Below are 69340 nucleotides of genomic sequence, written 5' to 3'. Positions count from 1 at the left end.
TAATTCTACAGTCTAAGTTTCCCTTATGGATTAACAATCTACAGCAAAACACTTCACAACTGCATCCTTTTCCACATTCCCCTGAACTAGAAATAACCCAGATGTTAAACTACTTCTTAAAATTCCCAGTAAAATAACCCCTAAAATAATCTTAACAATTTTCTTGGCAGTACCAAAGCAACTGGACACTGTAAGAAGGCAGAGGCACCAAGATATTCACACATTTATTTTCTCATTCCCAATTAGCCACATTTGAAGTCTGATTTCAGTGGAAGAAATGAGCATAATTTTTAAGAGGGTGTGTGGCTCTTTTTAAAGTACTCCAGTGACCCAATAAAGACCCACCCTGAATGGGTGGGGCAACACCTTCATAGAAATAATCCAGTGAAAAGTCTTGTCCACAGTTGATTGAGTCATATCTCCATGGAAACACTGAACTAATAGGTTCCAACCTAATCAACACTAATACATCTGCCCCCACAAGATTGCATCAAAGATAATGGCATTTTGGGGGCCATAATACATCCAAACTGCACACCAACTATTATTGTAGAGACATCTTTTACTCCCTTCAGTTTTGCTAGTGTTTGCCTCAGGTATTTTGGAGCACCATGGTTGGGTGCATAAATATTTATGATTGGCATTTCTTCCTGATGGATTGCCCCTTTTATTAATATATAGTGTCCTCCTTTGTCTCTTATAACAGTTTTCCATTTAAAGTCTATTTTGTCTGATTTTAGAATAGCTACCCCAGTTCTTCCAATCTTTCACTTACAACCTATTTGTGTCTTTAGAGCTAAGGTGAATCTCTTGTAGACAGCATATAGTTGGTTCCTACTTTTTAATCCATTCTGCCAATCCATGTCTTTTGATTGGGGAGTTTAATCCATTAACATTCAATGTTATTACTATAACAACAGTACTTCTTCAACCATTTTATACTTTAATTATAATATGTCATATCTTAATATGTCTCTCTTGTTACCCTTTTAGTTACCCATACCAATAATCTTCATTTCTTCATTCTCCTCCAAGTCTTTCTCTCCTGTCTTTTCCTTTCAGCCTGCAGAACTCCCTTAATTAATTCTTTTTTTTTCCATTTTTATTGAGATTGTTCAGATACCATACAATTATCCAAAGATCCAAAGTGTACAATCACTTGCCCCTGGGTACCCTCATACAGCTGTGCATCCATCACACTTAATTTTTGTTCAATTTTTAGAAACTTTTCATTACTCCAGACAAGAAATAAAGTGAAAGACAAAAAAGAAAAAAAGAAAAGGAAACTCTAAACCTCCCCTATCCCTAACCAACCCCCCTCAATTGTTGACTCCTAGTATTGATATAGTACGTTTGTTACTGTTTATGAAAAAATGTTGAAATACTACTAACTGTAGTATATAGTTTGTAATAGGTATATAGTTCTTCCCTATATGCCCCTCTATTATTAACTTCTAATTGTATTGTCATACATTTGTTCTGGTTCATGTAGTGATTTCTAGTATTTGTACAGTTGATCATGGACATTGCCCACCATAGGATTCAGTTTTATACATTTCCATCTTTTGACCTCCAACTTTCCTTCTGGTGACATATATGACTCTGAGCTTCCCCTTTCCACCTGATTCACACACCATTCGGCACTGTTAGTTATTCTCACATCTTGCTACCAACACCCCTGTTCATTTCCAAACATTTAAGTTCATCCTAATTGAACATTCTGCTCATACTAAGCAAGAGCATCTACATTTCTTCCACAAGGCAGGAGGGAGAGTCAAAGAAGGTAGAGAGGCAAAAGAAAGAGGAAAAAAAAATGACAGCTAGGAAGCAGCAAAAGGAAAAATAACCTTAAATGAAAGTAGAATAAAGAATCAGACAATACCACCAATGTCAAGTGTCTAACATGCCTCCCCTATCCCCCCCTCTTATCTGCATTCACCTTGGTATATCACCTTTGTTACATTAAAGGAAGCATAATACAATGATTCTATTAGTTACAGTCTCTAGTTTATGCTGATTGCATCCCTCCCCCAATGCCTCCCCATTTTTAATACCTTGCAAAGTTGACATTTGCTTGTTCTCCCTCGTAAAAGAACATATTTGTATATTTTATCACAATTGTTGAATACTCTAGATTTCACCAAGTTACACAGTCCCAGTTGTTATCTTTCCTCCTTTCTTGTGGTGTTTCACATGCTCCCCACCTTCCTCTCTCAACCGTATTCATAGTTACCTTTGTTCAGTGTACTTACATTGTTGTGCTACCATCTCCTAAAATTGTGTTCCAAACCACACACTCCTGTCTTCTATCACCCTGTAGTGTTCCCTTTAGTATTTCCTGTAGGGCAGGTGTCTTGTTCACAAAGTTTCTCATTGTCTGTTTGTCAGAAAATATTTTGAGCTCTCCCTCATATTTGAAGGACAGCTTTGCTGGATACAGGATTCTTGGTTGGTGGTTTTTCTCTTTCAGTATCTTAAATATATCACACCACTTCCTTCTTGCCTCCATGGTTTCTGCTGAGAGATCCGCATATAGTCTTATTAAGCTTCCTTTGTATGTAATGGATTGCTTTTCTCTTGCTGCTTTCAGGATTCTCTCTTTGTCTTTGACATTTGATAATCTGATTATTAAGTGTCTTGGCGTAGGCCTATTCATATCTCTTCTGTTTGGAGTACGCTGCGCTTCTTGCATCTGTAATTTTATGTCTTTCATAAGAGATGGGAAATTTTCATTAATTATTTCCTCTATTATTGCTTCTGCCCCCTTTCCTTTCTCTTCTCCTTCTGGGACACCAATGATACATACATTATTATACTTTGTTTCATCCTTGAGTTCCCGGAGATGTTGCTCATATTTTTTCATTCTTCTCTCCATCTGCTCCTTTGCGTGTAGGCTTTCAGGTGTTTTGTTCTCCAGTTCCTGAGTGTTTTCTTCTGCCTCTTGAGATCTGCTGTTGTATGTTTCCATTGTGTCTTTCATCTCTTGTGTTGTGCCTTTCATTTCCATAGATTCTACTAGTAGGTTTTTTGAACTTTTGATTTCTGCCGTATACATGTCCAGTGCTTCCTTTACAGCCTCTATCTCTTTTGCAATATCTTCTCTAAACTTTTTGAATTGATTTAGCATTAGTTGTTTAAATTCCTGTATCTCAGTTGAAGTGTACGTTTGTTCCTTTGACTGGGCCATAACTTTGTTTTCCTCAGTGTAGGTTGTAATTTTCTGTTGTCTAGGCATGGTTTCCTTGGTTATCCAAATCGGGTTTTCTCAGACCAGAACAGGCTCAGGTCCCAGAGGGAAGAAATATTCAGTATCTGGTTTCCCTGCGGGTGTGTCTTAGAAAATTGCTCCACCCTTTGATGCCTCGGGTCACTATGCTTTTCTGCCCAGCAGGTGATGCCTGTTAGCCTATAATTCTTGACTGGTGTGAGGAGGTATGGCCATGTTCCCCCAGGCTCTGAGGTCTGGTTCTGAATGGAAAGGCCCCACCTCTTTCCTCCTAGAGAAGACAGACCCCTCAGGTGGAGGTCATTAGCACTTCAATGGTCTCACTCTCTGCTTGTGGTGTCTCCACCCTTCCCAGAGTCACAGCCCTGGAAACTGAAAATGACTGGGGCTTTCTCCACTGAGCCGAAAAAGAAACAGATAGTCCCCTTCAGACCCAGTCCAAGGCAACCCTCCGGCTCTCCCAGGTCAGTCGTCACCCAAAGCCTCTGTCTGTTTTTTGGGGCTGCGTACCTGTAGTGAGCAGTTCACAGTCACTACTTAAAACCCCAGTTGGAGCTCAAGTAAGCTGTATTCGCTTGCTGGGAGAGAGCTTCTCTGTGGCACCACGTGACTCCGCAGCTCGGGCTATGGGGGAGGGGGTCTCCCGACCTGGTTCTGCAGGTTTTACTTACAGATTTTATGCTGTGTTCTTGGGCATTCCTCCCAATTCAGGTTGGTGTGTGATGAATGGATGGTCTCGTTTGTCCCCCGCAGTTATTCTGGATTATTTACTAGTTGTTTCTGGTTTTTTGTAGTTGTTCCAGGGGGACTACTTAGCTTCCACTCCTCTCTATGCCGCCATCTTGCCCGACCCTCCCTTAATTAATTCTTGTAGGGCAAGTATCTTGATGAATTCTCCCAGTTTCTGTTTATCTGTGAGTATTTTAAATTCCCCCTCATTTTAAAAATATGTATATTATTATTATTGAGATTGTTCACATATCATACAACTATCCAAAGATCCAAAGTGTACAATCAATTGCCCATGGTACCATCATACAGCTGGGGATCCATCACCACATTAATTTTTTTTCAATTTTTAGAACATTTTCATTACTCCAGAAAAGAAATAAAGACAAAAAAAGGAAACTCAAATCCTACCATACCCCTAACCACCTCCCCCTCCATTATTGATTCATAGTTTTGGTATAGTATATTTGTTAATGTTGATGAAAGAATGTTAATATACTACTAACTGTAGTATATAGTTTGCAATAGGTATATTTTTTCTATATGCCTATTATTAACCTATAGTGTCATACATTTGTTCTGGTTTGTGAGAGAGATTTCTAATATTTGTACAGTTAATCACAGACATTGTCCACCCCAAGATTCACTGTTTTATACATTTGCATCTTTTAACCTCCAACTTTCCTTCTGGTGACATACATGATTCTGAGCTTCCCCTTTCCACCACCTTCACACACCTTTCAGCACTGTTAGTTATTCTCACAACATGCTACCTTCACCTCTGTCCATTTCCAAACATTTGAGTTCACCCTAGTTGAACATTCTGCTCATAATAAGCAACCGCTCCCCAATCTTTGGCCTCCTTCTATATCCTGGTAACTTATATTTCATGTCTATGAGATTACATATTATAATTAGTTATATCAGTGAGACCCTGCAATATTTGCCCTTATGTGTCTGTCTTATTTCATTCAATATAGTGCCCTCAAGTTTTCTTCATCAACCCATTTTTTTTAAGATGGTTTTGTTCACACACCATACATTCTGTCCTAAGTAAACAATTGTTGGTTCCCTGTATAGTCACATATTTATGCATTCAGCAACATCACCACTGTCTATATAAGGACATCTCCATTTCTTCCACAAAGAAGGAGGAAGAGTCAAAGAAGGCAGAGAGACAAAAGAAAAAGGAAAAAGAAATAAAGAGACAGAGAAAGAGAGAGAGAGAGAGAGAGAGAGAGAGAGAGAGAGAGAGAGAGAGAGAGAGAGAGAGAGAGAGGGAACATGACAGCTAGAAAGCAACAAAAGGAAAGATAGCATTAACCTAAAGTAGAATAAAGAGTCAGACAACATCACCAATGCCAGGAGTCCCATACCCTTTCCCTATGTCCCCCCCTCATTTCATTTAGCTTTGGTATATTGCCTTTGTTATATTAAAGGAAGCATGATACAATGTTTCTGTTAATTATAGTCTCTAGTTTGCATTGATTGTATTTTCCCCCAATCCCACCCCTATTTTTAACACCTGGCCATGTTGGTATTCATTGGTTCTACCTCATGTAAAAACATTTGTACCTTTTATTACAGTAGTTGAGCACCCTAGATTTCACTGACTTATATAGTCCCAGTCTTTATCTTTCATCTTTCATTCTGTTGTCCCATATGGTCCTAACCTTCCTCTTTCAACCATACTCACAGTCATCTTTGTTCAATGCACTTACATTGCTGTGCTACTATCTCCCAAAATTGTTTTCCAAACCTCTCATTCCTGTCTTTTCCTTTCTGTCTGCAGTGCTTCCTTTAGTGTTTCCTGTAGAGTTTCCTGTAGAGTAGGTATCTTGTTCACTAACTGTCATTGTCTGTCAGAGAATATCTTAAGCTCTCCCTCATATTTGAAAGACAGTTTTGTCAGATATAGGAATCTTGGTTGGTGTTTTTTCTCTTTCAGTGTCTTAAATAATCACCCCACTTCCTTCTTGCCTCTATGGTTTCTATTGAGAAATCCATACATAGTCTTACCAAGCTTCCTTTGTATGTGATGGATCGCTTTTCTTTTGCTGCTTTCAGGATTCTCTCTTTATCTTTGTTGTTTGGCAATCTGATTATTAAGTGTCTTGGCATAGGTCTATTCAGATTTATTCTGTTTGGGGTGCACTGTACTTCTTGGATCCATAATTTTATGTCTTTCATAAGACATGGGAAGTTTTCATTGATTATTTCCTCTATTACTGCTTCTGCCCCTTTTCCCTTCTCTTCTCCTTCTGGGACATCTATGACATGTACATTCCTGCTTTTCATTTTGTCCTTAAGTTCCTGGAAATGTTGCTTGTATTTTTCCATTCTTTTCTCTCTCTGTTCTTTTGTGTGTAGGCTTTCAGGTGCCTCATTCTCCAGTTCCTGAGTGTTTTCATCTGCCTCCTGAGATTTGCTGTTGTATGTTCCCATTGTGTCTTTCATCTCGTGTGTTGTGCCTTTCATTTCAATAGATTCTGCCAGTTGTTTTTTCAAACTTTCAATTTCTACCTTATGTATGCCCAGTGTTTTCATTATACAGTTCATGTCTTTCACCATATCTTCCCTAAACTTGTTTAAATTCCTGTATCTCAGTTGAAGTGTAAGTTTATTCCTTTGACTGGGCCATAACTTCATTTTTTTTAGTGTAGGTTGTAGTTTTCTGTTGTCCAGGCATGGTTTCCTTGGTTACCTCAATCGGGTTTTCCCAGACCAAAACGGGCTCTGGTCCCAGAAGGAAGAACTATTCAGTATCTGGTTTCCCTGAGGGTGTGTCTTAGAAAATTTGTGCACCCTGTGAGGCCTCAGGTCACTGTGCTTTTCTGCCCAGCAGTTGGCACCTGTCAGCTTGTAGCTCCAGACTGGTGTAAGGAGGTATGGCCTGTGGCTGTTTTCCCCCAGGCTCTGGGGTCTGGTTCTGAATGGAAGGTGGGTAGTAGAGCTGGGTCCCACCTCTTTCCTCTTAGGGAAGATAGACCCCCTAGGGAGAGGTCTTTAGCATTTGAATGGTCTGTCTCTGCTGTGCTATCTCCACCCTTGTCTGCGTCAGAGCACTGGGAACTGAAAATGGCTGAGGCTTTCTCCACTGAGTTGAAACAGGGACAGAAAGCCCCATTCAGGGCCAGTCCATGGCCACCCTCTGTCAGTCATCACCCAAAGCCTCTGTCTGCTTGTTGGGGATTTGTAGCTTGTACCAAGCAGCCCATGTTTGTTAATTAAAACCCCAGTTAGAGCTCAGCTGAGCTGTCTTCACTTGCTCAGAGAGCTGCTCTCTAGCACCATGAGGTTTTGCAGCTTGGGCCTTTGGGGGATGGGGCTCCCAGCTTGGATCCACAGGTTTTACTTAAGATTTTATGCTGTGATCTTGGGCATTCCTCCCAATTCATGTTGGTGTATGATGAGTGGACAGCCACATTTGTCCCCATGCAGTTATCCTGGATTATTTACTAGTTGTTCCTGGTTATCAGTTGTTCCACAGGGACTAACTAGTTTCCACTCCTCTTTCTGCTGCCATCTTAGAGTCTCCCTCTCATTTTTGAAAGACAGTTTTGTCAGGTGTTCCAGTTTGCTAATGCTGCCAGAATGAAAAACTCCAGAAATGGATTGGCTTTTATAAAGGGGATTTATTAGGTTACACAGTTACATTCTTAAGGCCATAAAGTGTCCATCAACAAAGGGTGCCTTCACTGGAGAAAGGCCATTGGCATCTGGAAAACCTCTATTATCTAGGAAGTCACATGGCTGGCATCTGCTTATTCCCAGATTGTGTTTCAAAATGGAGTTCTCCAAAATGTCTGCATTGGCTTCCAATGGCCATCTTCAAAATGTCTGTCTCAGCTATGGCTCACTATGAGCTCCTTCTTTCTGAAAAAATATAGTGCTCCAGTAAGCTAAACAAGGCCCATTCTGAATGGGCAGGGCCAGGCCTCCATGGAAATTATCCAATCAGAGTTATCACCTACAATTGGATGGGTCATATCTCCATGGACACTGAACCAATAGGTTCCAACCCAATCCACACTAATACGTCTGCCCCTACAAGAATGCATTAAAGAATATGGCTTTTACTGGAGGACATAAATATACAAACTGGAATATCAGGTAAAGAATTTTGAGCTGGCAGTTTTTCTCTTTCAGTGCCTTAAATATATCATACCATTGCCTTCTTTCCTCCATGGTTTCTGATGAGAAATTGGCACTTAGTCTTATTTGGTTCCCTTGTATGTGACAAATTGCTTTTCTCTTATTGCTTTCAGAATTCTCTCTTTATCTTTAGCATTTGACATTCTGATTAGTATGTGTCTTGGAGTAGGTCTATTAGGATTTATTCTGTTTGGAGTATGTTGAGCTTCTTGGACATGTATTTTTATGTCTTTCATAAGAGTTGGGAAGTTTTCAGCCATTATTCCCTTAAATATTCTTTCCGCCCCCTTTCCTTTCTCTTCTCCTTTTAGGACATACATGACATATATGTTTGTGTGCTTCATGCTGTCACTCAAATCTGTAAGACACTGCTCAATTTTTTCCACTCTTTTCTTCATTTGTTCTTTCAACTGTGTGATTTTGATTATCCTGTCTTCTAATTTTCCCTTCTTTCTTCTGCCTGTTCAATTATGCTTTTGTATGCCTTCAGTGTGTTTTTAATCTCTACTATTGCACCTGTCATCCCCATAATTTCTGTTATGTTTCTTTTTATACTTTCAAATTCTTCTTTATGCTCACACAGTGTCTTCTTAATATACTACATCTCTTTATGCATATTTTCATTCATTTTCTTGAATTGATTTAGGATTTGTTTGACCTTCTTTGATTATTTGTTCCAAATTCTGTGTCTCCTCCAAAGTTTTACTGTGTTTCTTTAACAGAGACTTAGCTTCCTGTTTCATAGTATGGCTTGTAACTTTTTCCTGATGTCTGGACATCTGATTAACTTGATGAGTTAACTCCAAAAGTGAGTTTCTCTCTCTTGTCTAAGGTTTTATTGTCATTTACATTTGTGTTAATACTCTTCTTTGATGCTTGGCCTAATTTATTCTAGACCTTTATAATAGCCCATGTTTAGTGTTCAGATTTTTTTTAGCTCTTCTTCCTCAGATTCTTGCCCTGGGTATGTGGCACAATTTCTAAGATTGAGCTTTTTATACAATTGTTTCACCTCCAGGAGAAGGCTCTCTTTCTTCTGTACCTTTTCTGGGAATCTTGATCTGTTCTGTTGGTTTTGTGCAGAATTTTCTCCATAGCTCCTATGATTTGTTTAAATTCTCTCCCTCCATCATTGCTCCCTTTTCCTTACACTTTTCAGTTCTGGGACCCATCCTGTCTTACAGCAGTTGAGTTTAACCCCCACCTTTTCCTGTGAGGATTTTCTGCCTCTGATTTCTTCCCTGTTAGGGCATCACACATTGGGGAGCCAGAAGAAGTTAATCCAGAAAGGTGGGTCCATTTTTCATTACGATGGTCCAGCCAACACTGTGTTGAGTAAGTATGCCTTCTACCCAACAGCTCTGCCATGGTTTCTCCCCTCTCTTTTCTCCCCCTGCTTTTGTATGCAGCACGACTTAGAGGCTTGTGTTCTGCCGTGGCTCTCTGCTGACTTTGGCCCCTGTTCCTGGTTATGTGTGGGGTTAGTTCTAACTTTTTGCTGTGACTGGCTCTGTAGTCTGCCTCCATGGTGGGAGGGACACAGGCCACTGCCTCTGCAAGACTCCCAAGCTGCATGGGACCAAATGAAGGAGAGGGGCATGGACCAGCAGGTCTGGGATGGGAATTTCCTACCTGATATTATTCTTTTTCTTCAATTCAGCATATGTGAATTGAAGACTCTGTTGTCCTCAAGAGTTCTAAGCAAGTGGGATTTGTCCATTTATTTGCTTATTCTCTGGGAAGACTTTTTCAGGGTCTGTCTTATGTTACCATGTTAATGACATCACCCCCATAAGTTTTTGAATGTTGTGTTTTGTTTTGTTTTTTTCATTCACCTCAAGATATTTTCTAAAATTCCTTGTGATTTCTTCTTTGATCCATTGGTTGTTTAAGAGTGTGTTTAATTTCCATATGTATGTGAGTTTTCTAGTTCTTCGGTTATTGATTTCTAGCTTCATTCCATTGTGGTTAGAGAAGATACATTTTATGATTTCAATATTTTTAAATTTATTGAGAGTTGTTTTGTGACCTAATATATGGTATATCCTGGAAAAAGACCTATGTGTACTAGAGACCTATGTGTACTAGAGAATAATGTGTATTCTGCTGTGATTGGATGAGTGAATTTCTTGTGAACAGCATATAGTTGGGTCATGCTTTTTAATCCATTCTTTCAATCACCTCCTTTTAAATGGAGAGTTTGACCCATTTACATTTAAAGTCATTAAATATTGCAGGACTTTCTTCTGCCTAATTTTGCTACTGGGTCTTTGTAAATCATGTACATTTTTGTCCCTCAGTTATTTCATTAATGCCTATTTCATATTTATTTTATGTAGTGTACCAATTTGAGTCCCTTCTCATTTTCTTCTGTATATATTTTTCAGCTATTTTCTTTGTGATTACCATGACTTAAATTTAATGTCCTAAATCTGTAACAATCAAGTTTGATTTGATACCAGCTTAACTTCAATAGCATACAAAATCACTGTTTCTATACTCCTCTGTCCCCCACTTTTTTGTTGTACTTGTTACAAATTGTATCTTTCTACACTGTATGTGCAAACCCATGGATTTATCATTACTTTTTATGCATTTACATTTTAGAACCTGTAAAGAATGAGAAAGTGGAGTTACATACCCAAAAAATGCAATACAATACTATTGGCATTGATAATTACCCATATGGTTACCTTTATCAGAGACGTTTTTCTTTTAAATGCAATTTTATTGAGATATAATCATACACCATACAATCCATCCAAAGTATACAATCAATGGCTTGCAGTATCAGCATATATTGTGCACTCATCACCACAATCAACTTCAGAACATTTTCATTACTCCCCCAAAAATAAAAATAAAAAAATAAAACCAAAACATACCAAGCCCCTTATCCTGCCCCCCATTATTGACCCCCAGTATTGGTGTGGCATATTTGTTACTGTTGATGAAAGAATATTAAGGTATTACTGTTAACTGTAGTCCATAGTTTACAATAGGTACATTTTCCCCATATACACTCTATTATCAACTCCTTGCAATAATGTCATACATTTTTTCAAGTTCATGAAAGAACTGTTAATCACAGTCATCATCCACCACAAGATACACTGTATTATATGTTTCCATGTTTTAACCTCTAGTTTTCCTTCTGGTGACATATATGACTCTAAACTTCCCCTTTCAACTACATTCACATATAATTCAGCACTGTTAATTATATTCACAATATTATGCTACCATCACTTCTATCCATTTCCAAACATTTAAGTTCAACCTAGTTAAAAGTTCTTCATATATTAAGCAAACACTCCCCATTCCCTAGCCTCATTCTATCTCCTGTTAACCTGTATTCTAGATTTTATGTCTATGAGTTTACAAATTATAATTAGTTCATATTAGTGAGATCATACAATAATTGTCCTTTTTTGTCTAGCTTATTTCACTCAACAAAATGTCCTCAAGGTTCATCCATGTTGTCATGTGCTTCAGGACCTCATTCCTTCTTACTGCTGATATAATATTCCATTTTTGTATATTATTCATCAACTTGGGTTGTTTCCATCTCTTGGAAATTGTGAATAATGCCACTATGAACATCAATGTGTGTGGGGAACTGAGTCTTCCATGTTGCCCGAGGCATATCTGGGGTGGTGGCTTAGAACGATGAGCCACAGGCCTGCATAGATGCCATGCAGGCCCGCCCTGTAAAGATGTGTGTCTTGTGACTACCATTGTCTTAAACCTAGACTGTATGCACCTGATGTAAATACACCTGATATAAACATAGGTATCTGGTGGGCTCTCCCCCACCTAAGCATCTTTAGCATATACACCTGATCTTCTGAAATAAATAGCTGGAGCAAGGCTGCATTGTCGTCCACTTAGCACGAGATGCAAGTGGGCCCCCTGCTCCCTTAATTCTTAGCTTTGTGTCCATGTCTCATTCCTGAGTCACCCTGTCACCAATAAGTGGTGCCTGAACAGGGACTTAAGAACCAGACCTGGTTCCTGACAGAAGAATTGCTTGAACAAAGGAGGTACAGTGGCACGGGAACTCGGGTGGAGGTAACAGCCGTGTTTGTATGCGTTCCTTGTAGAACGACTCCCGAGCATTATAAGCAGGGTAATGGGTAATGCTGAAGGACACAATAAATATGTTCCCTATATTTCCCTCTTACGGCAGCTGCTGCAGGCCAGCAGTGTCAAGGTGGGGGAGTCACAAATCTTAGAATTGCTACAGGTTATTGAAAAATACTGCTCTTGGTTCCCTACCCTTGGCTCCCTTGAACTGCATGACTGGGAGCGGGTAGGTAAGGAATTGAAACAAAAACATATGCAAGGAGTTAATTTACCTGTTACTATTTGGTCTACATGGTCTTTAATTAGGTCTGTTCTTGAGACTTTAAAAACTGATGATCACGAGGAAGAATATGAGTCTGATGACAATACTGGTCCCAATCCTCTTTCTGATGTTGATAAGGGTAAAAAAGATCCAGTATTTTATTCTTGTCAATGCCCCAAACCTCCTTCTGCATGTTGCTGGGAGGAATGGCCCCCGCCTCCTCCGCTGCCTCTTCCTGCACATAGCTGTACCCCAGTAGTTAAACCTGCCCGCCTCTCTGGCATACAGCAGGGTCTGGCAGAAGCCAGGCGGCAAGGAGATTTAGAGGCCATATGTTGTCCTGTTGCCTTCCCTGTTACAGTTCATGAGGAAGTGCCTCCTGGACAAGATGCTAATTATCCTAATGGAGTTTATACTTACTTCCATGAGCATGTCCCATTTGCAGTTCTTAAAGAATTGAAAAAAGCTGTACAAATGTATGGGGTTCATTCCCCTTTTTCAGTTGGCATATTGCAAAATTTAGCTGAAGGTTCTCGTCTAATTCCCATAGATTGGACCACATTAGCCCGTACAGTCCTTAGCCCAGGAGAATATCTACAATTTAGGACTTGGTGGACTGAGCATGCAGAACGACAGGCTGCACATAATCGGCAACAGAAAGTAAATATAAATTTAGATCAATTACTGGGACAAGGAGCTTATTCCACTGTTGAAAATCAGTGTTTACAATGATCAGGCAATCGAGCAGATTCGCCATTGTTGTTTGCAAGCTTGGAATAAAATTGAAGCTAAGGGTAAAGCTGCACAATCCTTTCAAAAGGTTTTACAAGGGCCAAAAGAATCGTATCCAGATTTCATTGCCCGGCTCCAAGAAGCAATACACCGGCAGATTACTAGTTCAGAGGCTGCTGATGCTATTTTGCAGCTGCTAGCATATGAAAATGCTAATGAAGATTGTCAACAAGCCATTGCCCCATTTAAAGGTAAAGCTGATCTTACTGGCTATATTCGTTTATGCCAAGATATTGGGACTGAAGGTTATAAAGCAGAAATGATGGCTCAAGCCATGGCTAATTTGAGAGTTGGCTCTCGTTTCCCAGGAAAATGCTTTTCCTGTGGAAAAGTGGGTCATAACAGAAAAGAATGCGGTCACTTTAAAAATAAATCTCCACAAAAGCAGCCTGGTATGTGCCCAAAATGCCAAAAAGGTCGATACTGGGCTAACCAGTGCCGATCTGCTTTTCATAAAGACGGCACCTCCCTTTCGGGAAACGGCAATCGGGGCGGGCTCCCAGCCCCTCACAGAAAGGGAGTGCAGCAGTAGACCTCGCTGCCAATGCTGAGGTATGTCTTCTCCCCAATAATCCTGTTAAGGTCCCCACTGGCTATTATGGCCCCTTACCTAAAGGGACGGTGGGTCTTCTGCTTGGATACAGTTCTCTCAATCTTAAGGGTGTTCGTGTACACACTGGAGTCATTGACTCTAACTATACTGGGGGAATTCAGGTGGTCATGTCTTCTTCTATCCCATGGACTGCCCATAAAGGTGAAAAAATTGCTCAACTCTTATTAACTTATGTACCTGTTGGTTCCTCCTCTAAAAATTGGGAAAATGGAAGTTTCGGTAGCACAGGTAAGGCAGGAATTTTTCTCACAGAGGCTCTGCAGGAGCCGCGCCCTATGTGTACTCTTACAATTCATGGGCACAGCTTCACTGGGCTTATAGATACGGGCGCAGATGTCTCTATTATTAGTCAACAACATTGGCCCAGACATTGGCCTTTGCAAGAGGCACGAATTACTGTTGTGGGCCTAGGCTCCCCTCAGGGACTTATGCAAAGTGTTCGTATTTTGCCTTGCCTTGGCCCTGAGGGACAGAAGGCCACTCTACAGCCTTATGTGGCTGCTCTGCCTCTTAATCTTTGGGGCAGAGACCTACTTGAACAATGGGGTGCTACTCTACATATCCCTCCTCCTAGTGGAGTGTACAGTATTCAAAGCCACAAAATGATGGCAAATATGGGGTATGCCCCTAGCTGTGGGCTTGGCGTACGTTTGCAAGGTACCCCTTCACCCACCCAAGTCTCACCGAAATGTGACCAATTTGGTTTAGGATATAAACCTTTTTAGTGGTGGCCACTGTTCATTTGCCTCCCCAACCTGTCCCATTAGTATGGACTACAACAAAACCGGTATGGGTAGAGCAGTGGCCGCTTACAAAAGAAAAATTAGAGGCTTTACATGAATTGGTTCAAGAACAATTGTCCTTGCAGCATATCGAAGAGTCTTTTAGTCCTTGGAATTCTCCTGTGTTCCCAATAAAGAAAAAATCAGGAAAATGGAGAATGTTAACTGACCTAAGAGGTGTTAATGCTGTCATTCAGCCCATGGGACCTTTACAACCTGGGCTCCCCAATCCTAGCATGATTCCTGAAAACTGGGCTTTAGTGGTCATTGATATTAAAGACTGTTTCTTTTCCATCCCTTTAGCTGATCAAGATAAGGAAAAATTTGCTTTTACTATTTTGTCCCTTAACAATAAAACCCCTTCTAAATGATATCAGTGGAAGGTTTTACCACAAGGTAAGCTAAATAGTCCTACAGTATGTCAATATTATGTTGACCGTGATTTACAGCCTGTCTATTTAAATTTTCCTAAAGCTTATATAATCCATTATATGGATGATATTTTGTGCTCTGCACCTCAGGAGACTGAAGTAGAAGCTTTGTTCTATGCTGTTTGAAAAGCTTTGCAGAATGTAGGATTGCATATTGCTACTGACAAAGTGCAACGTACTTTGCCTGTGCAGTATTTGGGTTCTAGTATCAATAGACTTACAATTCAACCCCCAAAAGTACAACTCCACAGAGATGCTGTTACCACCTTAAATGATTTACATAAACTACTAGGGGATATTAATTGGCTTCGCCCCAAAGTAGGTATAGCTAACTATGAGTTTTCTGACCTATTTTCTCTCCTTTGTGGAGATTCTAAATTAAACAGCCCTAGATCTTTAACTTCAGCTGCAGAGAAGGAGTTACAATTAGTGGAAGCTAAAGTCCAACGAGCTCAGATATCCCGTGTTGATCCTACACAACCTTTATCTCTACTTATCTTTTCCACTCCCAAATCCCTCACAGGCTTGCTTTTGCAAAATGATAAGCTTGTAGAATGGATCTTCTTGCCCAATTCTTCTGTAAAATCCATTTCCCTTTATCTAGATCTCTTAGCTACTTTAGTTGCTCAAGCCAGAAAAAAGGCAAAACAACTCAATGGTTTTGACCTTCCTTTAATTGTGCTCCCTACTGCTCCACCTTTGCAGGATCCTGATGTTAACCTTCGTGGATCTAGCCCCCAGTGATTTATGGCAAATGGATGTTCCTCATATCCCTTCCTTTGGCCGCTTAGCCATTGTTCATGTCAGCACTGACACATACTCTGGCTTTCTTTGGGCCACAGCAAAAACCGGTGAAACATTTCGACATGTTCATACTCACCCTTTTGCCTGTTTTGCCTCTATGGGCTTGCCCCATGCTTCAAAAACTGATAATGACCCAGCCTATACATCTGCAAAATTTGCTACATTTACTGCGACTTGGGGCATTCATCATACCACTGGTATTCCTTATAATCCCCAAGGACAAGCTATTGCTGAGCGTGCCCATCATACTTTAAAAACTATGTTAACAAAACAAAAAGGGGGAGATGATGGAACTCCCCATGAACGATTATCAAAAGCTTTATTTACTTTAAATTTTCTAAATTTTTATGAAAAACTGGGTGGCACTGCCACAGAATGACATTTTCCAGCTGAAAAGACAACACTGAAACATTATTTCCAGAAAGCACCTCCTATATGGTGGAAGGACATTCTAACTAATGAATGGACAATGGGTACTTTACTAACATGGGGAAGAGGTTATGCTTGTGTTTCCCCAGGTGACGGACAAGCACCACTTTGGATACTGGCCCGACGACTGAAGCCATACCATGAACCCAGCAAAGAAAAGAAAATTCCTATGGGACGTCAAGCCACCAGTGATGCAGTTCCAGGGTCTGACACTGAAGACAACAGTGATCGGGCCAACACCCTGAACTAGGGAAGCCCAACATCCAACTTGGGGGCAGATAAAGAAATTATATCTCCGGCATGTGCTCATTCTGAAAATTATACATATTGGGCTTATATTCCTAACCCCCCATTGCTGCAACAAGGCAACAGTTCATTCAGTTTTCCCTCCTCCTTATTTTGGCTGCCTGGGTCCAAACCATTGTTGGGCATGGAGGCCATGGGGCATAGGCTGTCAAGGAGACAAAACTAACCCTCTTGGGGGGTGTTGCCCCTCCCTTACATCACCCTATATGGCCCCGGAGGATGGCTGGTTAGCCAGAGACAGGTAAGATTCCTCAGGGAAGGAATAACCTAAGACAGGCACAGTCGCAGAGGGGCCATCAGGAGAAGACTTGGGGGCCAACAGAGGTGGGGCACAGAACCTCACCCCCCCAGCTTTGTGAGGGTCTGAACCCTCACCCCCTTTTAGGGGAGGTCTCCTGCCCCCGTGGCTACTTTGTTTCCCACGCCCGGCTCAGATCGGAGCCCCAGTGGCAGACAGAGATCTGACCAGAGGCTAAAATAAAAAGGGGGATATGTGGGGAACTGAGTCTTCCATGTTGCCTGAGGCATATCTGGGGTGGTGGCTTAGAACGCTGAGCCACAGGCCTGCATAGATGTCATGCAGGCCCGCCCTGTAAAGATGTGTGTCTTGTGACTACCACAGTCTTAAACCTAGATTGTATGCACCTGATGTAAATACACCTGATGTAAACATAGGTATCTGGTGGGCTCTCCCCCACCTGAGCACCTTTAGCATATACACCTGATCTTCTGAAATAACTAGCTGGAGCAAGGCTGCATTGTCGTCCACTTAGCAAGAGATGCAAGTGGGCCCCCTGCTCCCTTAATTCTTAGCTTTGTGTCTGTGTCTCATTCCTGTGTTGCCCTGTCAGCAATAAATGTGCAACATCAATGCCCCTGATCTTTATTTCTTTATGCTGCTTTAATCTACTGCTTTGGTCTGGTGTCTTTTCCTTTCAATTTGAAGAACTTCCTTTAGCATTGCTATAGGGCAGGTCTAGTCGTGAGGAACTCCCTCAGTGTTCTGGTTTGCTAATGCTGCCATTATGCAAAATACCAGAAATGGACAGGCTTTTTAAAAGGAGGTTTATTTAGTTACAAATTTACAGTCCTAAGGCCATAAAGGTTTCCGAACTAAGGCATCAAGAAAAGGATACCTTTACTGAAGAATGGCCAATGGTGTCTGGAACACCTGTTAGATGGGAAGGCATGTGGCTGGCATCTGCTGGTCCCAGGTTTTGTTTCAGCTCCTCTCTCAGCTCCTGTGTGTCCTTAGCTTAGCATCTCCAAATATCCTTCTGTCCACAACTCCAAGCATCTCTGAGCAAATCTGTCAGTTCCCAAGCATCTCTCCAGAAGTCTCTCTCAGCTGCTCTTGGGGCATTTTGTCCTCTCTTAGCATCTCTGGAGCAAATTCTGAGCTAGCATCTCAAAGTGTCAGCAAGCTTCTGGGTCTCCTGACTTAGCATATCCCAGGGCATTTTTTTTCTCTACTTTCTTTGTGAGCTCCCTTTAACAGACTCCAGTAAACTAATCAAGACCCACCCTGAATGGGTGGGGTCAAATCTTCATGGAAACATTCAATCAAGAGGTCACACCCTAATCAAAAAGTTAATAAATAAGCCCCCACAAGACTGCATTAAAGGATATGGCTCTTGGGGGGACATAATATATCCAAACTGGTATACTCAGGTTTTGTTTATCTTGGAGTGGCTTAATCTCACTCTCATTTTTGATAAACAGTCTTGCAGAAACAAAATTCTTGGTTGGCAATTATTTTCTTTCAGCACTTTAAATAATTCACCCCACTGCCTTCTTGCCTCCATACTTTGATGAGAAATCAGCATTTAATCTTATTGGTGCTTCCTTGTTTATAACTTGTTGCTTTTCTCTCACAGCTCTCACAGCTCTCACAGCTCCTTCTCCTTGGCATTTGACAGTTTAACCACATTGTGTCTGGATGTAGTTCTCTTAGAGTTTATCCCTTTTGGGGTTCTTTAGGATTCTTGAATGTGTATGCAATGGTTTGAAACTGTATACACCCTAGAAAATCATGTTCTTAAAACTAATCTATTCCCATGGTTGAGGACTCATTGTAAGTAGGACCTTCTGAGGCTACTTAAGTTAAGGTGTGACTTACCTTATACAGGGTGGGTCTTAATCCTCTCACTGGAGTCCTTTATCAGAGAATGAAATTCAGAAAAAGAGAAAAAAAAAAGGCATGGAAGAAGCTGAAAGAAATGAAACCTGGAAGAGAAGAGAGAGACCAGCAGAAACTGCCATGTGCCTTGCCATGTGACAGAGGAGTCCAGGATCGCTGGAAGCTGATCTTCAGGAAGAAAGCATCATCTTGATGATGCCTTGACTTGCACATTTTCATAGCTTCAAAACTGTAAGTTTGTAAACTAATAAATTCCCATAGCTAAAGGCAACACATTTCTTGGTATCTGCTTGAGCAGCTTAGCAAACTAGTGTATATTCAGTGTCTCTCATTAAATTTTGGAAGTTTTCTGCCATTATTTCTTTGAATATTCCTTCTGTCCCTTTATCTCTTTCTTCTCCTTCTGGGACTCCCATAATGTGTATATTGGTGTACTTGGTGGTGTCCCACAGGTCTGTTATGTTCTGTTCACTTCACAATGGTGCCATGAGCTTCTCTCACTGGTTTTTTAGTTTCATTTTCTTGATTCAGCACTTGCCCAGTTACTATTATCCTTTAACTGTTTTCTGGAGTTTAGAGAAAGATGGCTCTGACACTTTTTGCTAGTTGTTCAAAGGCTCTGTGGGTGAACAGAACTCTGGAGTATCTTATGCTGCCATCTGGGTTGATCAGAAGTCCAGGATAATATTTTTAAGTATTAACTGATATGTTCACTCCATCCCCAAAAACACACACACATACTCACATACACACCACGCTGAATTTCTATACTTATGCACTAGGGTGATCATAAATCCTGTTTGCCCAGGATAGACCTGTTGTCTTGGCTTAATTATAAACCTGTTATTCTAGCCTAATTATACAGACAGTCCCTTTTCACCACCAAAAGTGCCTCGGTTTGAGTTTTATGACCATCCTACCTAAAACCCTTCTTTCCAGACTGGGCAGCTAGATATGAGTCATCAAAATTAAACATGAATTAACATGTCATGGGAAGGAAATTTTCAAAGTGAAACAAGCAAAGGTCTTTGGATTCAAAGATCTTTGTCCAAGTCTAAGAAATATTTAGGAATCATCTTGTTTAGCCTGTACTCTATGCCGCTCCCCAACCCCAAGACTAGCTACTAATCTCGGAGCTGGGGAAGGAGTGTCTGAGAGGAAACGAGAGTGAGAGCTGATAAGGAACTTTAGTCAGAGTGCTATTCCCCATCACCCTATATGGAGAGAATGGACTCCCCTCTTCAGTAGGAAACCCAGGGTGGAAAGAGGTGCATTTCTGTAGAGAATTTAAAAGCAAAATAATAAAACTTACTAAAAGTCATTCTACTTTTTATTGGCCCATGCACCAGCAATTTTAAAAATTTAAGTGAGTAAATACTCTTACCCAAAAAAACTTTTCTCTTGGTCTAAGTTTTGAACAATTGATGTAGTTCCTGTTGAATTTTAGTAATAAATATATAAGCTTCAAAGTATCTTTTTTTTTTTTTTACTTATAACTGAATAAATATTGTATTCTACATAGAAGTTAGTTTGGAGAACTTCCAGTAATACAGTTGGTCTTGGACATCTGTGGATTCAGCTACACACATTCATTCTGAGAATAAATTCATAAGGGTTCAGAATCATACCAGCTTGCTTCGGGCAACATCCTGTCTTCAACTCCTGTGGTACTGCATATTCCTGTCTTTAAATAGCGAATGTGAAATAAACAATAAAAGCATGGCGATCAGAAAGATAAGGAACCAGAACTTGAGTTACTTTAATTATGTCATTTTAAAACTCCACTTGACGTTTTATCTGTGTTTAAAATTTAAAACCGTAAAACAGAAGGCAAACTGCGAGGTGTAATATTTTTGTTTTCAAGGTGAAAATTTTAATTCATATATGAAATATTTTATTGAAATTGAACAATATTTTAAAATTGAGGTTTATTGTTTTAAAATTAACTGCTTTAAACTAAAGAATAAATCAAGAAAACAAAATGCTGTATCAGTGGTACAATTTCGTAATTGCCTTTTGCCTCACTTATTGGATGATCTAATAATTACATAAAATATTATATCAGGGGATCAGAGTTCAAACTGCAAGGTAGGAAAAAAAACAACTATTGAATAAATAGTTGTGCTTTTTCCCCTTTGATGCTTTGTAATATTAATTTTATTTTATTCTATTGTTTTACTGGCATGATTTAAATATATATATATATACACACACACACACACATACACACATATATGAGGCTCAATAAAATAAAATTTTCACTGGCTATTCTGGTTATTATTATTCATTTCATTTCATGACGGTTACTGACAAATTTTTGTCTTATAGAAGATTGAGGACTTAAAATATGGTCCGTTCCAGGTGACATATAGGCTAGGTACCCCATCTGCCCCTACATTTGTTGAACTGAGAGTAGAAGAGGCCTGGGCACCACACTCGGTGGGAACTTTGTGAGTTGGTGATGCTGTAGTCTGCATGTTCTCCTGCTAGCTCACCGAGCCTCCAGGAGGCCAGGAGGCCAGCTGACGCTGAGAGCTGAGGGCCTGAAGGTTTCAAAGTGTTGAGGAGGACACACCCTAGTGGAAGGTGATGGAACTGCACATTTGGGAAGAGGCTGGGACTACAGCCAGGTACAGACTAACAGACAACAGGTCATGACAAGATGCTACATTAGGGCAGCTGCAGGCAAAGAACAGAGTGGTGGGAGGCCAGACTCTGCTCTCCTCCCATATCATCCTCAAAAGAGAGGAAAATCCCTTGAAAAGGCTGAATTCAAACATGAAAGGGCTGAGTTAACCACTGCTGCCTGCCATTGGGCAGAGAAGTAGGATTCTAAACAGAGATGAAGATTTTTTTAAGTTGGATTTTTGCACAGTCAAGTCTATTGGCTTTAAAGAAACTCCCTTCTTCTATATTTACAGGGATGAATATAATCCAAACACCCCCAAAAATGTAAATCTTTTTTTTCTCATATTTGCCTGTGGGATCACATTGATAATTCTAAGCTGAGGACAAGGAATACTGTGGGTTTCCCTCCCGTGGGTGTGTCCCCCAGAGGCTGCAAAATTCTTCAAGGAGTCTTATTCATCTTCAAATCCCCAGAAACTCACAGAGGGCCCAGAACTTGCCAAATGTAAAGGGTCCTGGGGTGGGCTGCCCCCTGCCTCCCCCCACCTCCCACCAGCCTCCGGGTCTGAAGCACGAAGCCACCCAACTGCGGGGAGGGTTGGTGGCTGCCAGCTCTCAGCTGAGTCCCTGTCTGGGAAGGTCACGTCCTCTTCCCTGGGGCAGCCTGTGTCCACAGACAAATAAATGAGGGGTGTAAAGGCTGGCCCTCTTGATTTGATGAGGGGCAATGCTGTAGGGCCAGCCCAGCTTCAGAGCTCCCTGGAGGTTCATTTTGGTCTCTGCTGTGTCTGCATCCTTCCCCTGCCCAGGCCTGATTCCCCCCTTCCCCACAGGTGCTCAGCTGGAGCACATGCCCCAGTGAACGTCCTTCCCACAAACCCCAGGCTCCGAGCCTGTTTCCCAGGTGAACTGAAATAGTGGGGTCTCTCTACTGCTGAACTGAACTGAACCCACACAAACTGGAAACCCCAAAACATATTCCCTATGGAGAAAACTCTGTTAGCAAGTGCTGCCCACGTGTGGGTTGAACAGGGCCACAAAGTCTTCAGCGTTGAAAATAATTTAGATGAGCCAGAAGAACCACAGGGTGTGTGAAGATGCTCACCGAGTTTCTAAAGCACTTTACACCGTGCCTGGGACAGCAGGACACACAGTGACTGTCACTATTGTTGTCTTTGTGGTTTTATTCTCATCAACTGTTGATGCATGTCCATGAGGGCTTCCAGGCTCACAGAGCCCCCCGGCAGCTTCCCCCAGAGCTGCTCCATTTTCATCCCATATACATTGGACAGCTTGATGATATTATGCCCTGTGCTGGTTTGAATGTATTATGTCCCCCAAATGCCATTATCTTTGATTTAATCTTGTGTGGGCAGATGTTATCAGTGTTGATTAGATTGTGATTCTTTGAGCATTTCTTTGGACTGTGCCCCACCCAGCTGTGGGTGATGACTCTGATTGGATAATTTCCATGGAGGTGTTGCTCTGCCCATTTGTGGGGGGGGGGTCTCAGTTGGTCAGTGGAGCCATATAAATGAGCTGACATAACAGAAGGAAGTCACTGCAACTGTGAGTGATGTTTTGAAGAGGAGCTATAGCTAAGAGGGACACTTTGAAGAAAACACAGAAGCTGCAGATGAGAGACATTTTGAACAAGGCCATTGAAAGCAGACTCTTGCTCCGGAGAAGCTGAGAGAGGACAAATATCCCAAGTGCAACAAAGAGGGACATTTTTGAGGAACTGCAGCCTAGAGAGGAACATCCTGGGAGAAAGCCATTTTGAAACCAGAACTTTGGAGCAGACGCCAGCTACGTGCCTTCCCAGCTAACAGAGGTTTTCCGGACACCATTGGCCATCCTCCAGTGAAGGTACCTGATTGCTGATGTGTTACCTTGGACACTTTATGGCCTTAAGACTGTAACTGTGAAACCAAATAAACCCCCTTTTATAAAAGCCAATCCATCTCTGGTGTTTTGCATTCCAGCAGTATTAGCAAACTAGAACATGCCCCGAGAGAAGGTTTGGCTGCTAAACTAAAGCGTGGCAGGTGCTGCCCTGAAAAGTTAACTGAGGCCACCGGTTCCTACGCCTTTTCATCTCAAGCCCTTCTTTTGAAGCAGAACCTGAAGTACCAAAAAGTAATCATTTACAAAGCACCCCCCACGTTGCTTAATAGCAACAGAGATAGGCTTTAATCAACTTTGATGTTGAACTTGAAGCAATCTTTTCGTTAAGAAAACATAAAACTTAATCTCTTTCTATGTAATCTAGCAAATTGAATGGTCTGAGTTACCTGTTTTAAAAATCTACCACCATAATCAAGCAAACACCAAATCACTTGCCCTGAACAGAGAAGCAAGGCGGGATTCTTAAATAGTTGCTTTCTTGTGAAAGATTCTGCCCAGCTGAAAGTCTGCTTAGAAAGCAGTGGGGAACAGAAACTTTGATAGAACTTTTAAGCAGCTCCAATAGCCTTCTTAGAATTTGTATAAACCTTTTATTGTTCTGCAAAAGTGATGAGAGCCGTTTTGATCTGAACCGTGTAGGGGGTCAGGCTGCTTTTAAGGACAGCGGAACGCTGTGTAGCAGCTCTCCTTCCCTTAGCTGCTCTCGTCCGTGTGTGGTAGGTACATCGCAGTCCTGGATTCAGACGCCATGCTTCCCCTTCAAACCCTCCTCATTTGACTGAGCTCCCCTCCTGCATGAATACAGGAAATTCAGTTCTCTCCAAAGTAGTCCAGAGGACACTGAGGGATGCTTAGTTCTAAACCAAACATAGAACCTCCCTGGCCTGCTTGCTTCTCCATGGACCACTGCTGAGGGTCCCACAGCCTCTTCTCCCATAGCTGCAGCGCTCGTGGGGACACCTCCTTTCACTCCCCAAGCACAGCCAATACAAGGCTGTTGTGACAACGGACTGTACTCGGGATGCCAAAAGGTCAATATAAGCAGAAGACCAAAACTTAATGCTGGGGCTGCTTAGTGGGTACAGAGTCTCCTTCAGGGGTCATGCAAATGTCTTGGAATTAGACAGATGTGATGGTTGCCCAGCATTGCAGACATACTAAACGCCACTGCATCGTATGCTTAAAAATTGTTGCTTCTGTGTTATTAAAATATGCCTGGGCAGCAGCTTATCTCCACTCTTGAGCTCACAGGGGCTCCCCTCTGGCCGTGACTCCCTTTAGCCCATGGCCCCCCACCCCAGTAGTGGGGCTGACTCCCCCCTTCTTTCAGTTGGCATCCTTGACTAACATGCTTGCTTAGAAACTATCTCCCACTCCTGGTCAGCAAAGTCAAATCCCTTTGTCCCCATAATAATCTCTTCGTAGGTGTTAAGCAAAACACCTGGATTGTGTGCAGCACCTCTGGCTCACGAGTCACTAAGAATGGGCCTCCCTACCAATAAAGGGTATGAGTACATGCATGAGATTCCAGATGAACTGATTTTGCCACTGCCTCAGCCCACCCCTCACCCCAAAACGAAAAGGAATAAACGCTGTCCCCCTAAATGCCATGTTTTCTGATGCAATCTTGTGGATGCAGACATATTAGTGTTGATTAGGTTGGAATCCTTTGATTGTTTCCATAGAGATATGACTCAATCAACTGTAGGCGAAACGTTTGATTAAATTATTTCCATGGAGATATGGACCCCACCCATTCAGGGTGGGTCTTGATTTAATCATCGGAGTCGTATAAAAGAATCACAAACAGAAGGACCTCAGAGCAGCTGCAGCTTAGAGAAACATTTTGGAGAATGCCATTTTGAAATGCAACCTAGGGAGCAAGCAGACACCAGCCACGGGCCTTCTCAGCTAACAGAGGTTTTCCAGACACCACTGATATTCTTCAGTGAAGATACCCTACTGTTAATGCCTTTGTTGACATTTGCATGGCCATAAGACTGTAACATTGTAACCAAATAAACCCCCTTTATAAAAGCCAATCCATTTCTGTTATTTTGCATAACAGCAGCATTAGCAAACTGTAACAAACACTAAAAACGAAGTACACAACAAAAGCAGAGTGTTTCACATCTCAGAAACATCTGCATTCAGATTGCTTTCCCTGGGGGTACCCCACCCCCCAACAGTGTGTATGCCCTTGCCTTATATCTACAAGACTCACTGAAGGGGTCCCACTGAAAGCAGAGATTTCAGCATCCAACCCAGAAAGCAGAAGCATTCTTAAAGTATCCTTAATAACACTGTAAGAAACCCCTGTCCTCATCTGCAAAGTCTGGGGTGTCCATTCCAGGGTCCACAGTTTTATGGACAGCATGGGAGCTGGAGGAGTCCACTATCCAACCTGGGGGTCTCTGCCCACACTCCCCTGTGCCTTGTATCCTCACAACCGACTTAGGACTTCTGTCAACCCTGATGTTGGCCCAAAACAGAAAGTTAGAGGTTTTCTCAACATCCTCCTGCCCCAAAGGCCACTGTGTGATGTAAAAGGGCGAGACGAGGATGAATGGAAAGAAGACAAATCTATTTTAGCTCAATAAAAAGAACTTCTGAAAAGCATTCATCACTGGAAATGTCGGAATGGAAGTTTCCAAGATGTTTCAGATGGCATTCAAACATCCCAGGCTAAGGTCAGCCTAAGAAATGAGCAGGACCCACTGCTAGAAACAGAGTATTAAACTGATACTATGAAAGGTCTAGCCCAGTGCCCAGCACATAATAGATGCACAGCAAATGTTAGTTCTTCCCATTCAGAGAGTCATGGGTCTATGATCACATATATTGGATGTTTTTTTTTTCTGGAGGGGTAATTGGATACATTCTAGAGTCTTCCGGAAGCTCACAATTCTCTTACATGGAGCCATTGAGAGAGGACAATTAGGGGAGGAAAGGAGGTGCTTCCTCTTTGCTGGTGTCAATTCTTCCTCTGCTCGGAGTTTTCAGCGTCTTCAGGCAGTCGCTGGTTTGGGCCTTATGCTATCCACCACTGCTGAAATGACCGCGCCTGCCGCCTTTGCGCCTTCCCTCAGAGCATGCTCCACCTGCAAAGCAGATCAGGTCACGGGGCGGTCAGTGGCCATCCTGGGCCTACACTGTCCCCTGCCTCTGCCCCATGGCTCCCCTTCAGGGACTGGCCTGCCTGGAGTCTTTTCCTAGAGGAGGAAGCAGCCTGTGCTATCCTCAATTTCCAAAAATCCTAGATCTACAAGTGATCAAGAGAAGCCAAGATTGCCCGAGACAGACATCCTAGTCGGGCACGCTCTCTCTGCCCTGGGGGGTACCCAGGGTCCTGACCCCCTTCCTCTATCACAGCCATCCCACCCAGGATCTGCCCACAGTGTGGGACTCAGAGGCAAAAGATCTTAGGGGATCATGGCCACTGAGGCCCCCACTCTCTCCACGTGGAATCTGAGAGCCAGAGAGGGGAACTCCGGTGGACAAGGTTACCTAAGCTAAGACATTAATTCACTGTGTGACTGCGACTTAAATTAGATTCAGGCTGGGCTCCTTAGGAGGGCTTCCTAGAAGCTCCTCATCCTTTACACTTAAAATTGAGCTTCTTTTCCTCATGCATCAAGGCCTATGGGATGGGAGATACCACATAGCAGAGCCTTCCAAGCCCCTGGCACCATAGCAAGGCCTGGCAAGAATGGAAGGCAGAGAGGCTGCAGAGTACATGGGGGTGGGAGAGGTGCAGAAAGCAAACACAGGGTGGGGGGTTCAGATCTGCCAGTGCCCATTGACAGCTGGGGTGTCAGCAGTAGAGAGACTGACATATTGGGGTTTGAGCCCAGTCTGTTAGCCAAGAAACAGAGTAAAATGAGGTTCTGCCTCTAATACTTTTTTTGTTGTTGTTCATCTCTTAAAAAGGGGACAATAAATACTTCCTCTGATCATATCATGGGGTATTAGTAAGGAACAAATATTAACAGGAGTGGCTCAGATAGTTACAGGTATTTAGGATTTTCAAAGCTCTGCCACTTGTACTGCACCACACTTCACCGATCTCTGCTTTGTAAGGCACTGGGAGCAGGCAGGGGCGGTCACAAACCCAAATGCAGCAGGGGCCGGGCAGGGTCTGGAAGTGAAGCTGGTGGATAGCACACCCACCCCCTCCACCCACCTAAAGGGCGGCTGCCACCAGCCCCACCCCACAGGGTAGGAGGAACAGGACCTGTGGGCCCAGCGGCCTGATCCATCGGTAGTTCAAGAAAAGCTGGGAATCCAGATCTTTTTCTATAATTTCTATACTTTAAGTGTTGGCAAGTAATTCAAATTAAAAACAAAAGAAAATACTATGCACCCAAGTAAAAGACTTCCGTGGGCCAAATGTGGACCGCGGGCTGTCAGACTGCAACTTTAGCGATCAAGTCTCTACCTCACTTTAACACTTTTGTAAAGGAAAAAAAGGTCCTAGAAATAAAGTGACTTGACCCAGGAGACCACCGGGCGAATGGCTGGGCTGGGGCTCCAACCAGGTGGTCTCACAGCACCTCCACAGGTTAACCCAGGTGAAGATCCTTCCAGGACCGTCAAGTCCTGTACCAATCGAAGGGGCACCGCTGGCTGTTGCGATCGCTGATGAAGCTCGGCCGGAAGTCATCGTCAAAGCACGCGGCATCCTACCTGCTGGCTCCTGGGCACGCCGTATCTGAGATCGTTGACAAAGTGCTCACAGTTCCCTTCAAACAGGCTATACTGCACGATCTTGTTGATCATGTTCTTCGTCCTCTGGATGATCTTGTCCACGGGCAGGGGCAGGTACGTCCCGTCCAGCTTGTTGTTAATCTTCCAGGAGCAGCCGTGCAGCACGTCCTCCAGATGACTGTACTTTACGACGGCGCGGTTGCTAAAGACGGAAGTGATGCTGCCGACCTGGAACTCCTCGCCTGGAGACCAAGGACAAACAGGAAGTTGGGAAGCTGCAGGGGGCTGTGGGCGGAGCACTGGCTCACCTGCGTGAGCCGCTGCCCTGAGGGGTCTTGGCTTCGCGGTCTCTAAAAGGTCTGGCAGAGCAAGAGGCGAACTGCAAAGGACCAGCTGCCCCAGAAAGCCTTTTGCCTGGCCCTGCCCCTTCTGCTCCCACACCCCGCAGGGATGTCTTTCTTATTAAACTCTGGTGGTACCTTAGGGAGCTCTAATGGAGTCTGGGGTAACAGGACGATAGTACTAATTGGTCCTCGGATTTGAGTCTTGCTGTCTGTGCTGGTTTGGATGTATTATGTCCCCCAAAACAACATGTTCTTTGATGCAGTCTTGTGGGGATGGACATACTAGTGTTGATTAGGTTGGAACTGTTTGATTGTTTTCATGGAGATGTGACTCAATCAACTATGGGCAAGACCTTTGATTGGATAATTTCCATGGAGGTGTTACCCCACCCATTCAGGGTGGGTCTAAATTAAATCACTGGAGCCATATAAAGAGCAGCTGTGAGTGACATTTTAGAGAGCAACTGAGAGACATTTTGAGGACAGCCATTGAAAGCAGACTTTTGCTCCGGAGAAGCTAAGAGAGGACAATGCCCCAAGAGCAACACTTTGAAGAACCCACAAGAACTAAGAGAGGAGCTAGAACTCAACCCGGGATCAGCAGATGCCAGCCACTGCCTTCCCAGCTGACAGAGGTTTTCCGGATGCCATCGGCCATCCTTCAGTGAAGGTACCCTATTGTTGATACCTTACCTTGGACACTTTATGGCCTTAAGACTGTAACTTTATAACCAAATAAACCCTCTTTATAAAAGCCAATCCATTTCTGGTATTTTGCATAATGGCAGCATTAGCAAACCAGAACACTGTCCTAACCAGATTTCAGTAGTCTTCCCAAACAACATGCACGAGGGCCCTCTATGTGCCTGGTGAGCTCCCGGGTGCGGTGGTTCCTTGGCACACCTCCATGGCCACAGCGGGGTCAAAGGTGGGGCTCTTGATGGCACCCACTCCCCTTCAGCTCCAAACCAGAGCGTCCTCGCTTTTATCTCTATTCAAATATCGGGATTCTCATGAGCAGTTTATTCAGAAACCAGTTTCCACCACTTTGAAAAAAGAAAAGTTTGAAATCTCCTACTTTATTGTATTCAGTCCTTAGGCAGAGGCTCGGAGAAGGTCAAGAACTGGCACAAGGATGAGCCTGGACCCAGTGCTGTAGGATTGAGAGGATCATCTTGACCAAAAGGGGGAAGAGAGATGAAGCAAAATAAGGTTCCAGTAGCTGAGAGATTTCAAATGGAGTCGAGAGGTCACTCTGGAGGGTATTCTTATATGCTATATAAATACCACTTTTTAGTTTTTAGTGTGTTGGAATGGTTAGAGGGAACTATCTGAAGCTGTCCAACTGTAACTCATGACCTTGATTCTTGAAGACGATTGTATAACCATGTAGCTTGCACAGTGTGACCGTGTGATTGTGAAAACCTTGTGGCTCACACTCCCTTTATCCAGTGTATGGAAAAATGAGTGGAAAAATGGGGACAAAAATTAGATGAAGAATAGGGTGGGACAGAGGGGATGGAAAAATTTAGGTGTTCTTTTTTGGTTTTATTTTTATTTTGGAGTAAGGAAAAGGTTCAAAACTTGATTCTGGTCTTGAATACACAAATGTATGATGGTGCTGTGAACAACTGATTGTACACTGTAGATGACTGTAGGGTGTGTGAATAAATCTCAATAAAACTGTATTTTAAAAAAAGAAAGAAACTATATGTATAGAACCAGCCCAACGCCAGTGACAATTTTATATTTGTGTCTTCTTTAATGCTAGGACTGTTTTTCTCCTACCCCATGCATGTATAGGCATTCTAAGCTATCTGATGGCAAGAAATGTCCCTTGTTCTTTTCTTGTGTGTTTGAAGAAAAACTGCTGGTTTTACAAAAGCTGCCAGTAGGCATTTGACCTTCAGGTGCAGATATGGCAGAATTCATTTTTGAGAAAGATCTGATGGTAGGGGGTGGGGGGTAGAGAACAAAACTGTGAATGAGCTCTTTGGTTATCCAAGAGGGAGGCTCCTTGACTTGTTCTGGAAAGGATGGGTGGAGATGATTGCCATGAAAGCAGTTTTTACTTTCTTCAGGGAGGCTTCAAGACAGGAAGTGGGGAAGGGTGTGAGTGGATGGGACAGGAAAGAGAGGCAATGGGAGAGGGTCTCTGCTTGGTAGGATGGTCCCAGCAAGGCAGGAGGCAGGCCCGGACAAGGAGGACACAGGGATGAGAGCCATGGACAAGGTGAAGCCAATAGCCATTGGTGCCAGTGCCTTCTGCAATCTCATTTCAAATAGGCGATATATGCATAGGATACAAAATTCAAAAGGTATCAAAGAGTCCCACTCCCTCCTCATCTCCAAGTCCACCCCACCCCACCTCCAGTCCCCCCATGCCCGTTCCCATCTCCTGAGGCATCCACTGTAACCAGTGGCTCTAGACATCAACCCCTTTAGGTTATTTCCTGATCTATGCTGTGATTTTCCTCTATTATCACCACCTCCTCCCCATCAAATCTCAGCTTTGAGAAATGAAAGGAGGGTATATCTACAGTTAGGGTGAAGCAGACTGAAGCAGGTTGGAACCCAAGGGGGCACAGTGGGAGACCACCAAAGCTGATCAGGACTCTGGAAGCAGCATTTTGGGACAATGTGCGCAAGTGACAAGCTGGGCACATAAGCATCCTCACCCCTTCCAGGAGTCCTCAGAAATGCGAGGAAGGGTCCTGGACTGTTATCAATACAGGAGGGAGGCCCACGTCCCTAAATTTTTATTTTAAAAGAAAGTATGATCTAGAAGGTTGGGGAAATTGGGTGACAATTTTATATTTGTGCCTCCTTTAATGCTAGTCGTTTGGTCATTTGTGGACAGAGACCAAGTTCTATTATGTGTTAACAAAGTTCAGTAATGCTTCAGGTGCTTTGTATTAAAGAAGGGCAGAAGTTGAAGAACATAACAGCTAACTGCACTTCTATGCACTTCCCTAACTTCCAACACCAATGTTTCAACAGAGTATCCACTCTTACTCGGGGGAGCCAGATGGACCACGCAATCATCTTCCACGTAGATGGCCCAGTGCTCATAGCCGATTCGAAAAATCTCAATCAGGTCTCCAGGTCTGGGTTTTGGTTTGTCCTATAATGGAAGAGAGAAAAAAATAAAAACAGATATACAAACTGCACATGCCCCAAGGAACTCCAGAGACCCTAATTGGGGAGCAGGACAGCTCAGCCCCAAACCCCCCACTACTGTTCATCATGTTTTGGAAACCCAGGCTGGAGAAGCTCCTTTCACACAAAGAACCACAGGGCCCCTCCTCTCCTAGTGTCACTATCAGTGCTAGAGTGACAGAGGCTACCTCTGCCTGTTATCAATTTACTGCCTCTCAGTGCCAAATGCTCTGTGATCAATGATGGAATTTCTTTAAGCATCTATCCTTTAAAGTGAGCTCGAAGTTAAGCGAGAGAAGGTGCTGGAGAGATTATTGCAAGAGACCAGGGTTTCTCCTGCAGTTCTGCCTGGGAGTGGGAAGAGGGGGTGGGATGTCAGCAGTGTGGGTGTGATGACATCAGTTGGAGCTTGGACTGAGCCCAGAACACTCGGTCCCTGAAGTCCTCTGGCCTTCTGAGCCCTGATTCCCTCTGCAAGCCCGTTGGGTGGCCTACCAGCTGCAAGGAGGGTCCCCCTTTTCCCCTGCCCTCCAGTGCCCATGCCGCCCGTTGTTGATAGCTGGCTCCCTGCCAGCATCCAGAGCGCTGCTTCCTGCTTGCTCAGCGAGTGCAGGGCAGCTCCAGGCTGGCCACATCTGCAAACTGCTCTGCTATCCTGTGGGCTCAACCACACCTTCTCCAGTGAGGTCTGAACCCCTTCCAGGTTTGTCCTGCCTTGAATACTCTCCCTCAGCCCTGGGAACCATAGAGAGTTTCCTCACATCTTACAGTTGCTCTTTTATCATAGTTTAATATTTCTTTATATTAAACCTCCCTTGTTTAAACTACTGTAGTTTCTAGCCCTTTATTGGACCCAGGAGGATACACTGTCTCTTCAGAGAGGCCTGGAGTGGGGAAGTTGTTCATCTACAGGACATTGTGTGGGAAGTATGTGTGAGACAGGGAGAGAGAAAGAGAGAGAATGAAAACATGCACACATGCAATGGACACGGGGGTATAAATATGTGGAGTGTCTGTCTTCTGAAAAATATTTATTGAGCACTTACTCTGTGCCAGATACTGTTGTCCTGGTAACTAGGGCTATAACAGCAGGACTCCATGCAGCAGGATGAGACCAACCTACAATACTGATTTCAGTTATGCTTTTAGGGGTCCTGGACTGTTTTAGTTTCCTGGTTGCTAAAGCCAATACCATGCAATGAGTTCGCTTAAACAATGGGAATTAATTGGCTCACGATTTTTTTGTTTTGTTTTGTTTTTGGTGTGGTATAAAACCAATTAATTTATTATTTTCTTTCAAAACTAATTTTATGCATTTCTTATTCCTTGATAGTGTATCAAACACAAATTACTAAGATCAGAAATGAGATAGGCCATCAAACCTGATCCAATTCACATCAAAAGGATAATGAAATAATATTATAAACAACTTTATGCTCACAAATTTGATAACAGATGAGATGGACAAATTCCTTCACTAAGTAATGGATAAACAAGCTCTGGTACATCTATATACTATATTGTTCAGATAAAAAGAATATGAGCTATCAAGCCACAAAAAGATATTGGGGGATTTTAAATGCATATTGCTAAGTGAAAAAAGCTACATCTTGTATGAATCGTATGATATGTCATTATGACAAGACAAACTATAGAGATGGTAGGATGAGGGGAAAGCTGATGACTAAGTGGAGCACAGCATATGTTTAGAGGCACTGAAAGGTTTCTGTATGATACTTAAGTGGTGGACACATGGCATTATATATTTGTCAAAACTTATAAAACTGTATAACACAAAGAGAGAACCCTACTTGAACTATAGACTTTAGGTAATAATAGCCTGTCAATATTGGTTCATCAATTGTAATAAATGCACCCCACTAAAGCAAGATGTTAAGTATAGGAGAAACTGTGTACAGGGTTGGAGGAGAATTGGGGAGCAGGAATATGAGAACTCTCTGTACTTTCTGCAAACATGTTTCTATAAACCTAAAAATACTCTAAAGAATAAAATCCATTATAAAATATTTACTTTATTAGGTAATTGACTTCTAAAGATGGCAGCTTGAATTAATGGCCAACTGGGTGTAACAGAAGTCCAGCTTCATTTAAATACTTATTTTAATATGAAGAGATCTGCTTGTCTGACTTTTGCAAGACAAAGGAGGAGGGTTTGATTATAAAGTGTCTCAGTAGGTTTCTTTGGGTTCATCCTGCTTGTTGTTCCTTGAGATTCTTGGATTTTTTTGTTCACAAATTATGTCAGATTTGGAAACTTTTCAGTCATTACTCCATCAAATATCTTTTCTGTCTCCTTCTGGGACTCCTAGATGTGTGTATTGGTATGCTTGATGGTGTCCCACAGGTTCCTCAGGCTCTGTTCCTTTTTTTCATTTTTTTTTCTTTCTACTTCTTAAATTAGGCAATTTCAATTGTCTTATCTTCAAGTTCATGGAGCCTTACTTTTGCCTCTTCCAATCTGCTGTTGAACCCCTCTTTTGAATTTTTCATTCCAGTTACTGTATTTTTCAGCTCCAAAATTTTCATTTGATCTTCTGTATAATTTCTATCTCATTATTGAAATTCTCATTTTGTTCATATGTTTTCTTGGTTTCTGTTAGTTCTTTTTCCTCTTTTTCTTTCATTCATTAATCTTATTTAAGAGAGTTGATCTAAGATGTGGCCCTCTCTCTCTGGCTAAGCCAACTTGAAAAGTGAAATCACTGCCCTCCCCCCTACGTGGGACCAGACACCCAGGGGAGTGAATCTCCCTGGCAACGTGGAATATGACTCCCGGAGAGGAATGTAGACCCGGCATCGTGGGATGGAGAACATCTTCTTGACCAAAAGGGGGATGTGAAAGGAAATGTAATAAGCTACAGTGGCAGAGAGATTCCAAAAGGAGCCGAGAGATCACTCTGGTGGGCACTCTTACACACACTTTAGACAACCCTTTTTAGGTTCTAAAGAATTGGGGTAGCTGGTGGTGGATACCTGAAACTATTAAACTACAACCCAGAACCCATGAATCTCGAAGACAGTTGTATAAAAATGTAGCTTATGAGGGGTGACAATGGGATTGGGAATGCCATAAGGACCAAACTCCACTTTGTCTAGTTTATGGATGGATGAGTAGAAAAGTAGGGGAAGGAAACAAACAGACAAAGGTACCCAGTGTTCTTTTTTACTTCAATTGCTCTTTTTCACTCTAATTATTATTCTTGTTATTTTTGTGTGTGTGCTAATGAAGGTGTCAGGGATTGATTTAGGTGATGAATGTACAACTATGTAATGGAACTGTAAACAATCGAAAGTACAATTTGTTTTGTATGACTGCGTGGTATGTGAATATATCTCAATAAAATGATGATAAAAAAAAAAAAAAAAAAAAAAGAGAGTTGATCTAAGATCTTTGATTAATTCCAGAGACTGAGCAGCCTCCAGAATGGTTTCCATCAAATCTTTTTTTCCCTGTGATAGGGCCATACTTTGCTGTCTCTTTGTCTGTCTTATAATTTTTAGTTGAGAACTACTGTGGTAGTTTCAAGCTGTCATGTGCCCCAGAAAAGGCCATGTTCTTTTAATCCATTCCCATGAGTGCAGACCTGTTGTACATGGGACCTTTTGATTAGGTTATTTCAGTTGAGGAGTGCCCCAAGATGGGTCTTAAACCTCTTACTGGAGTCCTTTATAAGAGGTTAAAGGACACACAGAAAACCCAGAGAAGCTTGTGGAAAAAGTCCCAGAGAAGCTGAAAGGAAGCCACTGAAGCCAGAATCTGGAAGCAATGAAACCTCAGAGAGAAGGACCAGCAGATACTGCCATGTGTCCTGCTTTCTGACTGAGGAGCCCAAGCTCACTGGTGACCAGTCTTCAGAGAAGGTATTATCCTTTTGATGCCTTAATTGGGACATTTTGATGGCCTTAGACTGTAAATTTGGAAGCTAATAAAATCCTCATTGTTAAAAGCCAGTTCATTTATGGTATATTGCATTTTGTCAGCTTTAGCAAACCAAAAAAATGAACACTCTCAGTATTATGTTACAGTTACTCTGGAAATCTAATTTTTCCACTCCTTAGACTCCCATACCAAGAACCAGAAAAAAAGAAAAGCAAGAATCAAGAAAGAGAGAAAGGGTGAAAGAAAAAATAAAATATTAACAGATAAAACACCCTAAAAGAAAAGGTATATTGCTTCTCCAAAGCTCTCAATAGATGCTGATGGGAAGAAAGAAGCTGCTGACATTGAGGCTGAAACTGAGGTCAGTGTCTGTGCTGGTCTCTCATCAATTGCCAAATGAAGAACCGCACACAAACAGAAAGCAAAAGAAAGAAAAACAAACAAAAAAAAATAGGTGTGCGGACTTTACCTCCTGGTAGTTGCTGGTGTGAGATCTGAAGCCACTGCTGCCAAGAGGGCCAAAACTGAAGCTATCATCTGCCCTGATCCCTCAGGGATCTACCTGACTGTACAACACAAGCAAGAGAAGGAGGAAACCCAACCAAAAATAAAAGGTGCACTGGTTCTTTACACCCCAGTAGATTCTGATGTGAGGCTTGAAATTGCTGCTGCCTAGGCTAAAAACTAGGTTAATGTCCATGCTGGCTCCTCAGGGATCCACCAGACCAAAAAGCACCTACCCAGAAAAGAAAGCAAATCGATGAATGAAAAGGTCCACAGTCCATTTATTGGTAGATGCTGGTGGATGCCCAGAAACTGCTGCTGGTGAAAGGGCCAAAACTGAAGTAAAAATTGAGGCCAGTGTCTTTAGTTGACCCTCGTGGGTCTGCCAGATCAATAAATACCCACATAGAAGGAAGAAAAAAAAGGTGCACTGGCCCTATATGTCATGGTGGATGCCGGAGGGAGGCCAGAAACTGCTGCTTGCTGCACAGAGACAAAACCAAGGCCAACACTCCATTGTTCAGAAAGAATTTTGGGTGCCCCAGGCCTCAGAGATGGTGGAGCACATTCCCCAGGGATTGGGGACAGCCTGGCCATCACCCCACTTTTCAGAGAGAGGAAAACCTGGGACCAGAGATGGAATAAAGTCCAGGTGCTGTCCCAAGTCTTGAGGAGGGTGAAGCCAAGAACAAGGTGGCTTCCCAAATGCATGGATGTTGGAGCAATAGCCCCAGTGTCTGGAGAGAATGGGGCCACCATGAAGGTCCTTGGAAAGGGTGGGCTACCTGCTCTCTCAAGCCCCAAGGATAAAACATTCACTCTATAGATAACTCTCAGACTTTGAAATATAATGAAGTATGCCTTGTGGGTTTTTGTAATTGTCTAGCTCCAGTGACCTCTGTTTTCCTTTCAATTTCTCCCTATGGCAGTGGGAACATTTATATTATGACTGTCCCTCCTTTGTATATTCGAAACAGGTAACTTGTCCTAAGTTTCACAGTCAGAGGTGAATTTTGCCTTAGGGCAAAACATGCCCATAACTGATTTTGAGAAGGCTTTGTTCTTATCTACTGTTACTGATATGACTGAAGCATTTGTGATATTGTGATGGAATGAATATATTTTTGTGTTTGGAAAAGAATATGTCTTTTTAGAGACCAGAGGGTGGAATGTGCTGGTTTTAATATATTGTACCCCCCATAAAAGCCCTGTTCTTTAATGTAATCTTATGGGGGCAGACCTATTAGTCTTTTGATTATTGTTGGACCTTTTGATTAGGTTGTTTCCACGGAGATGTGACCCACACAGATGTAGATGAGACCTTTTGATTAGATCATTTCCATGGTGGTGTAACCAGTCCATTGAGGGTGCATCTTGATTAGTTTACTAGATTCCTTTAAGAGAGCTGATGGAGAGAAGGAGCTCAGAGAAGCAGAGAGAGAGACATTTTGGAGAGAAGCTAAATATATAATCCAGAGTATGCCCAAAAAAGATGCTAAGAACAACACAGACCCGGACACTTGGAGATGCTGGTAGATGCAAACAGAAAGATGTTTGGAGATGCTAAGCTAAGAGATGAAGTCAAGAGTTTGCCCTGGAGAAGCTAAGAGAGGACCCCCAGACAATTAGAGAGAAACTTCCAGGGAAAACAAGCAAGGATTCACAGAGGCTGAGAGACAGAATCTAAGAGACAGAAGCCCAGAGACATTTCAGAGAAAGCCATTTTGAAACCAGAACCCAGATTCAAAGGACAAGCAGACACCAGCCACCTGCCTTCCAGTTGATAAAAATGTTCCAGATGCCACTGGCTTTCCTACAGTTATGCTATCCTCTTGATGCCTTAGATTGGACACTTTTATGGCCTCAGAATTGTAAATTTGTAACCTAATAAATCCCCTTCATAAAAGCAAAAAACAAAAAACAAAAAACCAACCAAGGCCAAGGTCCATTTTGGGCTTTCGGGGATTGGCCAGGTCATGAAATTCCAACACCAGAATAAGAAAAAAAAAATTAAAACCCACCAAGGGACTTCCAGTCCACCAAGACGGATTCTCCAGGGTTCCACTTCCCACAGAATCTTTGAACAACTAGCAAAAACTGGTAGAGCCATCTTCTTCAGTGCTCTGGGAAGTAGTTAAGGTATTGCAGTAACCAGGTAAGCACTAAATCAAGAAAATGCAGTTTAAAATCAATAGGAAAAGCTCATGATGCCCTTGGTGACACCTCCCCAGCATGTGTGGAGCCAGCCTGCTTTCTCATTGTGGGTCCCAGGCCCTATTCCAGAGGGAGCAGAGTAACCCCTATGCAGATACTGGGGTGTCTGTATGTCAGTGCCAATCTAAATGGAAGGCCATTCCATGTTTGTGGATTAGAAGACTAAACCAGAACACTTTTCTCTAGATCACCAATACAGAACTTACCCTGCAGACAGAAGCAGCTTGGCAGTGTAAAACGGTGAAACCTTGGGGAAAAAGATTACTGGCTTCAAGAGATACAGTAGAGCACCTGGAAAAGGGTGGGAAGTCCAGTGCAATGGGAGTAGAGGGGACATTTTGATCCCCATAAACAGGGGAATTCCTAACACAATGAGCAATGAACAGGACACATGCTCAGAAAAGATGGAGAGGGCCCCATGCTTTTGCCTTGGACTGATCTTTCTGGCAGCAGGGCTAAACTCTGAAGGAGAGCACCAGCCAATGCTGGTGAAAGCCTTTTTTTCCCTTTATTGAACAGTTTATTTTTGTCAGTTCCTGGCACTCAAGGAAATCAGGATACAAACTTTGACCTACAGACTAAATTCCAGAGTTAACACCTTCAGATATTAAAATTAAATATACAGTGTGCAACAAAAGATTACAAGACAAACAAAGAAGGAGGAAATGATGGTCCATCCAAAGGAACAAAATAAAACTTCAGAAAGCATCTACAAAGACATAGCAAAGACTTTTTTAAAAATGATCTTCAATATGCTGAAAGAGCTAAAGGAAAAATGAAAAAAAAAAACAAAGGATATTAGGAAATTATAAATGAACAAAATGAGAATCTCAATAAAAGGATAGAAAATAGACAAAGGAATCAAACAGAAATACTGGAGTTGAAGAACACAACAACTGAAATTAAAAAAAAAAATCCTTATAGGGTTTCAACAATAGATTGGAGATGGCAGAAGAAAGAATCAGTGAACTTGAAGATAAGACAATTGACATTATTCAGGCTGAGGAGCAGAAAGACAGAAAAATGAAGAAAAATGACCAAATACTCAGAGATCTGTGGGACACCATTAAGCATACCAATATATACATTATGGAAGTCCCAGTTGGAGAAAAATGAGAGAAAGGGGCAGAAGGAACATTCAAAGAATTAAGGGCAGAAAACTTCCAAAATTTAGTGAAAGACATGAATACACATATTCAAGACCAATGAACTCCAAACAGGGTAAACTCAAAGAGAACCACGCCCAGACACATTGTCATCAAACTGCCGAATGCCATGAACAAGGAATGACTTCTAAACACTACCAGAGAAAAACAACATGTCATGCACAAGAGAGCCCTTATACGATTAAGTGCAGATTTCTCATCAGAAACCATGGAGGCATGAAAGCAGTGGATGAAATAGTTAAAATGCTGAAAGAAAATAATTCCAAGCAAGAATTTTATATCTGGCAAGACACGTTCCCAAAAATGAGATGCATGAACATCAAAATACCTAGGAATAAATTTAATCAAGGAAGTAAATCACCTGCACACAGGAAACTACAAAACAGTGCTGAAAGAAAATAAAGATGTAAATAAGTGGAAGGACATACCATATTCATGGACTGGAAAACTAAATATTGTTAAGATGTCAATTCTACCCAAAGTGATTTACAGATTCAATGCAATCCCAATTGAAATTCCAACAGCCTTCTTTGAAGAAATGGAAAAGCCAATCATCAAATTTATATGTAAGTGTAAGGGGCCCCGAATAGCCAAAACCATCTTGAAAAAGAATAATGAAGTTGGAAGACTCACACTTCCGGATTTTAAAGCTTAGTACAAAGGTACTGCAATCAAAACAATGTAATACTGGCACAAGGACAGTTATATAGAATCAGATTGAGAGTTCAAGAATAAACACTCACATTTGTGGCCAACTGATTTTTGACAAGGGTGTCAAGTCCACTCAAGGGGGAAAGAATAGTATCTTCAACAAATGGTTCTGGGAAACTGGATATCCATATGTAAAAGAATGAAAGTGGACCCCCACCTCACACCATATTAAAAAATCAACTCAGAATGGATCAAGGACCTAAACATAAGAACCCAAACTATAAAATTCCTAGAAGAAAACATAACCATCTTCCATGTTAGGCAATGTTTCCTTAGACTTTACCCCAAAAACATGATCAACAAAAGAAAAAGTAGATAAATGGGACTTCAAAAAAATTTAAAATTTGCACATCAGAGGACTTTATCAAGAAGGTAAGAAGATAGCCAACAGAATGGGAGAATACATTTGGAAACCGTACGTCTGATAAGGGTTTAATATCTAGACTATATAAATGATATTCATAAAGATAAGGAAGTAGTATAGGAAAGTGTTTTTGTATGTGCAACTATGTATCAAAATGGCTACATTTAATAAATGTTATTTTTATAATTATATTTACATGTGCGGGATACTGATTACGTGCTTCGACTTGGCGGGCCTGGGCTGGGGGACCTGATCAGCCCCTGGGGAGGGTGGTGGGCACGGGCGACAGCGCCCTCCACTGCCCCCCAGGCCTGAGAAAGTGAGGCCGGAGGCAGGCCCCATTTCCTCACCCAAAATACCACCGTTAGGGGAGGCTTGCCGGAGGGAACCGCCTTTTCCCCACCCCCTTATCTTGCCCGGACACTCCCCGTTGCCAGTGCAACTCCCATCACCACCAGTGCGCATACATTGTTGCCAGACACCGTTGCCAGAGCAACTCCCGCCCCTTTTCAAACTACCTCCGTGCCCTCTTAGAACCAATCCTAACCTCCGCACCCTCTCAGAACCAATCCTAGCCTTTATCCCCTCAGCATTGGCTTGTAACAACCCCCGCCCTCTATGCCAGCCTATATAACCTGTGCTCACCCCTAATAAACGCTCTTGGCTTTACCCCCCTGAATAAACCCCCCTTTTGTTCTACCCCTACTGGAGGAAGAGTGTCTTGTCTTTCCCTTCTCGCCGCCCTCCACACCTTGCACGCCTCCGCCGGGGACCGGGCCCAGTCCCCCGCCTCGCCCTCGCCTCCGGGAAAGAGCCCCCGCCGCCGGTACCCTCCGAGCAACGCCGAGAGCCGAGGGTTCAGCAACCGGCCGCCCCCCCCCCAGACAAATCAACTGCGACCGCAACATGGGCTTAAAAAAACACCCACCAAAGATGGTGCACTGGCTCTTTATGTATTGGTGAATGCAGGCCAGGATAATTGCTTTAGGGATACAATATACATCTTAACTTAGCACTATCTGCTTTAGATTTCTGCTAACTTTTTGCCATTAAAATATAGAAAGTTTATTCCAATATTACTCCATTCCTTCTCCCCACCTCTGTGCCATTATTATCCCATAATATATATATATATCTCATATATATGATATATATCATATATATGATAAAGTCAATACAGAGTCATAAATATTGCTTTACACAAACTTATGTCTTTTAAATGAATTAAGATAGAAGGGAGAAAAATGTATTTATAAAGTCTTTTATTCTAACCTATGTATTTGCCATTTCTGGGACTCTTCCTTTCTTTCTGTGGATTCAAGTTATCATCTGGTGCCATATCCTTCCTCCAATATAGATTCATTTACACCTCTCTCCTTTGTGCTGATGTCAAATTTATTACATCTTTGTGTGCTAAAAGTCCAACAACACAATTTTATAACTATTGTTTCACCTATATCATTTAAATTTGTTAAGAGAATAAAATATAAAAATACATATTTATTCTCTTTTAAAACAACCTAGGTAATGCCTTTCCTGGCACATTTTCTTTGTTCCTGTTGATTTATCATATGGTGTGGTTTTCTTTCAGCCTGGGGAACTTCCTTTGTTATTTTCTTTAAGGCAGGTCTGCTAGCAATGGATTTGATCAGTCTTTGTTTATCTGGGACTTTATTTCTCCTTCATATTTGAAAGATAGTTTACTGGATATAGAATTCTTGGTTCACAGATTGTTTTCTTTCAGCACTTTGAATATGTCATCCTACATCCCTACATCCCTGGACTCCACTGTTTCTCATGAAAAGTTGATTGTTAGTTAATTTTATTGTGGTTGCCTTGTACATACAATGATTCATGTTCAAGACTTTCTCTTTGGCTTCTAACAGTTTAATTTTGATGTGGCCGGGTGTGGGTCTCTGTTTATCCTGCTTAGAGTTCCTTGAGATTCTTGGATCTGTAGGTTAATGTTTTTCACCAAATCTGGCAAGTTTTAAGCCTCATTTCTTCCAATAACTTGTTTTGCACCACCCCCCCCCCAACACACACACACCCTAGTCTCTCTGGGACTTCCATAATGCAATTATTGCCTTGTTTGAAGGTCTCTCACAGGCCTCAAATAAACTTCATTTCTCTACATTCCTTTTTCTTCTGTTCTTTAGATTGGATAATTTCTATTAACCCGTCTTCAGGTTTGCTGATTATTTCTTTCTTTTTGACAGTTCAAATTTGCTGTTGAGGCCGCCTACTAAACTAGTGAATTTTTAATTTTGGCCCCTGTACTTTCCAACACTGGATTTCCATTTGGTGCCTTTTAAAATATCACCAGGTTTATGTGGAAACTTTCCAAGGCCCTCTTTAGACGTCTCATTATAAGGATTTCCTCGTTAAATTTCTAGTTGGTCTGTGGTCTGCTTATCTCAACCAGCGTCGCAACTTCAGGATGGCTGCAACTTTGGCCTTCCGTGATTGTTTGCCACTGAGATAGCTGGTGTCTGCACGTCTCTGGGCATGGAATTTTCTACACTCTGTGCCAAATAAATTCACTGCCCCCTCTGCTGCTGCTGCTGGTCCTCCCAGCTGCTCCACCCACCTACGTCAAACTTCCCTTCCATAGAGCTGGGGAGGTGCGCCTGAAAAACTCCTGGCTTCCACTGTTTCTTCTGAGATTCGGTTGTGTTTCTTTAATCAGTGCTTCTCAATTTCCAGTCTTTAAATGGTTGTCTCAGACAATTTTTTCAGATTCATCATTGCTTTTTGAGGAGAGGATTTGCTGAGATGAAGCTTCACTTAGCCATTTCAGAAGTCCTGCCCATTTGAAATCATGGGCATCTGTGAGTATCTTGGACAATCTACCCTCCTATATTGCATGGAAGGAATTGAGGCCACAAAGATGAAGTTCTTTGTTTACGGCCCCACAGCAAGTCTACGATAGACAGAGCAGGACTCCTGCCCCCACCGACCAACTCTGTCTTCTTCTGCCCTCCAGAGAAAATGCAATGGCAGTGGGACACCCACCAGAGGGCGCCCCAACCCAGGCTTCCCACCCAGAGAGCAGAACTGAACTGCAGGAAGCTGAAAGCTGGACTGCATTTTCTTTTGCCTTAGGTCCAGGGAAAGAGATTGGATATACCCCACACTGAAATCCGACTCTTCACAGTCCCTCGTGGTTCTGTACAGACAGAAAATCAATACTGTCAAAGCAGCCAAAGGAGACAGAGGAAGAGTAACGCCCCCAGTGACTGAACATCCCAAAATGATGTCAACGAGCTGCCCAGTACCAGCTCCAGCACGGGATATTTCATCAGCACACAGAATGTCAGAGGCATGGTAGAGATGATCTAATTCAACTTGTCCCTCTACTCTCACTTCCCAAACAATAAGGCAAAAGTCCACAGCAGGAAAAATAAATTTTTCATGTCACACAATTAGCAGTGAGATAACTACAGAAGCAGAACACAATCATACAGGATAGGTTGTGTTATGAGATGGAGACCAAGGATTCTCAAACTGAAAGGCTACATCAAGGGTTTTTTGCTCACTCCAGCTACATCCCCAGCACAGGTCATCTGTGTCCATGCTCCGTATCTTCCCTCTGAGACCAAGCTAATGGAGCAGAGTAGCCGCTAACAGGAATAATCCAGTAATCAAGGCAGAGGGAAAAGAGAACACAACAACCCCTGCACTGGCTCCAAAGCTTCTCCCAGGCATGACATGTGTTGCAGTTTGCTAAAGCAGCTGGAATGCAAAATACCAGAAATGATCGGCTTTTATAATGGGAGTTTATTAGTCCACAAATTTACAGTTCTAAGGCCATGAAAATGTCCCAATTAAGGCATCAAGAGGTAGATATCTTCTATGAGGAAAAGCCAATGGCATCTGGGGTTCCTCTGTCACATGGGAAGGCACATGGCTGACTCTGTTGAACCTTCTCTCCCAGGTTTAGCTTCTCATTTCAGTGGCTTTCTCCAAAATGTCTCTGGCCTTCTTTCTCAGCTCCTGTGAGTATTTGCTTGCTTCTCCTGGGGGCAAACTCTGGATTACATATCTTAGCTTCTCTCCAAACTGTCTCTCTCAGCTTCTCCAAGCATCTGGGTCTGTGTTGGCTCAGAGCTCTCTCTCTCTCTCCCTGAGCTCTCTTAAGGACTCCAGTAAACTAATTAAGACCCACCCTGAATGGGCGGGGGGTCACATCTCCATGGAAATAATCTAATCAAAAGGTCCCACCCTCTACAACTCTACAGTCGATTTGTTCAAACACCACAATTGCATGGAACTTTGAATAGGAAGTGAGATACGGTAGGTTAGTATAGGCTGGAGTGAAATAGTGACACATCCCAGAGTAATTTGGGCAGATAATAAAAATTATATTTACAGCCTCCCCCTCCCCAGCCCGGGGATCTGGGGGAAGGTGCGGATGTGTTGGACATCTTCACCTGGACTGGTGTTGATGTTGTCACAAACATCGGGACTGGCAGTTTGATGTGCTGAGCCCTCGAGCATGGGACTTGCCCTTATGAAGCTCATTACTGCATGGGAGAGTCTAAACTTGCATGTAATTGTGCCTAAGAGTCTCCCCTGAGTACCTCTTTGTTGCCCAGATGTGGCCCTCTCTCTAACTGAGCCATCTCGACAGGTGAACCTGCTGCCCTCCCCTCTACGTGGGACCCAACTCTCAGGGTTGTAAATCTCCCTGGCAATGCAGAATATGCCTCCCAGGGATGAATGTGGACCCGGCATCGTGGGACTGAGTATCTTCTTGACCAAAAGGGGGATGCAAAATGAGACAAAATAGTTTCAGTGGCTGAGAGATTCCAAATGGAGTTGAGAGGTCACTCTGGTGGACATTCTTATGCACTATATAGATAACACCTCTTAGGTTTTAATGTATTGGAATAGCTAGAAGTAAATACCTGAAACTACCAAACGCCAACCCAGCAGTCTGGACTCCTGAAGACAATTATATAATAATGTAGATTACAAGGGGTGACAGTTGTGATTGTGTGGATCACACCCCCTTTATCTAGTGTATGGATGAGTAGAAAAATGGGGATAAAAACTAAAGGACAAATGGGGTGGGATGGGGGGATAATTTGGGTCCTCTTTTTTCACTTTTATTTCTTATTCTTGTTCTGGTTCTTTCTGATGTAAGGAAAATGTTCAGAGATAGATTGTGGTGATGAACGCATAACTATGTTATCATACTGTGGACAGTGGATTGTATACCATGGATGATTGTATGGTGTGTGTGAATGTATTTCAATAAAGCTGAATTTAATTAAAAAAAAAAAAGGTCCCACCCTCAATAAGTCTACCCCCACAAGAGTGGATTAAAAGAACATAGTCTTTTATGGGGTACATAACAGCTTCAAACCAGCACAACACTGACCAAAGCAAATCACATTGCAAGCCTGATATCACTGAGGGAGGTGAATAATAATAATACAGTCCACCACGTTATGCTTTCTAACTCCATATAAGTTATTTTCCCACCTTTAGAGAGGAGACTCTCAGGATCATGAAAGCATGTGAATAGTACTAACTCAATTCAAGGAGAGATGTTGTGAATTCTCACAAGTCCAGCTTCTAGATCCTTCCCCCAATTATGTTTGAGAGCTAAACCTCCAGAGCTCAGATGGATACAGCTACCAGAGCAAGTCAATAACTCAATGAAACTTCCATTCTCCATGTGTCTTCTATGTACTGGGGCCTGTTCTCTCCAAGGAACTGGAAGTCCAGCAGAAAAGAACAACATGTACTCTTTATTGTGATGGTTACAAGCAGGGACCCTGGAGTCAGGTTGCATAGGTTTAAACCCCAGCTCTGTCATCTTTGCAATCTTGGGTAAGCTCCTTACACTCTCTATACTTTGGTTTCATTATCTGTAAAATGGGGATAATAATAGTGTCTGCTTCATAGAGTTGTGAGATGTATCTAAGTCCTGGCACTAGGCAGGAAGGAAAAGGCCCATGACGATGAGCCATAAGTGCAGCTGCAGGAATACAAATTAGTGGAACTTGGGCTATTTCTGGCACTGATGGCGGGGGGGAGAAGTGATGTAATGTTATGGGGCAAGTTTTGCTGAGTCAGTCCAGAAGGAGACCCCAGATGGGATTTTATGTAGTCTTGAACCGACTGCTGACTCCAGCTCACTCTACTGCACATACACCTGAGCACACCCCGATTACCTGAGAGTCCTGACCTATGGCATTTACCCTTCATCTAGAGTAACGGTGCACAGGGCTCTCAAAGCCTGCCAAATCAGGTCCACAGTTGCATGCTTTCTTCCCAGGAGCATACAAGTACCCCCTGTTGGCCCACTTCCACTCAACCCATCTGGGTCATTCCCACCGACAACAATAACAAACACCCATCGATCAATACCCTTTATGTTATTTCCTGGAATTACTTCCAGTAAGAGGACAGCACAGTTGATTGTGATGTAGCCTAAGGCAGAAGAAAGTTAAAAGGTCTGTGTGCTGGTCATCGAGGATGCTGAAGAAACTTTGCAGAATAGGAAACAGAGAGCTAGGGGATGTAGGGGGTGAGGGTGATTTTTAGAATTCTGTAGCATTTTCTTTTGTTCTTTAATATTCTCTCCCCTGCAATATTGCCACTAGATAGGAGTAGTAAGATGAACAATTAGGGGATTTACAATGAACTTAATAGTCATCTAGAGGTACCCACTCTCAATATATTTTCTCCCACTATAAAGTGATTATATTGAGCATTGATTCTCATCTGAATTGTGCACTGAACTCATCTGGGGAGATTTTAAATCATGGTGTGGAGTAAGAACTAGGCATCAGGGTTTTAAGAGCTCTCCAGGTGATTCTAAAGTGCAACCAAGCTTGAGATTCATTACATTAGAGGCTTTTCCAAGGCCCATCCTTCCCTTTTCCTCTGCTTTACCCAGTTTTATTTTACTCCCCAGCATTTTGGGAACTACAGGGAAGCTGTTTCTAGCCTCTAGTGAAATCTCTAATCCCCCACTGCTGTTCTAATCTTCAGTTCCAGATTAAGGTTTTTCTTCCTTTGGAATAAAATATTACTTCAAAATCATTCATCTGCTATTTCCTTCCTTTGCACAGGCTGGCAGCGCAGCTCAGGCCCTTCTCCCAGAAAAGGCATCTGCATGGAAACACAGGTCCTTCATAAGGCCTCCAGGATAATAAAAACGACTGAAAACATTATGAATCTGACAGGTGCGGTGCGAAGAAGTGGGTGGAGGATTTGTTCTTGCCTGTGGCATGTGGCAGGGAGGTAGGAGCAAAATCACAAAGAGAGAGCATTACTTTGAACTCCTAGGGGGAAAAAAAATATGACTCACTTAGACTGTTTCTAGAACATACTGATTCTTGGGGCAATACCTGACTGGCCATTAGAGCAGATATGGAAAGCAGGAGCAGAAGAAAATCATCAAGACACAGGTATTGGACCTGCTGGAACTTTACTCTCAGCTCTGACGCTAACCCAGATGACATCTCAGTAATGAAACTGGAGCCTCAACTAATGACAACACAAAAAGAGAGATTATGAGTTAAAGTGGTAGACAGCTACAGAGTCATCTACAGAAGGCTGGGTCTGGAGTTAGGAAACCTGGCTCAAATCCCAACTTTGCCACCCACTAGTCTTGAAAAGAGCTTCTCAGTAGAACTTCTTTTGAGAGAGCAAAGGCACTATTCTTTACAACTTCAATGGTGTGCATTACTCCTAATTATTCTGTTGTGCATCTGTCACCAAGGATTTTTTCCTAATCCCTTGTAATGGATATCTGATGGTTTTATTCCCCAGAAAAATTCTCCCTTTGGTACTCAATCAACAAATATTTACCAAGCACCTACTAATTTAAGCATTATTTAAAAAAAAAAAAAAAGCCCAGTGAATAAGACTGAGTTCTCTGCCCTCTGGTTGAAAGGAGGCAGATAATCGATAACAAAAAAACTACTTAAGGTAATAGGTGCCATTAAGGCAATAAATGGGATCATAAAATGGAGTGTTATGTCGCTGGGGTGGAGGAGAGGACATGAGGTACAGAATCAGGGAGGGTCTCTATGAAGATAAGAAGCATAGGGCCAGATTTAAAAAACTAGGGGAGAGCTGTCCTGGCAGCTCAGTAAGTACAAAGACCCCGAGGAAGGAAACACCTTGGTTCACTGGAAGCCCAGAAAGGAGGCCGGTGTGGCCGGCACAGAGAGGGGGCACAGAGGGGAGTGGTGATACAAATGGATTTGGTGACATGTAGGGATTGTAGGCCATGGGGAACTGGGTTCTCCTGAGAACAGTCCTCTCATTTTCCTTTGGGTAACTGTCCCTTCCCGCTCCTTCCATGTGATTCAAGTGGGGATGTCAGTCATATGCAGGCTTGGCCAATCACTGCACCCCTTTCCAAACTGGGCCAATCAGAGCCTTTTCTTGGGTTTTTATATACAAAGCAAGGATAGAGGAGTTCTCACTGTTTTCTCTGGAGTTGCTAAGCTGGGAGCATGTAAGTCCAGAGTGGCCTGAGACCTCCCTGCCCAAACCCCATGGAGGAAGCTGTTTGATGTAGAGGAAAATGAGGCCATCAACCTGAAAGAAGCAAGAGGAGGGTTATGGATTTGATCACGTCCTCCACAAAGACACGTTCAAGTCCCAACTCCCAGTCCTTATGAATGTGAGCTTATTTGTAAATAGGATCTTTGGACTAAGTCATTCTATGTATTTTAAAAGGTCCACACACATCTAGGGGAAAGGAGCAGAAGTGGGAGTTCAATGATGGAAAGGATAACTCCAGAGCCTCAAAACGGCCCAGGGGAGCAGGGGACATTATAGAAGGGTAAAAAGAGGAAAAATGTCCATCAGAGATACAGGCACAGACCCCAATCCAGTTAAGATGGAAAAAGAACAGCTTGGAGTGATATATCATGGTAGGTTTTCATCATAACTCTCTAAACGAGGGAAAGGTGAATGAAGCCAAGTACTAATTATACTAAGTATCCTGTGGGGATCAGGGGATGATGTGGCTTGTCATATTGTAATATAAATTCTACTTCCTGTTTCCCCAAATAGCCTGTGAGGACCTTGAGGGCAAGGACACGGATATCTTCCCAGATCTCTGTTGGACAAAAAATCCTGTGGCGAAGCAATGTTTTCTACTCTTTAATTCACTGTCATTAAGCAAAACCATATTTATCTCGTACTCCATTTTTGCCAGTAACATTGAGTACTTCGGACCTGCTTTTTTGCTTATGATGCATGAAATTCCAGAGCCTAACCTTATGCAAGTCTTTATAAAGTTTTTTTGAAAGGAGTCTTAGAAAGTGTTGGGGGAGACAGCCACCTTGCAGCTACAGAGGGGGCAGTAACTTTCTGCATCACAAAACATGTGAAAGAACCTGATTTGGTAAGGTGTTAGAAACACTTCCAAGAAGATCAACCTTGTTATACTGGGCAATGTGGAGGCTTTATGAATATTCATAACCATTGCCAACTTGTTCCGTTCTCTGCTAATATAAATGAGTCCTTGAAAGTATAATTTGAATGAAATGATCTTGAAACATTTTAGAACTTATTGTAGTGTCCTGCAAAAATACCCTTCAAGGAGAAACAAATTTCAATTGGTTGGTGGGCTGGACAATTTGTTGGCCTGATAATAATGCTGTCATTGACATCTCTATATTCCTAAACAATAAAATTGATCTGTAGAATCAGAAAAAAAAAAAAAAAAAAGGATCAATTGGCACTTTTTCCTCTTCTATTATACTACGAAAAATAAAAACTTGTAACTGTTAGACTAGCTATTTTACTAAAGAGATCAAAAGTGTCATCTCATTTAAAGGAATGCAATGTAATGGGCAATAGTGAGCTCAGTGGTAAATGTGATAGTGAAGTTTTCCAGCAGAAACCACTAGTGGAAGACACCTTAAAAAACATTGGGTCATTTTGCACACCAGAAAACAGGTTCATACAATCATTGGCAATGCTAAAGCAATATTAGCACATCTCTGAATTCTCAGTATAGTGCTTTTTGCCCTTATTGGCAAGACCAAGATAAAGAAAATCAAATGAATCAAAAACTCCTGGGGCTATCAGATATGGCAGTGAATGTCTTTAGATTGAAAGAATTCAAAGATTTTATAGATATATGGACAAAGGGAACAATTATATCTAACAAAAATAGTTGTTTCTTTTTTAAAAAAAAAAAAATTGTAATCTAATTCCATGTCTGGCCAGGATGAAATAGCAAGTACTGGATTTACCCTCCCACACGAAACAACCAAAAAAAATACACGAAAAAAATATATGAAACAACAGTTTTCAAGATACTGAACCTCAAGCAGCAAAGGAGAGTGATCCCCGAGAGATGATTAGATGATCCATACAATTGCCCCGGAAGCTGTCTTAAGGGAGTTTTCAGGCCATAATGTGAGGAGGGGACCCAAGCAGAGCCGGGAGACCCCTTGAGTTAAGAAGACAGAATCAGGGGAGGCCAAGGAAACCAGAAGTCACAGGCCAGAGTAACGGAGAGGAGAGAGCTTCAAAAGGCGCCTGGTAAATATTATCCTAGGTGAAAGAAGCCAGTCACCAAAGATCACATATCATATGATACCGTTTATATGAAATGTCCAGAACAGACAAATTCATAGAGACAGAAAGTAGATTAGTGGTTGTCAGGGACTGGAGGGAGGGGAGAGAAAATGGAAGTAAATGCTAATGGGTATAGAATTTATTCCTGAGATGATGAAAATTTTCTAAAACCAGGTAACAAGGATGGTTGCACAACTCCGTGAATGTACTTAAAAACCCTGAGTTATACACTTTAAAAGGGATAATTTTATGTATGTGAATTATATCTTAATAAAGCTGTTATGTTTTCAAAAGGTAACTGATTAAACAAAATAACAGCAATTTATAACGGGGTTTATAACATGTATATAAATAAAATGCATGACAATAATACAGGAAGGTCAGGAGTAGAGAAACGGAAGTAGAGAAATGGTAGGCTTCTTATACTACATACGAGGTGGTATAATCACTTGAGGGAGAATTGTGATAAATGAAAGACAAATAATATGAAAACTGAAATAAGAATTAAAATCACATAACAAAGAGTTATGGCCAATAAGCCACAAATGAAATAAAACAATCACAAAAAATTACTCAAAAAATAAAAGTCAGAAAAAAGAGGAGAAAGCAAACAAAGAACAGATGGGACACATAGAAAATATCATGTGATATGACTTAAATCTAGCCATATCAATTATCACATTAAAGCACATGATCTAAACACTCCAATCCCCAAATAAAAGGTGGAGGTGGTTAGATTGGATTAAAAAAAAAAAAAGTAAAACCCAACTATAGGCTGTCTATAAAGAAACAAACTTCAAATATAAATTTATAAATAGGTTAAAAAGAAAAGGAAGGAAAAAGATATACCATGCTAACATAAATTGAAAGAAAGCTGGAGTGAATATATTGATACCAAAGTAGATTTCAAAGCCAAGAATACTACCAGGGATAAAGAAAGTAATTCCATAATGACAAAGGGGTCAATTCATCAAGAAAAAATAACAACCCTAAATATTTATATATCTCATAACAGGCTTCATAATTCATAAAGAATAAACTGATAAAATTGCAAGGAGAAATAAACAAATCTGTAATTATAGTCAGAGATTTCAATACTCCTCTGTATAATTGGTAGAAAAAAGTAAACAGAAGACCTAAATAACACTTTGAACCAACTTGACCTAATTGATATTTATAGTATACCCCACCCAAAAATAGCAGAATATACATTCTTCTCAAGAACAAACAGAACATTTACCAAGATGGATCATATTTGGGGCCATAAAACAAGTCTCAATAAATTCAAATGGGTTCAAGTCAGACGATGTATGTTCTCTGGCCACAATAGAATAAACAGAAATGAATAGCAGAAAGATATCTTGGAATTCTGCAAATATTTTGGAATTAAATAACATATTTTCATAACCCCTGGGTCAAAGAAGGAATCAAAAGGGAAAAAAGAAAGTACTGAATGAAACTGAATGAAAATCAAAACACAACATGTCCAAATTTGGGGACACCACTGAAACAGAGCTTAGGGGGAATCTATAGCAATAAAAGCCTGTAATAAAGGAAAAAGGTCTGAAATCGATTATCTCATCTTCCACCTTAAGACACTAGGAAAAAAAAAAGAGCAAATTAAACCCGAAGTAAGCAGAAAAGAGGAAATAGTAAAGATCAGAGCAGAAATCATTGATGCAGAAAACAGAAAAACAATAGCAAAAAGCAATGAAATTGAAAGCTGGTTCTTTGAGAAAGTCAATAAAGTTGATAAACTTCTAACCAAATTGACCAAGAAAAAATATTGGAAGACAGAAATTACCAGTATCGGGAATGAGAGATGATATCACTACAGATTCCACACATATTTAAGAGGATAATAGGGGAATATTATGGACAATTTCATGCTCATAAATGACAAATAAGATGAAATGGAGAAAATGCTTGAGAGATACAAACAATCAAAGCTCACTCAAGAAAAAAAAGATAGCCTGAATATCCCTTTATCAGGGAAATTCATTTTGTAATTAAAATCCTTCCCACACTTCTCTTGGGTGTTCATTCCAAGATGACAAGGAAAAGGAACAATGGTTGTGCCAAAAAGCGCCCCGGCCATGGGCAGCCTACTAGCACCCACTCTGTATCCAAGGATAAGGCCATTGAGAAGTTCATCATTTGAAACATAGTAGGGACTGCAGCCATCAGGGACATTTCCGAAGTAAGTGTCTTCACGGTCTGTGGGCTTCCTAAGCTGTGTGTCATCTCAGGTGTACGAAAAGCATTTGTTGCTGTGCTGTTTGCACCAGGAAGTCAGCCCCTGTTCTCATAAAGCTGGGAAGACTGAACACCTCCTACCCCAATTTAGCCCTGTGGGTGCTGCCCCACAATCTCCACCAAAGTCCATAAAGACTAAAGAAAAACTAGCCTCTGGAAAAAATAAAAAAATAAAAATAAAAAACTAGTCTCTGGAAAAATGCAGGCTCAGATGGTTTCACTGACAAATTCTATCAAATATCGAAGGGCAAAACAGTGCCAATTCTACACAAACTCTCCCAGAAGACTGACGGATAGGAATATTTCCAAACTCATTCTATGAGACCAACATTACTTTATACCAAAACCAAACAAGTATAAGAAAACAAAATTACAGAACAACATCCGTTATGAACATGGATGCAATTACTCTAAACAAAATTTTGTTAACAGAATCAAACCACGTTAAAAGAACATCATGACTAAGTGGGGATTTCCCCCAGGATTTAAAGTTATTATAATACTCCAAAGTCAGTCAATATCATTCAACATAATAACAAACTTTAAAAAAAAAAGCCAAATGATCATCTCAGTAGGTGTACAAAAGGCATTTGTTAAAATTCAATATCTATTCCTGTTTAAAAAAAAAAAAAAAAACTCTCAGCAAATTAAAAAAAAAGAAGGGAACTTCTTTAATCTGTTAATGGCATCTATGAAAAACTTGCAGCCTACATCACACTAAATGGTATAGATTGATGCTTTCCCTCTAAGTTAAGGAATTAGACAATGGTGTCTGCTCCCACCACATCTATTAAACATTGCACTCAAGGTTCTAGCTAGCACAGTTAGTGAAGAAAAATAAATAAAAGGCATCCAAGTTGGATAGTAGGAAGTGAAACTGTCTTTATCTGAAGATGACATAATTGTCTGTGTAAAATGTTCAATGGCTCTACCAAAAAAACAAAAACTTCTAAATAAGTCAGTCTAGCAAGGTTGAAGGATACAATATCAATATACAAAAATCAACTATATTTCCATATACTAGCAACAAACAATAAGAAATTGAAATTTTTTTAAAAATACCATTTCAGTAGCATCAAAAATACTGACAAAAGATCTGCAGATCTTTCAAAAAATGTGCAAGACCTGGACACTGAAAATTGCAAAACACTGCTGAGAGAAATTAAGGAAGACCTAAATAAGGAGAAATTAAGGAAGACCTGGATCATGGGTCAGAAGACTCAATATTGTTAAGATGCCAGTTCTCTAGAGATTCAATACAGTGCAATCAAAATTCCAGAAGGATTTCTGTAGAACCTCAAATAGCCCAAACAACCATGAAAAAGAACAATGTCAAAGGCTAATGTACTTTCAATAATTATAACAAAGCTACAGTAATCAGGATGGTGTGTTATTGAATTCACAATAGATAAATAGGATCAACCGAACAAAAGAGAGTCCAGAAAGAGACCCAAAAGTATACGGATAACTGATTTTTTACAAATGTGCAAAGGCAGCTCAGTGGAAAAGGATAGTCTTTTCAACACCTGGTGCTGAACAACTGGATATCCATATGGGGAGAAAAATGAACTTTGATTAATACGTCAACATCATTAGTCATTAGGGAAATGCAAATTAAAACCACACTAAGTTATCTTCACACCTATTAGAGTAGCTAAAATGGAAAAGAATGACCATATCAAATGGTGATGAGGATGTTGAGGAACTGGAACTCTCATACACTGCTGGTGGGAGTGGAAAATGGTGCAACCACTTTGGAACACAGTAAGTTAAACATACACCTACCATATGATCCAGCCATTTCATTCCTGGGTATTCACCCAAGAGGAAAGATCACATATGTCTCTACAATGACTTGTACACAAATGTTCATAGCAACTTCACTTGTAATAGCTCTGACCTGGAAAGAATCCAGATGTCCATCAACTGGTGAATGGACAAACAATGAAATACTGCTCAGTAATAAAAAGGAATGAACTATTGATAACATGCAACAACATAGATGCAACTCAACATAGTTATGTGAAATGAGCCAGGCAAAAAAAAAAAGGACATGATTCCATTTATATAAATCTCTAGAAAATGCAAACTAATTTATAGTGACAGAAGCAAATCAATTATTGCCTGGGGTTGGGGGTGGTGTGGGGAATGGAAGGAATTACAAGGGGGCACAAAGAGACTTTTGTTCACTATCTTGATTGTGGTAACCGTTTCCCAGATGTACACATATGCCTACAAGTATTGTATATTTTAAATAATGCAGTTCATTGCATGGCAACTATACCTCAATAAAACTGCTAAATGGATGCTTATAGGGTACGTGAATATATCTCAATAAACCTGAATTTTCAAAAAACTGTTAAAAACAAACAAAACATAACCAACATCTCAAATCAGTTGTGCAGCTCAGCCTGCCATACAGTCTAAATAAAGTAAAACACAATAGAGCAGTTTGGGGAGGTTAAAAATATGCACTCTCTAAGAATTCTTCTTATGCCTACCTCAGCTTCTTGCTTTAACTTCCCTGAGCTCCCAGACTTCGTCATTGAATTCGATGCTGCCCTCTTCTGGCTGGGTGTGACCTCTGAGTCAACGGCGGGCTTCTCCCTAAATGAATTTTGACATCCAGTAGTTAAGAAACAGCACCGTATTTCTAAATTATTAGAAAATCTCTATTATACATCATTTCAGATTAGTGATTTTAAAGATACCTTTGGGTTTTGAAATTCCAGGAAACATTTCCCCCTAAGCTTGTTTCTGTGAAGCAATAGCTTTCACACAAAATAATTGCCATTTACTGTTTTTCTGGCAATTGTTTAAAATGCTAATGACAGCAATGCATAGCTCTCAGGTTTGTTTTTATAATTTGCTAACGCTCTTTTAAAATGCCTATCAAAGTAATACTTGCACATAGCTTGACAAAAGAAAACAGTTCATAATGCCCTCTGCCCTGCCCTTCCATTCTGTCCTACTGTCAGAGGCAACTCCCTTGAACTCTTGAAGTGTTTCTTCTAATAATTAGCTCCTTATTTATGAGAAATGTTGTTGAGCCACACAACAGTGGAACTCAAAGTAATGTGAAAGAAATCAGTATATTCTGTCTCTTGAAACAAAGCAATTTTGTCTCTGAAACTGAAGGCAAAGGTAGTAAAATGAAATATTTTGGAGCCAAAAGACCTGGGTTTCAATCTTGGCTCTGATGCTTGCTATCCAAACTTGAACTAGTCAACTGATCTGTCTGAACCTTGGTTTGATTACCTATAAAATGGAGATGATAATATTGGCCTCACAGAGCTAAGAGGGTTAAATGAGAAAGTATATGTCCACATCTGGTACGTTGCCAACACTCAAACATGGTGTTTTCTTTACCTTTTCCCATGCTTTAACTCTTGTCCTCTGGAAGTATACCATACGGGGGAAGGAGAGGAACCCCTGCCATTTTCAGTGGAGCTCTTCTGCATAATTGAGCCCCAAAGAATTTTTAAAGAGGCCAGTATCATGTTTTTAATGAAAGCGAATTGAGGAAATTTGCAAGAAGATTGCATCATTCATTAATGATACCAATTGGTTAGACTGTGAGCTCCCTTCTAAGGTGTTGCAATTCTCAATGATTTAGAGAATGGCCCTAGAAATTGCTACCAGGCACGCTCCCCCTGCCGGCCTGCCCCTGGTCATAAATCTATCATTGCCAGGAGCATATCAGCTCCCATTTACCGGTTAGCGGTAGGCTAGTTTCGATAGAACCACCGCAGAATTTGTTTACGGAGCTGCCATCAGTGTCAATTCTTAGAAAGGCTTCTCTACCCAGAGACTCAGGCTTTCATGTAAAGAATCTTACCCCTCCTGGATGCTTCTTCCCTGCTCTAACACAACTTGCTGGGGCTGCTTGGGTGGGAGCTGGACGAAGGCTTGGGATCCCACGGGTTCTTCTAATTCAAGAAGAAGAAGAAGAAAAAAAAAAAGCTACATAACAGTTGCCTTGTGTGGAGCGAAACCTGTGAGGGTCCCGCGCCCTGACACTATTTTCATCGGGGTCCGAAGCGGTGGTCTGGTCCCATGCCTGGCTCCTCATCAGCCTTTAACAAATTTTTGCATGAGGGAAGGGGAGCGTGGGAGTAAGAACCAGAGAGGGCTCAGTTCCTCTGCGAAAGAGAGAGACTTTGGAATTCCCAGGGGCGGAATCCTGGGAAGGGTGAAGAAGTAAGAGCTTTCTCTCCCAGAAGACAGAAACCATGGGACTGAACCCAAAGGCAGAAGCTTCCTCGGAGCCCCAGCCGCTCGTAGCTCGACCTGCGGGGAGCCGCGCTCTCTGCCCCACTGCCGCCTGAAACTCAGAAGGAAGGTAAATCCCTACAGGTCCCTGGACGCCCTGCGCACGAGGGATCGCGTATCTTTAATTCAATTAACAATAAATGATCGTTCCGAAGTATTTCCTTATTACAGTTAATATATTTCACACAAACGTCCATGAGGGGGGTCCTGAAGGGATCTGTGGGGACTCTTCTGAGGGTCCCACGGCCCGCCGGGGTCAGCAGGCACGGCGGCCCGGGACCCTCGAGAAGACCCTGGAGGGCTCCAGGGCCGGGCGAGGCGGCCCTGCGGAGAGGGTCCCCCTTCCTCGGGCAGACCTGGCTGGCGCACGGTGGGCTGTCCGGGAGCTGGGTTCACTGCGGGTCGGTCCTGTCCCCCACAGGCCCAAGTACCGGCAGCTTTCGAGGCGGGCTTGGGGCCGGATCGCGGAAACCGAGGGAGGTAGAAGCCGCGCTCCCCGCCGGCGGCCGGGCTCAGGCCCATCCCGCGACCCAGGCCCCGCTGGGCCCCGGGCCTCACTAGCGACGACGCGCCTGGCGGGTTCCCGATGGGCGCGGCCCCTCGTAGGCAGAGCCGCGGGCGGTGGGCACCGGGGGCTGCGCAGTGAGGGACTGCGTGGGGGTCGGGGGGCGCGGGAACGCTGAGTGGGGGGCGTGGAGCGCGCAGCAAACGGCGGGGGCGCGCGACCAGGGGCGCGCGGAATGCGCCTGGGAACCGAGAGGGGTGCCTGTGCGGGCGCTGGAAGGCACAGGAATTTGGGGGTCTCTGAGAGGAATGGCAGGGACAGCAGGCTTAGGGGGCTCCTCGTGGAGTGGAAGGAAGGGCGCCACAGTCGGAGAAGAGACCTAGCTGGTCTTGACAAGTTGGAGAAGCGACGGCTGGAGAACGCGGTTGAGGCCGGATTAGGAAGGCGTTGGGGGCGCACTCAGGAGTTCAAACCTTGAGGCGTTCACACTTTTTTTTTTTTAAAGTAATAATAAATAAATAAATAAATACATGTATCTAATGTAACATATACAATAGAATACATGAAACACATGTAATTTTGAAACATAACTGATTACTATCCATTGGAACATACCTGATACAGACGTTTCTACCTGGGAGAACCTTCCTTTCCCATCTCCCTGCCTTCCCTCCAGAGGTAACATCTGCCCTGAGTTTTGTTTCTATCATGACCTTGCTTTTTAAAATAGCTTTTTAAATCACTTATTTGTATCCCTAATACATTGTTCTGTTTAGCTGATTTCAAGCTGCATAGAAAATGGTGTGCTCTCTATTGTCTTCCACAACGTGCTTCTTTCAAAGTTATTTCTAGGATATATCCACATTCGTACACAGATCTATAATTCGCTTTGAGGGCTGTAAAATATAACACAATTTATTGATCTGGTGATAGAGCTGTTTGGCTTCTCTCGCTCTCTCCACACCCCACCCCCCTCCATTTTGGGCTTGGAAACAATTGAATAGAACTCAAATTGTGTCCTTTGTATGCGTCCAAGAGACTTTATAGAGTAAAACGTAGGAGGATATTCAAATATTCACCTTTACAGTAGAACACCGAGGTCTTCCCAATTCCTGGTACCAATTTCCCTTCTACCAGCAATGTGTAAAAAATCTTTTTGATTTATACCTGCACCAACACTCATACTTCTTTAATTTTTTAATTTAAGTTCTATCATACTTCTTTAATTTACAGTTTAGTGGGTGTAAAATGGTGTTTACTAGTTTTAATTTGCATTTCCTTCATTACTGCTAAGATTGAGACCTTTACATATGTTTATTATCCATTTATTCCTGTGTTGAGAATAGACTTCATGTCTTTTACCCATTTTCCTTTGGGCTGCCTTCTTATTGATTTCCAGGCATTTTTTATGTATTTGGTTATTCATCTTTAGTTGGTTATATTTTGAGAGACTGAATATATAAATGAACTAAGACCAGGAAATGCTGGCCTGCTACCATAGCAACCAGTCCAGGAAGCTGACCACTATCTACAACAAACAGCCTGGGAAGTTAATCTATAATTCTTGTGACATTCCACCCAAAATAGCCTGAACTTGATCAGTTGCTGACAGCTTCCATAATTTTTGCCCCTGCCTGCAATGCAGGACCAACCAGAGAAAGCCAAATATGCCCCCCTAACTAATCATATAGAATGCTCTGCTTCTACTTAGCCCCCCTCCAGCTGCCCCATGACAGCACCCCCCAATCAGGGAGCACCTGAATCTTCCCTTTTCCCACTATTAAGCTTTCCCACTCTTCTATGTGCCTTTTGGGTTTCCACCAAACACAAGTGATGGTCGCTGACTCCCATGCTATAGCAAGCTCCAAATAAATAGCCTTTGTTCTCACTTGGCTGTTTTCCATTTATTTCCACAGCTATCATGGAGGTTCCACTGTGACCCCAATCTGCACTGCCCCTTGACACGGATCCCCAGCCTTTGGCCAGGTGTAAGACACACAGAGGCCCCTCATGCCTTGCTACTCATGGCTTGTCGAGTCCGTGCTGACATGGTAAGTCAGCATTGGGTCTGAACTCCAGTTTCTTTGTGTTGAGTTCCTCAGCTATTAATTCCAATTTTAGTATCTTAATTTTCTTATTAGTTCCCATTTGCTTAGCATCCTTGGTGGAAATCAGGCCACTCCTTTCCTTCCCTTCTTTGCTGTCTTTCATGTTATTGTGCTTGCATTGCACTAAAAATATTGTTTGTCGTTAGAATGAGAGTCACAGGGTTGAACACAGGTATAGGCCCTAGAAGCCTGTTGTTTGAACCAGCCTCGTGGACCAGTGAGGTTGCAGTACTCACTGGCCTGGTGTCCACTTGGTCAAACATTGCTATAGGGCACCAATAAAACTGGATGAGGTTCTCATTCCATCTTGATATTTTGTCCTGAGAGCTTGATTTTGATCCACAGAGAATATTCTATCTGGTTTTCTGCCCACTGGGGAGTGGCACAGATTGTCAGGTCTGCATTTGAACACAGTCAGCCATCAGCTTGGAGGCCCAAAATCCAGGGTACACAAGCCTTACATTTTGACCAACAGTTGCCAGCTCTCGTGGGGTCATCTAAGTCTAAATTCTCTCCTCCTCCATGAAAAACTCCTGCTTCTTCTTTGTCCTCTTATAACAGTGTTAATTCTCACAACTATCTTTCTAAATGGCATTACTTTACCATAGATGATTTGGGCCTTCAGTGACCACTCTGGGAGAACATTTGACTTGACCAAAATTGTCTATTTGAGAGGTGCCATAGGAACGAAAAGTAATAAGATTTCTTGGGGCCACTGGGCAGTATGCTTTGAGTGACATGCAGAGGACTTCAAATAAAATTCTGAATCAAAAATTGATCCACTAAAAAATTATTTGGCCAAAGCTAATGAGCAATTTGACAAACTTAAGCAACAACAAACTAGATGCATTTCTCTAGTGAATCTTCCCCTCTTGTACCCCCAGTTTCCTCCCTGTATTCAGTGTTCCCTTGTGATGGTTAAGTTCATGTGTCAACTTGGCCAGGTGATGGTACCCAGGTATCTGGTCAAGCAAGCACTGTCCTAAGTGTTACTGCAAGGACATTTGTGGCTGGTTAATAAACCAGAAGGCTGGTTTATTAAATCATCAGTCAATTGGCTGCAGCTGTGACTGATTAAATACACAAAGGGCGTGTCTTCCACAATGAGAGAATGCAATCAGCTGGATTTAATCTAATCAGTTGAAGACTTTTAAGCGAGACAGATAGAGGACCTTCACTTCTTCTTCGACTGATCAGCAAAGCATTTCCTGAGGAGTTGATCAAAGTTGCCAGTTTGCTGCCTGAGGAGTTCATTGAATATCTTCATTGGAGTTGCCAATCTGCTGCCTGCCCTACAGAATTTGGACTCATGCATACCCAAGTTGTGTGAGACACTTTTATAAATCTTATTTATAAATATCTCTTGTTGATTCTGTTTCCCTAGAGAACCCTACTAATACATCCCTCTTCCCCCTTGTCTTTCTGGTTTCTCTCCTTCTGCACCTCCATCAAATCCTCCCTCTTCTTCCCCTAGTCCAAATCCTCTACCTTTTCCCAACACTCTCCTAAAACCTCAAAATGCCAGTTGCCTCTAAGGATCCAGGCTGCCCATGAGCCAAGCATGTAAGACACTGTAGAATCTAAACCTTGGACCAGAGCTGAGTTAAGAGCTCTAATTAAGGATTTCCTTAAACCCAAACAAGGCCAACAAATATTCATAGAAGGATTTAGAATTATTTTGGGTGCATATGTCCCAGGGTTAACCTGACATATCAATTTGTATGCACGTTGGCCAGAACCTTAGATGCTAAATCCTGAATGGCAAAAGTTGGTTGAACTGACCCTGAAAAAGACCTACAGGCTCCCTCTTTCCACAGTAAACCTGAGGGTCAAAAAAAAAGGCCCCAAAAGTAGGGCAGAGTCTCATAAAAGCCATACTTGAAACATTTCAAAAAAAAATAATAAAGTAAAATGACTGGACCATAATTCAAACAAACAAACAAAAGATTAAACATTGGAGATTTTCAGGATAGATTAGAAAATATCTTCCAATGACATTCCAGAGTTGAAGAAGGTACTGATGAAACAGCAGCCCTTTCACCTCATTTTGTCAATGGAGTTAAACCTGAAATCAGAGACCTAATTCAAAAACAGGAATTAGAATGGAAAATAGCCCTTTTGTCTGAACTACAGCACCTGGCAGAACATTTTGAAAAGGCCTAAGAACAAATATGAAATAGGACCCAAAGAAAACTTGTGACCGTGAAGAACAAACAGAACAAACTTCCTAACCAACCACATACTAACAAAGATTCTTGTGGATATGGTAAGCAGAGAGACAGTGGGAAAAAGTTGGTCTTATCTTACAAAAGAAAAAACAAGACAAAAGAAAATCCCTCAGTTCAGATCAATGATGTTCAGAAGAAGAAAAAAGCACCCAGTATCCTACCTTACCCATAAATACTTGGGGTGAATTAACTATTAAATATAGATGGTCTCTTTCTATATTAAACCTGTCTCCTTTCCTCAACCTCTTCCTTTACAACACTTTGATCACAGGTGGTAGATTCTTCAAATAACCCACAGATTTTCCCTACCCCCCAGGTCTTAATTGTAACCCGTGGCCCCTTGACTGAAAAACATTATTTCCTGCTTTGTGATACCACTCCCGCAAATTTAATAGGGGGAGACTTACTTTGCAAATTGAATTGTAATATTAAATGCACACCAGAGAGACTATTTCTTGAGGTTCCAGAGGTGTCTTCTATTTATAATCAAGTTGCATCTGCTCTGGATATACCGTTGCCTTCTCCCGTATGTTTATATATAACCCAGATAAGGAGTCAGTGCTGTACCGGACACTCTAGGGTCTAAAAATTCCACTGACCTAGGCAAAATACCTGGAGCAGAACCTGCAAAAGTTTAGATAGGCTCTACCAAATCTTGACCCAAATTTCCCTAATATCCCTCAAAGCCAGAAGCAAAGACAGGGCTCAAGCCTATAGTTGAAAGTCTTCTATCCCAGGGTCTTCTCATATCCTGCACTTGACCTTGTAACACTCATCTTGACACTAAAGAAACCAAATAGAGGAGGATATCGATTTGTTCAAGACCTTCGGTCCATCAATGAAATTGTTATCCTGTCCCCAGCAGTATCATCCTGTCCTCGGTGCTTTCTGAAGCCACTTGCTTCACTGGAGTGACTCTGTGCTCTCTGCCTTTTTCAGGGTCACTCTGACCACCTGGGGAGGACAACACCTGGACAGTCATGCCCCAGGGGTTCACTGAAACCCCCTCCTACTTTTCCCAGGACCTCAATCAAGATTTAAAATATCCAAATTCCCATGCTGATTCAGTTCTGATACAATACTTCGATGATCTCCTAGTTTGACCAGAGAATAAGGCAGCCTTTATAAAGGATTCCATTTACCTGCTCTCAGCCTTAGCAGAGAAGGGACATATAGTTTCAAAAGGTAAATTACAATTTTGCCAGAACACAGCCCATTAGTTAGGGCATGACCTGTCTAAAGAGGGAAAGAAATTCTCTCCAGAGAAACTAAAAACTATCTAGACTTATCCCAGACCCCTCACAAAATGACAATTGAGAGGCTTTCTAGGTTTAACTGGATATTGCAGACAATGGACGATCCATTTTTCTGAGACTGCAACCCCTCTTTATGAATTGACTAAGTCCTCAGTAAGGGATTCTCTCCTCCAGGAACCCAAACAAGGGCAGGCCTTCTGTCTCCTGAAGAAGGCTCTTCAACAGCCCCCTTCTCCTGGCACCCCTAACTTCAAAAGGCCCATTTCGTCTATTTGTGCATGAGTGATCTGGACAAGCCCTTGAGATTTTAGCTCGCGTTCATGAGAACCATCCATTGCTTAAGTCTCTCTCTCAGGTAACTGTTCACACCTGCCACGCCCTGAATCCTGCCCCTCTCCTGCTGCCACCAGAGGAGGGGGCACTTCAGGATCATCACATCTCAGTCGGGGAATTCTCCTTGCTTCACTCAGATTTATTAGAGACTCCCATCGAGGACCCAGACTTAATATTATTTGTTGATGGGTCATATCTCAAAACCGAAACTGGATGTTACCAAGCAGGATGAGCTATCACTAATTTAAGGTCTTCTTTGGAATATAATCCTCTACCTGAAGGAAAATGAGCCCAGATGGCAGAACTTCCTGCACAAATCAGAACTTTTCAACTAGCCGAAGACCAGAAAGTAAACACATATACAGATAGCAGGAATGTTTCTGGAGTAGAACATGACTTTGGGAAGCTTTGGAAACAAAGGGTGTTTCACACGTCTGCTGGATCCCCAATCAGAAAGGGACAACAGGTTAAGGAAACTGTAGATGCACTCCTACATCCTACAGAGGCAGTTATTATAAAGTTTGAGTCCCATGTAATAACATCATGTGGAAGCTAAGGGAAGTGATCCAGCAGATCATTAGGCTAAACAAGTTGCATTAACTAAGGTTATGATGCTATCTAAACCCTCAAAGGATAAATCCCTGTGGGAATTCAAAGAGGCCATTATAAACTATCTATGTTTAGTCTCTGGTTTTGAAAAGGAAAGATGGAAACAACGTGCTTGTACCCTTCACTCAGATAATTCTCCAATGCTCTCAGGATGGCTGTTTGGTGGCCCCAGATGATTTCCAATGGATAGGAGCTAAATTTCTCCAAGTATCTATTCACCATGGAATAGATAAATTGGTTGCTATATTAAATCAACATTGGTAGGGAAACTTCAAAAAGACAGCTGAGGTTATTTTCAGGTCATGTGTCACCTGTCAATAGCATAATTGTGGAAAAACTGGAAAGGTTGGACGTGGCCATGAACCAAAGCTTCTAGGGCCCTTTGAGCACTTTCAGATGGATTTTATCCAGCTTCCACCTTCTTGGGATATGAGTATGTTTTTGTATGTCTGTTTTCTAGATAGATGGAAGCATCACCTTGCCAAAAAGCTGCAGCCCTTACAGTTGCTAAAAAGCTGCTTGATTTTGTGTTTACAAGTTGGGGCATATGAACTTTTAGATCAAACGGTCAAGGTACATGAAAGAACTCACTAAGTCTTCCCTTTTTTCCACCATTAAGCTTTCTCATTCTGCCTGCCTTTGAGTCTCTGCCAAATACAAGCTATAGCGGCTGACTCCCAAACCTGTAGCAAGCTTTGAATAAATAGCCGTTCTTTGTTCTCATTCAGGTGTTCCCTGTTTATTTTCACAATTTGTTTACATGTATTCTCTTCCAATCTGTGGCCTGTTTTTCACTTTCTTTATGATGTCTTTTGGTGAAGAGAAGTTATTAACGTTAATGAAGTAGAATTTACCAGTCTTTTCTTCTGTGGTTAGCTCCCTGCATCATTTCATGAAGTCTTTCTCTCCCTGAAGTAAAAAAGAAAAAAAAAATCACCTGTATTTTCTTTTTAAAGTTTTACCTTTTACATTCAATCTATCTGGAATTGATTTTTCTGTTTGTGTGAAGTAGGGAAGTGTTGAAGATTGAATCATGTTCCCCACTGTGGTGGTTTGAAGCTGTATATACCCCAGAAAAAAACATGTTCTTAAATCAAATCCTTTCCTGTGGGTGTGAGCCCATTGTAAGGACTTTTTTATGAGTTTGATGAGACCAGCAGATGCTGACATGTTGCAGAGGAGCCAAGGATCACCAGCAGCCAGTCTTCAGGAGGAAAACATCACCTTGATGGTGCCTTGATTTGGACATTTTCCCAAACTCTAACCATGAGTCAATAAATTCCCATTGTTTAAGCCGAACCATTTCATGGTATTTGCTTTGAGCAGCCTAGGGAACTAAAACACCCACAAAAGACACGTTCAAGTCTTATCCCATGTTCCTGTGGGTATGAACCCATTTGTAAATAGGACCCTTGAAGATGTTACTAGCTAAGGTGTGGACTCATTGGTGAATAGGATCTTTTTTTAAATTCAGTTTTATTGAAATATAGTCACATACCATACAATCATCCACATTGTATAATCAGTTGTTCACAGTACCATCAATAGATTGTGCATTCATCACCACAGTCTATTTTTGAACATTTTCATTACTCAAAATAAATAAATAAATAAATAAAAATAAGAATAAAAATAAAAATAAAAGTAAAAAAGAATGCATAAAACATCCCATCCCACCCTATTTTTCATTTAACTTTTGTCCCCATTTTTCCACTCATCTGTCCATATGCTGGATAAAGGGAGTGTAAGCCACAAGGTTTTCTTTTCTTTTTTTTTTTTTTTTTAAGAATTAATTTATTCTTATTATTATTATTTTTTTTTACAAAACAAATCGTACTTTCGATTGTTTACAGTACCATTACATAGTTGTACATTCATCACCTAAATCACTCCCTGACACCTTCATTAGCACACACACAAAAATAACAAGAATAATAATTAGAGTGAAAAAGAGCAATTGAAGTAAAAAAGAACACTGGGTACCTTTGTCTGTTTGTTTCCTTCCCCTATTTTTCTACTCATCCATCCATAAACTAGACAAAGTGGAGTGTGGTCCTTATGGCTTTCCCAATCCCATTGTCACCCCTCATAAGCTACATTTTTATTCAACTGTCTTCGAGATTCATGGGTTCTGGGTTGTAGTTTGATAGTTTCAGGTATCCACCACCAGCTACCCCAATTCTTTAGAACCTAAAAAGGGTTGTCTAAATTGTGCGTAAGAGTGCCCACCAGAGTGACCTCTCGGCTCCTTTTGGAATCTCTCTGCTACTGAAGCTTATTTCATTTCCATTCACATCCCCCTTTTGGTCAAGAAGATGTTCTCCATCCCACGATACCAGGTCTACATTCCTTCCCGGGAGTCATATTCCACGTTGCCAGGGAGATTCACTCCCCTGGGTGTCTGATCCCACGTAGAGGGGAGGGCAGTGATTTCACCTTTCAAGTTGGCTTAGCTAGAGAGAGAGGGCCACATCTGAACAACAAAGAGGCATTTGGGAGGAGGCTCTTAGGCACAATTATAGGGAGGCCTAGCCTCTCCTTTGCAGCAACTGTCTTCCCAAGGGTAAAACCTATGGTAGAGGGCTCAACCCATCAAACCACCAGTCCCCTATGTCTGTGGTCATGTTAGCAACCATCGAGGTGGGGTAGGCCAATACCCCTGCATTCTCCACAGGCTCCTCAAGGGGGCACTACATATTTTTTTCCTTTTTTTTTTTTTTTTAACTTTTTTTTCTTTTTTAAATCACGTGTATGGAAAAAAAAATTAAAAACCAAACAAAAAACATACAATAAAAGAACATTTCAAAGAGACCATAACAAGGGAGTAAGAAAAAGACAACTAACCTAAGATAACTGCTTAACTTCCAACCTGTTCCTACTTTACCCCAAGAAAGTTACCTAATAAAGCAACATTTCTGTGAACTTGTTCCTACTATATCCATCAGAAATTAACAGACCATAGTCATTCCTGGGCATCCCCAGAACATTAAAGAGCTTATCTGTTCTTCTTGGATTACTGTTCCCCCTTCTTTAATTGCTCTCTATTGCTAGTTCCCCTACATTCTACATTATAAACCATTTGTTTTACATTTTTCAAAGTTCACATTAGTGGTAGCATATAATATTTCTCTTTTTGTGCCTGGCTTATTTCGCTCAGCATTATGTCTTCAAGGTTCATCCATGTTGTCATATGTTTCACGAGATCGTTCCTTCTTACTGCCACGTAGTATTCCATCGTGTGTATATACCACATTTTATTTATCCACTCATCTGTTGAAGGACATTTGGGTTGTTTCCATCTCTTGGCAATTGTGAATAATGCTGCTATGAACATTGGGGTGCAGATATCTGTTCGTGTCACTGCTTTCCGATCTTCTGGGTATATACCGAGAAGTGCAATCGCTGGATCGAATGGTAACTCTATATCTAGTTTTCTAACGAACTTCCAGACTGACTTCCAGAGTGGCTGAACCATTATACAGTCCCACCAACAATGAATAACAGTTCCAATTTCCCCACATCCCCTCCAGCATTCGTAGTTTCCTGTTTGTTTAATGGCAGCCACTCTAATCGGTGTTAGATGGTATCTCATTGTGGTCTTAATTTGCATCTCTGTAATAGCTAGTGAAGCTGAACATTTTTTCATGTGTTTCTTGGCCATTTGTATTTCCTCTTCAGAGAACTGTCTTTTCATATCTTTTGCCCATTTTATAATTGGGCCGACTGTACTATTGTCATTGAGTTGTAGGATTTCTTTATATATGCAAGATATCAGTCTTTTGTCAGATACATGGTTTCCAAAAATTTTTTCCCATTGAGTTGGCTGCCTCTTTACCTTTTTGAGAAATTCCTTTGAGGTGCAGAAACTTCTAAGCTTGAGGAGTTCCCATTTATCTATTTTTTCTTTTGTTGCTTGTGCTTTGGGTGTAAAGTCTAAGAAGTGGCCGCCTAATACAAGGTCTTGAAGATGTTTTCCTACATTATCTTCTAGGAGTTTTATGGTACTTTCTTTTATATTGAGATCTTTCATCCATTTTGAGTTAATTTTTGTGTAGGGGGTGAGGTAGGGGTCCTCTTTCATTCTTTTGGATATGGATATCCAACTCTCCCAGCCCCATTTGTTGAAAAGACCATTATGACTCAGTTCAGTGACTTTGGGGGCCTTATCAAAGATCAATCGGCCATAGATCTGAGGGTCTATCTCTGAATTTTCAATTCGATTCCATTGATCTATATGTCTGTCTTTGTGCCAGTACCATGCTGTTTTGACAACTGTGGCTTTATAATAAGCTTCAAAGTCAGGGAGTGTAAGTCCTCCCACTTCGTTTTTCTTTTTTAGAGTGTCTTTAGCAATTTGAGGCATCTTCTCTTTCCAAATAAATTTGATAATTAGCTTTTCCAAGTCTGCAAAGTAGGTTGATGGAATTTTGATTGGGATTGCATTGAATCTGTAGATGAGTTTGGGTAGAATTGACATCTTAATGACATTTAGCCTTCCTATCCATGAACATGGAATATTTTTCCATCTTTTAAGGTCCCCTTCTATTTCTTTTAGTAGAGTTATGTAGTTTTCTTTGTATAGGTCTTTTACATCTTTGGTTAAGTTTATTCCTAGGTACTTGATTTTTTTAGTTGCTATTGAAAATGATATCTTTTTTTTGAGTGTCTCTTCAGTTTGTTCATTTCTAGCATATAGAAACATTACTGATTTATGTGCATTAATCTTGTATCCCGCTACTTTGCTAAATTTGTTTATTAGCTCTAGTAGCTGTATCATCAATTTCTCAAGGTTTTCCAGATATAAGATCATATCATCTGCAAACAATGACAGTTTTACTTCTTCTTT

General features: G+C 41.7%; 1 protein-coding gene across 1 annotated transcript; it reads right to left on the bottom strand.

Moving 5' to 3' along the window:
* Positions 1 to 25780: 25780 nt before the first annotated feature.
* Positions 25781 to 57977, bottom strand: PLAAT5 (phospholipase A and acyltransferase 5). The gene is made up of 6 exons (XM_037839435.1): positions 57812 to 57977; positions 57022 to 57112; positions 55685 to 55790; positions 31358 to 31466; positions 27978 to 28240; positions 25781 to 26392 (listed from the first exon to the last, which is right to left on the bottom strand). The coding sequence occupies exons 1-6, from the start codon at positions 57975 to 57977 to the stop codon at positions 26300 to 26302; spliced, it is 828 nt and encodes a 275-aa protein (XP_037695363.1). The 3' UTR covers positions 25781 to 26299.
* Between the last annotated feature and the right edge of the window lie 11363 nt (positions 57978 to 69340).

Source organism: Choloepus didactylus, chromosome 6 (genome assembly GCF_015220235.1).
Source record: "Choloepus didactylus isolate mChoDid1 chromosome 6, mChoDid1.pri, whole genome shotgun sequence".
Lineage (NCBI taxonomy): Eukaryota > Metazoa > Chordata > Mammalia > Pilosa > Megalonychidae > Choloepus > Choloepus didactylus.
Note: the sequence above shows the minus strand (reverse complement) of the source record. Positions and strands in the feature narration are given on the sequence as shown.

Bases quoted from the DNA above. Each gene is read 5' to 3' on its own strand.
- PLAAT5 (XM_037839435.1), bottom strand. From the start codon at position 57,977: ATGGGCCTGAGCCCGGCCGCCGGCGGGGAGCGCGGCTTCTACCTCCCT. The intron at 57,113-57,811 runs GTCTGCCCGAGG...TTCTTGAATTAG, and splicing joins GCCCACCGTGCGCCAGCCAG to AAGAACCCGTGGGATCCCAA. The intron at 31,467-55,684 runs GTAGGCATAAGA...CTTCCATTATAG, and splicing joins AGTTAAAGCAAGAAGCTGAG to GACAAACCAAAACCCAGACC.